This window comes from Hibiscus syriacus, unplaced genomic scaffold (assembly GCF_006381635.1).
Source record: "Hibiscus syriacus cultivar Baekdansim isolate YM2019G1 unplaced genomic scaffold, ASM638163v2 tig00110383_pilon, whole genome shotgun sequence".
NCBI classification, from domain to species: Eukaryota; Viridiplantae; Streptophyta; class Magnoliopsida; order Malvales; family Malvaceae; genus Hibiscus; species Hibiscus syriacus.
Genome location: NW_024062714.1, coordinates 1,766,473 through 1,838,561, shown reverse-complemented (window position 1 = coordinate 1,838,561; position 72,089 = coordinate 1,766,473). Strand labels below are relative to the sequence as shown.

General features: G+C 35.1%; 4 protein-coding genes and 2 pseudogenes across 7 annotated transcripts; 1 reads left to right on the top strand and 5 right to left on the bottom strand.

Annotated features, from left to right (window-relative positions):
* The window catches only part of LOC120121815, a 13,996-nt pseudogene extending 9,911 nt beyond the window's left edge, over window positions 1-4,085 (top strand).
* A 23,230-nt stretch (window positions 4,086-27,315) lies between these two features.
* LOC120121919 lies at window positions 27,316-28,854 on the bottom strand. Its single transcript, XM_039141194.1, has 3 exons — window positions 28,726-28,854; window positions 27,928-28,539; window positions 27,316-27,873 (listed from the first exon to the last, which is right to left on the bottom strand). Exons 1-3 carry the CDS (start codon window positions 28,852-28,854, stop codon window positions 27,316-27,318), a joined length of 1,299 nt encoding a protein of 432 aa, XP_038997125.1.
* A 969-nt stretch (window positions 28,855-29,823) lies between these two features.
* LOC120121918 (coiled-coil domain-containing protein 18-like) lies at window positions 29,824-30,614 on the bottom strand. The gene is made up of 2 exons (XM_039141193.1): window positions 30,261-30,614; window positions 29,824-30,171 (listed from the first exon to the last, which is right to left on the bottom strand). Exons 1-2 carry the CDS (start codon window positions 30,612-30,614, stop codon window positions 29,824-29,826), a joined length of 702 nt encoding a protein of 233 aa, XP_038997124.1.
* A 7,340-nt stretch (window positions 30,615-37,954) lies between these two features.
* Window positions 37,955-40,957, bottom strand: LOC120121831. 3 transcript variants are annotated; one of them, XM_039141128.1, is made up of 3 exons: window positions 39,351-40,957; window positions 38,393-38,571; window positions 37,955-38,298 (listed from the first exon to the last, which is right to left on the bottom strand). In XM_039141128.1, exon 1 carries the CDS (start codon window positions 40,819-40,821, stop codon window positions 39,445-39,447), a length of 1,377 nt encoding a protein of 458 aa, XP_038997059.1. In that variant the 5' UTR covers window positions 40,822-40,957; the 3' UTR covers window positions 37,955-38,298; window positions 38,393-38,571; window positions 39,351-39,444. The 3 variants fall into 3 exon arrangements, with proteins under 3 accessions (XP_038997059.1, XP_038997060.1, XP_038997061.1); XM_039141129.1 differs by having other exon boundaries at window positions 37,955-38,258; XM_039141130.1 differs by lacking the exon at window positions 38,393-38,571 and having other exon boundaries at window positions 38,283-38,298.
* Window positions 40,958-43,548: 2,591 nt separating this feature from the next.
* On the bottom strand, window positions 43,549-46,311 carry LOC120121826 (annotated as a pseudogene).
* A 1,318-nt stretch (window positions 46,312-47,629) lies between these two features.
* Window positions 47,630-52,058, bottom strand: LOC120121867. Of its 2 annotated transcripts, none has more exons than XM_039141159.1 (9): window positions 51,709-52,058; window positions 51,445-51,490; window positions 51,261-51,339; window positions 51,109-51,154; window positions 50,939-51,037; window positions 49,722-49,790; window positions 49,291-49,645; window positions 49,034-49,173; window positions 47,630-48,644 (listed from the first exon to the last, which is right to left on the bottom strand). In XM_039141159.1, the coding sequence occupies exons 1-9, from the start codon at window positions 51,877-51,879 to the stop codon at window positions 47,700-47,702; spliced, it is 1,950 nt and encodes a 649-aa protein (XP_038997090.1). In that variant the 5' UTR covers window positions 51,880-52,058; the 3' UTR covers window positions 47,630-47,699. The 2 variants fall into 2 exon arrangements, with proteins under 2 accessions (XP_038997090.1, XP_038997091.1); XM_039141160.1 differs by having other exon boundaries at window positions 49,297-49,645.
* Between the last annotated feature and the right edge of the window lie 20,031 nt (window positions 52,059-72,089).

Below are 72,089 nucleotides of genomic sequence, written 5' to 3'. Positions count from 1 at the left end.
AAGCTGAACACTCTGGTTCATTTGTCTTTGTGTTTTGACGAAGGAACTGGTAACCAGATCATGACAGGAGGCTTCTTGACTGAGAAACAAGCCTCATATGGGTGAGTATTTATCCTCCAACTTTGCGGCTTAATAATATTTTCATGAATTTTCTTAGTATAACCATTGAACTTCATTACCAAGGCTGAGTTGTTAGGTTCAAATTGTAAATTTGTAGGTGGATGTTCAAACTAAGCGAGTGGGTTAATTTTTCATCATATGATGTTGGTTTGAACTCTGGCTCCAGTGCTTCACATATTTTGGTACAATTACATGGATTCTTGGTGCTATTGATTCACATCAGCACTTCTAGAAGATTTTTGTCTTCATGTTATCTTTCTTTAACAGTTTGTTGCTCTAGGTCTTTGATCGAAAGACAAAGAGGTTGGTAGAAGAACTAATTGATACAAAGATTGTTCTGTCAATGAGAACCATTTACCAGTCAAGAGTAGGACTTGGCCTTATGGATAAAGGTATGCCTATAAATATTACATGTGCATTTATGTTATGCCTATTGGTGTTGAAATTCAAATAAACAGTTAACAACAAATAATTAGTTGGGATGTGTTGAAATTCAAATCAAGTGTAAACATTAATCTTTGTTATTGGAGACCGCTGCAAAATCAAAATGTTGTTACCCTACAAGTTGAGTGACATAATACGATGATTTTTGTTTGCGTGACAACATTACAAGTGTCCTAAAAGTTCCGTGACCATTTAGGTAGTTTACCCTTTTATTATTAAGTTATTGAATAAAATAAACAATTCACAAACTTCAAAAACTTATTTATTTAGACTAATGTGATTATATAAACATACATTTTTTATACATGAGTTCCACGAATTTTTTTCATGTTTTGATCCACTAAATTAATCAAAGAAGACTGCCTATCGAATTCCCTTTTATAGGAGAAGTGGTTTGCATTCTAGGTTTCGTTTCTCGTCCCACACAGATCTTTGTTCTAGATAACATTGTCTGAAACATAAACTGATGGCTCTAATCTATAATCTTTTGGTGGATCATTTGGATGCAGGAGCAAAGGAAATCTTGCAAAGCCTCTCCGAGAGGCAAGGAAGACAGATGAATTCTGTTGAATCTGCAAAAGATATTCCAAAATTCATTGATTTTTTCAAGGTATGATAGAAACCACAGTTTTAAGGTACTGATATGGGAAATTAATAGGCTTATTTGGTTTTTTAGGCTTTCCTTATATTTTTTATAATATCATATAGCTGCGATAGTGATATGGTTTTACTTTTACTCCTTGAAGTGGATTAGCTAAACTTACTATAAATCCATGATTTTTTGTGTTTATTATAAGTTAACCATGGACTATGGTATTGTAGGATCAAATCAATATGGCTGAAATCAAGTATCCTTTGGAGCACTTTAAGGTAAAGGTCCATACTTTTTCTTTCTTTTTGAGGTTAACAGTTAAATCTCTATATTTCTATTTCCTGCCCCTTGCTCAGTGCATAGATAAGTAAGAAAGGCCAAGGGTACCTCTTATGAATTCATAGATGTTCCAAATCCCTTCTGTGAATAATTCTATTTGGAATTCAATTTACAATGTTTATGAAGAAGCTCGAGTAGAAAGAATAAAAGTTTGGCATATCGAATTTCACTTAATTACCAGGATTGCAGTACCAAATTTAAAATATTGAAAATTACTAACCTAATGGATAAATTTTATGTGCTTTTGGCTTGTACACAAATGATTCAATAATATTACTAAACAAAAGACTACCTAGTGCCCTAGTCAAACCAACTACTAGTTGATCGAGTGGGATGAGGCGTTGGGTTCCTTAGGTAAGTTTAGGGGTTTAAACCCTGGCATCGTGAATGGAGGAAAATGAGTTGGGAGGGTCACTCTCATAAGGGGCCTCTGTAGTATCTGATCCGGATTAGTCGGCAAATGAGTTGGATACCCATTGTTAACATGCTAAGAATCTTTTTACTTTGGATTCATCTTTAGCTGGACTGAAACAATTGTCACATAACTTGCGAATCTGCTCTACGTAGTTAATTTAGGTTCTATCATTAGTGGTTGCATGATTTATGATTGCTGGAATGTCTCTGCTTTCTTTCTGGCATTTGCTGGTTATTGGAAACAATAAACTGACATTTATTGTGTCAGACATTTAATGAATTTTTTGTGAGAGAGCTAAAACCTGGAGCAAGACCAATTGCTTCCTTTGAGCGTGAAGATGTTGCAGTGTGTGCCGCTGATTGTAGGTTGATGGCTTTTAAATCAGTAGAAGATAGCCTACGGTTTTGGATCAAGGTATGATTTATACCTCTTCCACATTGAATAACTCCAATATTTCAGTTTTCTTGATTCTATATTTCTTGACAGAAGTCGAGACCCTCGCAACAATTTTACCTCTTCCTTTCTCCCAGTGCAACTAAGCCAACTATCAAATCCTCTTACACTATCTTACCAAGTCATTTTTATATTCATCTTGTTCACCTCTCTCTGTTTCTCCCAGTATCTAATTTTCCTCGTCCCTCTCTTCAGAAAATCTTTCTTAGGAACATGCTTTGATTTTTTATGGGCTATTTTTAGGGTCGAAAGTTTTCAATTCAAGGTCTTATGGGGAAAGAAGTCCGTTCAAATGCTTTTATTGATGGAAGTTTGGTGATATTCAGGTTGGCCCCACAGGTAGGTGATGCAAGCTCTTTCATTATTCCCATTGTAACATGAAGTAACCTAAATTTTTCTATCTGATGTTATTAATATTAAACTCTTGACTCCTTTACCCTTGGAGCAGGACTATCATAGGTTTCATCTTCCAGTTTCTGGCACCATTGGGAAATTTATAAATATTCCTGGATGCTTATACACAGTAAGTGCATAACTGTACTTTAGGACATCTTAGTGTTGTGTGTGTGTGTGTGACAATTCACGGATGTTCCTTTTTTCTTTACAACTGGCATTTGTAGGATTTTAACTTGTTTGCATCTATTGCATTTCTAGGTTAATCCCATTGCAGTCAACAGCAAATATTGTAATGTTTTCACCGAGAATAAGCGAACTGTAACCATTATTTCTACTGCTGAGTTTGGAAAGGTTTGACTCTATGCTCTAATCGAAAGTGAATCTTTTACTGATATTTTCATTAAATACTAGTGTGGTTCTCAGTGTTCTGTATGACATTGAGGCATAGATCCTTGGTATTTGTAAGACCGCGACTGCCTGCCTTTTGTGGATGACCATCTCATCCTTCACTCTCTTACAACGTTTATCAGTAAGGAATTTCTTTCCTCTCTTTCCATGCAGGTGGCATTTGTTGCGATTGGGGCAACTATGGTTGGTAGCATTACTTTTGTGAAGAAGGAAGGTGACATTGGCAAAAAAGGAGATGAGGTTAGCACCCCACGTATACATACACATATTTGTTGTTCTGTATAATGCCATCCCTTTTAATTAGCTATTCATTTGTTCAATCTGCAGCTCGGATATTTTTCATTTGGAGGGAGCACAGTGATTTGTGTCTTTGAGAAGGTTGGTATCATAGATGCTGCTACTTGTTGGTTGCAAAGCCATATTATGCCACTGCAGATTCTTTTTGGATATCAAATCATGTTTCATCCCTTTTTTTACCGAAGAAATTATTTATCATGACTAATTCCTGTTACGAATGAGATAAAAAGAATCGAATCTACGTCTATTCTATATAACTCCCAACACATCATAATGGCATGCAGGATGCAATAGAGATAGATGCAGACCTCTTAGTTAACAGTGAAAGATCACTTGAGACATTAGTCTCTGTTGGAATGACATTGGGAGTTTCCAAAAGGAAAGCAGTGAGCCGAGGGTTGCCAAACTTGGATACATGAGTTTTGAGGGATTGACTGACTCAGTTGCAGACCATCTTCATAACTGATGTTGTAATATTGTTTGTATTGCTTTATTAGTTTTTGAATGAAAAATCATATGATACATTGCCATTGGATTTTCTTAGACCCTACAAGCAGAATTAAAAGGATGCCAAATACTGTGTATAATTAAATAAATGAAGCATGTGGTGGTTTCTTAGCATGTGAAGATAAATTTCATTGATAGTGTATCAATCTTCATAACAAATATTACGTTCAAGAAAAAATATTGATATTTGTAAAAGTATTGATATTTTAAAGTTTAAAGTTATATCTTTTCTAAAACTTTAGGTAATCTACATTTTGGATCATGAACTTAATTTTCACTTCCATTTAGATCATAAGCTTTTAATTAATGAGATTATATTATATAAATTTTATTATTAATAAGATAAGTAACTTATATTAACATGATAGATAATTCTAATTAAAAAAAGTTAAAATTGACACTTTTAATTAATATATTTTTCACATATTATTACTAAAATAAGGTTGGTTCGTGAAGACACTAGTTTTTTTATTTATTTGTTTTTTATTATTATTTTGTTTTAATATTATTATTATATTATATTATTATTATTAAATAAATAATTTATTATTATTACATTTTTACAGGACCGATTACAAATCAACTCAGCCCAGTTTACATGCCCAGGCCCAATCAGATACAAGTCCAACCTGGATCTAACTAAACCCTAAACCAAATTTTAGGTTTATATCATCTCAGTCAGTCGCCAGCTCTTTTCAGCCGTTGGATCTGGCCTTAATCCAACGGCCCAGATGACTCCAGCAAAGAAAACCCTAGGGTATCATAACCCTAGGGCCATGTTCAGCCGCCGCCTTGCCAGAAACCTCCAGCCACCTTGCCGACGCTTCAGTGCCACGATGACGCCAACAGAATACTCCAGAAGCTCTGCTGTAACGATAACAGCCGCCCACGTCAAGCTCTATGTTGAGTCACCACCATAGCTATGGTGACTCACCGAACTCGACCCTTTATTATCCGGTCTGAGGAGTACACTGTGGTGGCTATAAAAGCCACCACCGAACCTGCAAAGAAGGAGGGGGGAGACAGCAACCAACAGAGAGGAAGAACCGGAGATAACAGAAACGAGAGCAAGAACCCGAACAGACCACAACAGCAAGCCAAACAAAACCCACAGCAACAAATCAAAAAGCAAAGAGAGAATAGAGTGAGAAAACTTACCACCGAGGAAGCTACGCCGTCATCAGAACCTCCACACGCCGCAAAAGAAATTGAAATACCGAGAGTATTTCTGTAGATCTAGGTAACTACAAGGCTTTTTAGAGAAAAAGGACACTGGATTCGTCTTTAGGACGTTCTGATCTTTATTTTGGGAATTTTGAAATTTTCCGGCCATTGACAGCGGTGGTCGGCGGTGGTTGCCGACGTCGGAGCACGGCTGCCGGGCGGTGGTCTCTCTCTCAGTTTTAGAGAGAGAAGAGAGAAAGAAGAAATGAGGATGCTGGCCCGAAGGGCCAGCCGTTTAGGGTATTTAAATACCCTCTCCCAAACGACACCGTTTTGGGGAGGGTGTTTCTGTAATTTCATAAAGGGTAAACCCCGTCCGCAGTGCTCCAAGTTTGTATACCTTGCAATTTAGTCACTGAAAGTAATTTTTGCCTATTATAATTTAGTCTTCAAAGTTTATTTTATTTTATTTCAGTCATGTCTAGTAGAATTATATATTTAGGGTGAATACTGAATTTAGTCCCTTATAGTTTAGTAATTATTATTTTAATCACAAACAGCATGTTTTAATTTGTTTTAATTTAATATTTGAATTCAATATATATTTATTTTAGTCACTACATTATTAAATAGGTAATATAGCATGTATAGCCACTGTATTTTTAAATAATTAATTATGAATTAGGTATTTAATTCTATTAGGTTATAATTTAGTCACTAATTTCAATTTTTTTATTTTTTACAAGTTTTATTTATTTTAAATATATAGTTTTAATTTTGTTCATTGTTTAGTTATATGTTAATTTTATATGTTTACTTTTAATTATTATTACTATTATTATTATTATTTAGCCATAAATATATTTATTTATTTTATTTATTAAAATATTATTTAATTACTTTTAACTTATTTTAATCCTGTTTTAATATTTATTTATTTTTCAATATTAAGAAATGGCAGTCTTAAAACAACTAGATGTCCATTTTTTGATATTTTTAAATAAATAAATATCCTATTTTATAAATTATATATTAATTGTTTTAATTAATTGTTTATTTTTTAATATCGAAGAAAAGAACTGTCTTAAGGCGCCTAGAAGTCCTTTTCTGATATTTCTAAATAAATAAAATATTTTATTTATAAATATATATAAATTAATATATTTTTTTATAATTATAATTTTGAAATAATAGGATTATAAATTAAATATATTTTGAATTTTTAAATTTCTAATAATAGAGACAATTTATAATTAAAAAGTATCAATTTTGAGCGTTTTAGGGGTGCTAATCCTTCCCTAAACGTAACCGACCACGAATCTCTTTTTATTATTAAAAAGAACGAATTTTTGGTTAAAACGCAGATCAGTTTATCTTTTAATCGATGTTTTCTTAAAAACTCTTTTAAAGGATAATTTTTAGGTATTCGACCTACCTGACCCAAAAGGCCAATGGCGACTCCCAAATTATTTTAAAAACCAATTATTCACATCACTTTTCCCGCCAAATAAAAAATTTGTGCCCGGGCGAAAATTGGTTACGACAGCTTGGCGACTCCGCTGGGGACATTTTCAAGCTTTTAAAATCAATTATAAATTGTCTCTATTAATTATAAATTAAAAATTTATATATTTAATCTATAATTCTTTCTTTTCAAATTTTTTATATATACTTATTATTTTCATAGTATTTATATATATTATTTTATTAATATTTCATTTTATTTGCAAGCATTTTATTTCATTATTTATTTTTCTGTTAGAGGTTTGAACATTTCTCCTCACACACAACACTTGCATTGCATAACATAAAACTCTATAATTGAGTTTATCCCTTTTAAGTGGGAGTGAAAGCGACGTCTTCGTGAGAATTTATTCTCCGTGTCAGACTTAGCAAGTAACTTTCGGGGTTCATATACTCTATGTCTTCGTGAGAATTTATTCTCCGTGTCAGGCATAGAGAAATGTGTCCCCTCGAATTGAACTCGATCCACTTTAGTCTGTGATGGACTAGGATTGAGGGTTAGCAGCCCAAGGGGGCACTAACAAGGATAATTCGAGTACCTTTACTTTTAGAACTGAAACCCGGCATATAATAAACCTTAGAACTTCTCCTGATCTATGACAATACTAAACCTCTGTCCATAGGTATACACAAAGGAAAAATAAGCTCTAGCTTTTAATTTATTTAATTTATTATTTTTCTCTCTGAATAAATGCCTGCGAACTAGTAATCATGTTGTTAGGTTAATTTTTCCAAACAAAGCATGAAACTAGAAAGCATGAGGTTAGGATATATTATATACCATGATAGGTAGAATATTTTCTTGGTACTTACCAATTTATTTATTTCCTTTCTCACTTTTATTTTTCATACATTTTGTTTTGTTTTAACTTGTTTATATTGATTTCTTTTGTTTTGTGCCTGCTTTACATGATCATGGCATAACCAAAAGGTGTTGACTTGAAAGACTGTTCATCAAATTAGAAAGAAATCGTAAATGGACAAAACGTTTTATGATCAAACAAAATATAATGCGGCCATGGAAAAACATCCTGAGGAAACTCCGAGGATAGAAGCAAGCAATGCACACAGAGATCATGTTATATTAATACCAAAAGTACTCCACAAAGATCCTGCCAGATTGATACCAAAAGCAGTCTATGGTAAGAGCATCAGTCAGGGCATTCAGAGTAGTGGAGGTTTTTATGAAGCTCAAGCATGTTATTTGAAGGACTGGAACGACCAAAACAAGAAATTGAGCACAGAAATGAAAACCATGCATGAAGATTTTCAGAAGATCAATCAAGCCTTTCAAAATGCTGGCCTAGGAAGCACCCCAGAAGAGTAGATCACATGGGTCACCAAGCTGAAAAAGAACTGCAACATATATGAAGACCTTGTTCAAGAACTTCTTGGACAGAAAGGATCTCTTACAAGGGAAAATGAGCAACTCCGAGAAGTGACACAGAAGATGAAAGAGAATCTCATGGAAGAAGTTGCAGTCCAGACAAGCAATATGGTTCTTAAATAATAGATTTAGCTTACTTTACAAGGAGATGAAGCAGACTGAAGACTCAACTTTTGAGCATAAATGGAAACTAACTGGGCTTTGGAGAAGTTAGAAGTGAAAGATATCCTTATATGTAAAGTTTTGTTTGATGTACCGAAACTTTTGTGTTCAATGAAATCTGTTCTAAGATGATCACTCTTGAGTAACACCTTTTCATACATACATTTGCATTTTGCATCCTTGCATTTTTCATTTTTCATTTATACTTTTATATTGCACAATTTACATTTTTATGGTTACATTCACATTTTTATATTTGCATTTTTATGTTTGTATTCATATTCTCATTTTTTTGCGTTTGCATCTTTACATATTTACATTTTGTTTAAAAATATTTTGCATACATTTAAACATGTGGAATAATTAAGGGAAGATTCCATGATAGAATTTTTGAAATCAAAGTGGAGCTAACTTGGTCTTCCTAAAGAGAGATAATAGCAATGAATGAGATTTTAGCAAGGGTTGGTAGAATTAAGAAACTACAAGAGCAACTTATCAAGATTCAACAAGAGATGATTGATCAAGTAAAAAAAATCCCATAATAATTCAAAAGAGCAAATGACAAAACTGATGGACCTGATAAATGTTGTACTCCATGGAGAGAAACCCTTAAAGGATCCCGCTGTGAAGGCTGTGAATAAGGTTCTGAATGATAATGATGAGTTCGATGTGATATTGTCTGATGATCAAGAACCTATTAGAGAGTATGGTAATTCAAGACAGATTCAAGATTTGGTCCCAAGGGGCAATCTAAGGAGTCTGGTGAACACTACCCCAATTATAGCTGAAATGAGTATCCAGAACCCCCTCGATAACATGAGAGCATTCAGTCGTTCATAGCGATCAAAGAAGGTGATAGCCTCGCGAGCGAGAAAAGCTCTGAAGGTGTTTCAAGAATCTATCTCAGACCTGTACCCTCATTTGGTTAAAGGTCAATATATTACACCAAGATTGGTGAAGGTGTCACCAAAGCCTTATGCCCATTGCTATGATCAAAATAGCTTCTGTAATTTTCACTTTGGGGTATCCGGACATTCAACAGGGAATTGTTGGTCACTATTAAAGGAAATAGAGACGCTCTTCGACAAGGGAGTCTTGACACAAGAAATGATCAAGAATTGGGGGGCAAATGAGGATAATGGCTCTGATCCTATTACACACCCAACATTAGAGGAGTAATGATGCATAAACAAGTGGAAGTGTTATCTACCACTGTAGTACTTTCTATTTTCAGCATCTTGTTTGAACTTGTTTTTTGTTTCTTTTCTCTGCTTTTGTGCAATAAATAAATGTGTGTTGCTATTATGGTTATGAGCAAGGAATCAATTTTTAATCTTGAGATTATTGAGTATCAAGTAAATTAAATATTCTTTTAATTTTTCAAGAATTATATATCTTTGGCAAGTGATAAAATTATACCTTCCATCCAATTCCAATTACTTGATCCTTACTTAAACCAAATTTTGACGTTACATTTATCTGAGACTCTGAAGAAATGTCTCTACTTGTTTTTGAGACACCAACTCTAGATGTTTACCTTCTCGGATAGAGTTGGTTGGTTTATGATACTACCCCTTCCACCATATATATGACCTCAAAAGTCACACATTTGACCTTCCAAATACAAAACCATCATAAACCAAAAGACCTCAAAAGAACCAAACTTTCAATTATCTGTGAATCTTACTACAAGAAGAGACGAGATGAGGCATCATGGACCAACTCATTAAAGATAATTTCGAGTAATTAGGGCATACTCAAGAAGAAGGAAAAAGTGATTAATTGAAATAAATATATCATGCATTAATTACATTTTTTCATGTAAGTAAAGTTAATCTTGAATATTCATCCCCCTGGAGATACCTCTTTTTACAAGGATTTCTATGTATGAGATGACTAAACTTCACGCACAGATCAAGCACGCCAATTCAGTGTCATATCACCCAAAGATGAATGGAGCATTTGCAGGAGCAAATAAGAACCTTAAGAGGATCATTACAAAGACCACTGAAGCTTACAAAGATTGGCACGAGAAGCTAACTTTTGCCTTATATGCATATTGAATTACTGTGCGAACATTTACTGGGGCAACACCTTATTGTTTAGTCTATGGGATGGAAGCAGTATTGCCAATTGAAGTTGAGATCCCATCATTTGGTATCCTAAAGGAGGATAAATTGGAGAAGACTGAATGTATCCAAGCTCGATTTGATCAATTAAACCTTATTGATGAGAATCAATTGAAAGTTATTTACCATGAACAAATGCATTAGAAACGGATGATGAAAGATCACATCCTAGAGAGTTCCAAGAGGGTGATCTAGATGTGATCTAGTGTTTAAAAAGATCTTGCCTATACATAAAGATTTCCGTGAGAAATGGATGTCTAATTGGGACGGGTCAAATATTGTAAAAAATAGGCCTTTTCTGGAGAAGCATTGATTTTGGCAGAAATGAATGGGAAAGTTCTGAGAAACCAAATAAACTCAGATTCTATCAAGAAATATTATACTTGAAAAAAAAACAAAAGGAAAAAAAGGAAAAAAGTTATAAAAAAAATTGGCAGTCTAGAGGGATCCAGATGATAGAAAAATCCCCAGCAAAGCAGATCCAAGTCAAGCAAAACAAGATTGAAGGCATCCAATTAAGAGAGAATATCTTCAGAATTCATTCCGCCTCTCAAGATTGATTTTTATTTGCAAAAATTAGTTTTTAAAATCCTTAATGCATGATATGAAAAATGATAAAAAGGGGGTTCAAGATGTAAATTTTTAAATAACATCTTAGAACCAAAGGAGGATTCGAGTTGAAAACCTGAAAAGGCGGCTCGAATATTGAATGGTGCAACAACGACATAAGAGATGATCTTAAGCTCTTAATGAAGCACCACACATCCCAAAGATGTTCTTGAGAATTTGAAAACGAGAAGCATCTCTACAAGATGAGCATAAAAACCATTTCTTCAAGTTAGTGGAAGCCCGGAGCGACATACTGAACCAACTTGAAAGAACCTACTTTACTAAAATCAACCTACACCTCAAATCAGTCAATAATTTTGACACTTGCCATAAGACTATGATTTTTGAATGATTTAAAAGTGTAGTTGATTTATTTGATATTCATTAAATTCATTGTTTATGATTTGATTATATTGTGAAACTGAAAGGGGTAATACTTTACAAAATTCTTTCATTCTTCAATAAAGAAAAGAGAAAAAACATTTTCAAACAGGACAGTCTCAAATAAGGAAGGTCCTTGAAGCAATTGTTGCTTATTCTACCTCTGTTGTAGAAAAAGAATGAACGAGGCCAAAATAATGAAGCACTTCACATTTTTGAAGGCAAGTGGTCCAAGAAGCCATAAAGTCTGGAGAATTGAACTTGTGACACTCTCCTATGACATTATAGCAGCTCATCAAGAAAGATTATCGTTTATCTCATGTTGAGGGCGATAAGCATCACCAGACAGATTATTTTCCCCAACCATCAATTCATGTTCTCTAGAAGATTACATCATAGAGCCATGAACAAGTCACTACCTGCACTCTGGTTATACCGTGATGCTGGCTCAAGTCTTGATACATCATTGCTACTTCTTCTATGCCAATCATTTTCTTTGTCAAGATGATATCCATTATGTCCTTCAGAAGATTGCTGAATTTGAATTTGAGGACTTATGGTACATAATAAGACATTGGAACAGAATCTACCCTTATAGGCTTTTTATATAGGGTAACATTAGTTACAGGATTCCAAAAGTTGAAGATGACCAGTTTTACTGTCAATTAAACCATTCCATGATTCGAAAAGAGTGGGATATATTCGAGCAGCAGAAGAGACAGTTGTCGTAGCAGTCATTGCAAGAAAATGCACCAACAAAAATCTTCTAGTTCATCATGATGATGTTTATTTCTTCCAGTAAGGTTGTTACACTGGATGCTACCGGCAACAAGGTCGAAATTTCCAAATCTACTCATCAATTGCTCCAACCGATTACTATTCAGTTCTTACACATTTGTTTTCAAAAGTATGCCAAGACAGTAGAAGGTAATCTCTGCATCACTGATTCCAGAGAAAAGAGACAGGACATTGATATCACTGGGGAACTTGTCTCTAGCAGCTCCTCATGTATAGTTTTTAGGGAAACCTAGAAGCATTTCCACCTCATCAGGTTCAAGTGGAGTAACTCTATTTCTTCTAACCCATACCAGATTCCATTTTCAGCACTCATCAAGAACATAATTCTGGACACTCGAATGTGGCTCATCGTCATAAGCTTCAAGAGCCTTACAGATCCTTTCTGTCAATTTGGCACTTCTTGTACATGTTTGTAAACAGTTCAACTTTGTTCTTGGATCCCAGGAAGGCCATCATTTCTTAGTCAATGGAAAAATATCATGTATAGTGCGTCGAGAAAACAAGATAAGAGGAAATCTGTTCTCAATTGGCAGATTATGAATATAGCCCCTTTTCAGTGTAGCAGCATGAAAATGCTTTGAATCTACAAATTCTGGCTCTACATCGAATAAGTACTATGATATTCCAGTCCAAACATTAACTGGAGCAAGTGCCACGTTCTCGTAGTAGAAATAAGGAGACCCAATAGAATATTCTGGAAATGTTCTTTGAGTTATCTGAACTGATTTGGTATGAATCCCAAAACCAATCATTGGATTTGAAAGATGAATTTGCTCATAGTAGAAATAAGGAGACCCAATAGCATCTTCTGAAAGTGTTCTTTGAGTTATCTGATCTGGTTTGGTAGGAACCCCAAAACCAATCATTAGAATTAAAAGATGAACTGCATGATCATCTTCATTAAGAAGCTTTTTTTCAAGTTTCTTCTGCTTATTCCTTTCCCAAAAATCATAGCTTGAGTTTTGCCTCTTCTTGTAATTAGGATCATTGCATAATGGATTCCTATCTTCTATCAGAAGAAGTGCGTCAGCAGCCTTTGATATTTGAACAGCACATATAAAATCTGTCAACTCTGCAATTGATGAATTCAGACCACATCTCTTCATGGCTATTGAAGCCTCAGCTTCTGAGTACCCCATTTTCGTCAAGTATAACAGTTTATTCTCCTCATCAGAATCAGAATTCAGGATTTTCTTGATATCAGAAGAACTATCAATATCTGTGAAATCATCCTGAAAGATCGCTTCATAATCAGATGAGTAGTTATCAGAATTAACATGTTGCATGGGTGTGGATGTTTTAAGAGCCTATACCACTGTATATGTAGTCTTGCTATTGCATCAGATTACTGTTCACATAAATTGGTTTCTCTTCTACAGAAAAGTATATTCCAGAAATAGCCTTCACTAAAAGATGATAAGCCACTGTATCGGCCTGGAATGGATTACCAAGCGATTTATACCACTCTGTCTGACTAGACTCCTCCATATCCAAAAGATGATCACCTCATTCACATATCTCAGACGTTTCTCTCAGAATGATTGAGCACTTTTTAAGTTTGTGACAACATGAAGAGAATTCCTCCAGTTACTGCTGTTTAGTGACACCAGAATGAGAGTATTCAAGATAAACAGATTTGGGGTATCTCGAAAGCCATTTCAGACAGAAATGATCCATGTAGGGCATTCTTGGAAGATCATCTCAAATAGAAGTATTGTCGAGCATACTTTTAGCATCTGTATCAGCAAATATTGGGGCATTTTAAAGGTTTTTTCAGACAGATCCATGTGGGGGATTTTGAAGGCTCAAATTAACAAGAAGCGAATGTTGTGGCATGCTGAAAACCCTTTTCAATCAGAATCAGGAATATTGAAGTATTCTGAATATTTATATCAACAAAATGCTGGGGCATGCTGAAAGCCCCTTTTAATCAAAATTAGGACTGTTGATGCATTTTTGAACGTTCGTATCAGCAATGTTGGGGCATGCTGAAGGCCCATATCATCCTGTGTCAAGATAATTGCCTTGAACAAATATTTCCAATAAGACAAAAAGAATGAAGAATGAAAATGGTGAAACAGTGACAGTGGAGCTGACTATACATTATTGTTTCGTTTATCATATAATTACATCAGGATCATATTGTTGAACAAATATTTACTCAGCAAGAATGGTTTCAAATACTCAATCTTCTTAAACCATGTGTCACATAACAATGTGTTCTTTGATAAACTACATCATGATTGCATGAATAAAGATGGTCCCCAGGTAAATTACTAGATCCAGAGTTCAATTTTTCAAGATCTCGGCTTTGAATTTTGTATTCTGTGTGTCAGTGATGATTGGAAATATTTCTTTGAGATTCCTGGCAGTTAGTTTCAATCATACTATTGAGGTCATGAAGTTGTTTTTCATATCAGTTTTTGTTTACTTGATGACATTGAATAAAGAGGCTTGGCTTACGTATATTGCTCTTTCTCGTTGTTACTGGGGTTATCATTGCCAGCTAGGCTAAACTAAGTTTTCATCTATTTTGGTTTTATCATGTGCTTTTCATCCCCAGCAGCAATAATTCTACGGATATCGTTCTGTACATGGATCATATAGCTGAAGTATTTCTACTTTCTATAACGCTCAGTTATAGAAGAAAACGTGATCGGTATTACACTTGCCCTTGCCCGAGATAATATCAAGATCAGTTGGTATCTCTTATTCAATTCAGCACTAGCACATTTTGTCAATTTGACCAAATTTTTAGTCACACCAAAATCTCATTTGTATTCCCATTGAGTTTTGTTCTCAAATGGTCTTGTGACATCATACAAAAGCTTTAAACACTAGGCAATGAGTTTCAATGATTGAGAAATCTTGGAAGAAGCCACAGAAAAGGATGAATGTGTTGTCAAATGTTTTACATCTGAGCAGAAACCACATGAGATGATGCATGTGTTGTCAAATGTTTTACGAACCAGTAATTATGGTACTGAGCCAATGCTACAGATCATATGGCGTTTTCATTTATTGATCCAAGATGAAGTTTGTCTTCTTCAACACCAAGCTTTGAAGTGAGATATGACGAAGATTTCTTTCCACAGAAGGGAAGCGGAAATTTTAACAACAAGAAACTAGTGGAGCCAATTATGGTTGAACGATAGGTTGTTGTTAAGCATCTCAACATGATATGGTCCAAGTTGCCTTGTTCGAGATTCAATTAGATGTGGAGACATGAAAGGAATTAGGATAAATCTTCTTTTTGATCTGTTTCAAGAGTCAAATCAGAACAGACTCTACTTTCCTAATTAATCCCCTTTGAGTCAGACATATCTACATCTACACTCTTCAAAGATGATAGATTCTCTTTTTAAAGATGATAGATTCTCTTTTCAAAGATGAAAGCTTTATTGGATTTCTACACAAGTCCAAGCAAAGAAAGTTGGTTTTATCAAAGACAGAATGGTGCATCAAGATCATAGTTTGGACTACGGCAAGAGTTCCATAAATGAAACATTTCCTCTGAGACTTTCATGAAGAAAAGAAGATGCAAAGATACAAGTTGATCAGATGATTCTGCAGAAATGCAAGCTTGATAGCATAAGTTGCTACACTGATATCCAGAGTTAACCTTGGCAATAAATAATGAAGTGAAGGAAGACCAAGTTAACCACTTTGAAGTCAAATGAAGATTGCATCAACATTCAAGCATTCATAAGAACATCATTTGCACAATAGATAATGCATTACATTGATACATCTGAGTGCATTCAAACATAAAGTTTTACAGATCTTCGTAAGAACAAGAAGATTCATGATGAAAATACCTTACAAGAAGAAGGTAGAATTCAAAACCGCAAATACATGAATCACGCAAACATCTGAAGAATATATGGACGTAATCCACAATAATGAGCATTATCTTGAGATTGGGTCATGTTACCCAATCAACATGATATTTTGAAAAATAATGAGAAAATGATTTCCATAGTTTCTCATTTTATCTTTTCGAAAATGAAATTGTTGAAAAGTAAGAAAACAATTTTCTTAGTTTTTTTTACTTAGTAAACTATTTCCAACAACATTATCTTGAGATTGGGGCATGTTACCCAATCAACATGTTATTTTGAAAAATAATGAGAAAACGATTTTCATAGTTTCTCATTCAATCTTTTCTGAAAATGAAATTGTTGAATAGTAAGAAAACGATTTCCATAGTTTCTTACTTAGTAAACTATTTCCCACATCTGTAAGTCCTACAGTGCATGATGTTTCGAAAAAGACATCGGGAGCTTTTTGATGTTTTCAAAGCCTTAGGGTCATCTGTAAGTCCTACAGTGCATGATGTTTCCAAAAAGCCTTCGGGAGCTTTTTGATGTTTTCAAAGACTTAGGGTCATCTGTAAGTCCTACAGTGCATGATATTTCCAAAAAGCCTTCGGGAGCTTTTTGATGTTTTCAAAACCTTCGGGTCATCAGCATTTCCAGAGAAAGTTCATAATTAGAAGAACTTATCTGAAGAAGAAGAAGAAGAAGTTCATAATGAGAAGAGCTTGTTCAACCTTTTGCTCAAATCCATCACTTGATGGATCAACATTTCCAGAAGAAGTTCATAATGAGAAGAACTCATCTGAAGAAGGAAGAAGAAATTCATAATGAGAAGAGCTTGTTCAATCTTTTGCTCAAATCCATCACTTGATGGATCATCATTTCTAGAGAAAGTTCATAATGAGAAGAACTCATCTGAAGAAGGAAGAAGAAGTTCATAATAAGAAGAACTTGTTCAACCTTTTACTTTAATTCATCACCCGATGGATCAACATTGCCAGGTCAAGTTCATAATGAGAAGAACTCATCTGAAGAAGGAAGAAGAAGTTCATAATGAGAAGAACTTGTTCAACTTTTTCTTTGAATTCATCATTCGATGGATCATCATTTACAGAGAAAGTTCATAATGATAAGAACACATCTGAAGAAGGAATAAGAAGTTCATAATGAGAAAAGATTGTTCAACCTTTTGCTCAAATCCATCACTCGATGGATCAGCTTTTCCAGAGAAACTTCATAATGAGAAGAACTTATCTGAAGAAGAAGAAGAAGTTCATAATGAGAAGAACTCATATGAAGAAGGAAGATGAAGTTCATAATGAGAAGAACTTGTTCACTTTTTATTTGAATTCATCATTCGATGGATCATCATTACCAGGTAGAGTTCATAATGAGAAGAACTCATCTGAAGAATGAAGAAGAAGTTCATAATGAGATGAACTTGTTCAACTTTTTGCTCGAATTCATCACTTGATGGATCAACTTTTCCAGAGAGAGTTCATAATGAGAAGAACTTATCTGAAGAAGGAAGAACTTGTTCAATCTTTTTCATGATTCTATCACAGAAGGAGATATATCAGCATCAACATTACCAGAAGTGTTCATAATAAGAAGAACTCATTTGAAAAAGAAGAATTTGTTCAACTCTTTGCTAGATTGCATTATAGAAGGAGATAAATTGTCATCCCCAGTGGAAAAGTTTATAATGAGAAGAACTAATCCCAAAGAAGAAGAACTTGTTCAACATTTCCATCATAATCAAGTGAAGTCAAATGAAAAAAAAAACTCATTGTCTTTTCGTCTTTGCCCTATTCTCGTTAACACAAGAATGAACAAAGAGGGGCAGCTGAAGATACTAGTTTTTTTTATTTTTATTTGTTTTATTTATTATTATTATTTTGTTTTAATATTATTATTATTAAATAAATAATTTATTATTATTACATTTTTACAGGCCCAATTACAAATCAACTCAGCCCAGTTTACATGCCCAGGCCCAATTAGATACAAGCCCAACCCGGTTCTAACTAAACCTTAAACCCGGTTCTAACTAAACCTTAAACCTTAAACCTTAAGCCCAGTTTATGTTTTCTTGTGAGCTTTTGAGTGTATAAGGATGAAGTTTATTTGATTGTATGATTATTAATTTTTTCATGCTACTTATGACCTCTCCAAACTACTCTTACAAAGTGCTCAAGGTGTAAAATCATTCGTCATTGCTCTTTAAAGTATCCAAAAAAATGCAATGGAAGGTTGAACACAATCGTAACTGATTTTCGGCGATACGACGAGTCTCAACTTTTTTTTTGTGAAAACCCAATTTTATAAAAGAAATGTTCCGGAGTCGCCATCGACCTTTTGAGTTAGGTAGGTCGAATACCTAAAAATGCCTTTTAAAAGAGTTTTTAAGAAAATGTCATTTTAAAGATTTACCAATCTAGGTATAACCAGAAATTTATTTTTTAGTAATAAAAAGGGTTCAGGGGTCGATTACGTGTGGGGAAGGATAAGCACCCCACAACGCCCAAAATTAATACCTATCGATTATATATTGTCTCTAAATAGTAGAAATCTAAGAATTCGAATACATATTTAAGTTACGATTCCGTGATTCCGAATTCAACCATACAATATTATAAAACAAAAATTCTGAGGAAAAATAGAAAATATTCCTATATTTCCAATTGAAGAGAAAATACTCCCTAAAATACTTTAGGACGAATATTTCTCTTTCCAACTGAAAGAAATGAATATAATAATTTTTCCTAAGAATCCAATATTAAATTAATTTTTATTCTACCAAAGAAATAAATTAAACCCATTAATCTGAATTATTATTATTAGAAGAGATAAGAGATATTCAATTATTTAAAAATACCGAGACTAAATCCCTAATAAAATTAGACGAATTGTCTCGATAAGTTTGAAATTGTGAAAAATTCATTTTCCATTCAAAATTAATTAATTTTAAATGCAATCAATTTTTTTAAGTTTTTCTAGTTGGATATTTATTTATTTTAAAATATCGGAAAAGGGCATCTAGTTTTCTTAAGACTTTTCTTTCTTAATATTTTAAAATACATAAATATTTTCCTTAATCCAATTATGTAATTGATTAAGTTATGCTAATGAGGCTTTTAAACAAAATAAAATATGATACATTGAAGCACTTAGAGAAAAAAATATATAAACATATGGATAAGAAAAATAATTTAAGGTTATTTTTTACTTTATTTTACTTTATAAATATATACATATTTTCTAAATATTATATTAAACATAGAACACAATATTTATTCTAAAATATAATAAAAAATGAAAAAAAAAACAACATTAATAAAACAAATATTATAGCATGAAACAATAATATAACCAAAACAGAAGCACTAGAATAGGAAATAAACCATAAATATAGTACTAAAATGGAAGATCACAAATAACAATAGCTAATTTCGAACAAAAATAATACATCCAATCAGATGACTAAGTTAAAAAATGTAAAATCATGCATCCAATTCGCATATCATAAAACATAAGCATAAACTAGGGACCAAATAACAAAACACGCTAAAACTAGGAGGACCTGAGGCTCGATTAACCCTAAAAAGTTACTAAAACATGAATCACCTTAAACAAAAAAGACCAAAAGGGTAATTTAACCCTTAACTAATGACCAAAAGAAAAACATGTTAAAGGTCTAGGGAACTTAAGGTGGTTTACCAAAAAAACCTTAAATATCAATTTCTTCCCCCTTTCCAGATTTCATTTCGCCTGATGGTTTCTAATCCCTAACTCCCTCTCCTTTTCTTCTTCACTCAACCCCACGACAGCCTTCTCACCCTCAAGCTCCCGTCGAATAACATCGTCGGCCACCAATTTGGTGGCCATTCTCTCAACTACCCACCAACATCTCGAAACCCACTGTCTATAGACCCTAAGAAAACCCAGTCGAGCCCTTCTCATGTCCTGGCCGAAAGGTCCAAAACCTCGAAATAAGCCGCCACACATGGCAGCGCTGCTGCCTAAACTACTAACCCGACTCTTAACCCCTCTCCGACGACCCTATTTTCCCCGAGGAACACAATAAACACAAGGTAATCCTTTCTCTACTTCTAATTTATTTTTGTTTTTTCTTCGAAATAGCATAGAACAATCAATGAAACAAATATTTGAATACATTTAAAAGTTTAATAGATGAAAAGAACTTGTAGTTTTTCTTTCTTGCTTGATTTCTCTGAAAAATGATCTATGTATACATCTTCTTTTTCATCAGTTATATATTCATATTCTTACATAAATTTAGTATAAAATAAAATTCTAATATAATACTAGGTTTCTATTTGTGATGATTGTGGGTTTTAACGCCCCAGATATTATAGGGTTTTATTGATATCTCTATAGTAGGCTTGGGAAATGACGGTGATGGCTGAAGGCATGATATCCCTAGGGTATAGTTAGGTTAGGGTTCTGTACCAAGTTTGGGCCTGTACTCGGGTTAGCGAGTTTGAGTTTTATATGGGCCTGGGTTATTTGGGGTTTAGTTAAAGTATGTTAGGCTTAAATCTTTAAAGTTTGGGGTTATAGGATTTAGGGTATGAAAAATGGTGGTTACAGCTGCCCCTCTTTGCTCATTACTGTGAAATGGGAATGAAACAAAGATATAAAATCACTATTTTTCATATTGGTCTCTTCTTGTCACATTGCCATCTCTTCATTGCAAATGTCAATTCTTCTCTTTCCATGATAATTACACCAATAGTGATGTCGATCCAACTCCTTATGCGATTGATTTAGATGACAATGTTTGATCCACCTCATTCTGTGATGAATGAAATATTGGTGTTGTTCCAACTCCGTATGCGATGGAAACAAGTTAAGGTTGAATAAGTTCTTCTCATTATGAACTTTTTCTCCCTCATCGAACGAGTTCTTCTCATTATGAACTCTCCACTGAAAATGTTGATCCCTCGAGTGAGATGTTGTTGATTCAACTCCATATACGATGAATCGAGCTAAGGTTGAACATGTTCTTCTCATTATGAACTTATTCTCCTTTTGTTGGATGAGTTCTTCTCATTATGAACTCTTCTGGAAATGTTGATTCACTTCCTTCTGGGGTGAATTTGAAAGGAACAAACTCTTCTCATTACGAACCTTCTCCTTTATGACGAGTTCTACTCATTATGAACTCTTCTAGAAATATTGATCATTTTGGGGTGAATTTGAAAGGAACAAGCTCTTCTCATTACGAACCTTCTCCTTTAGGATGAATTCTTCTCATTATGAACTCTTTTGGAAATGTTAGTTCACCTTTTTCTGCGATAGATCATAGTTGTTGTTGAATATCTCTGTATTTCTGTCAAAATATTCAAAGCATTTCAATGAATATGAATGGATGAGCATGCTCCTATTTATAGATACCTATTGATGTATGCATGATATCGTTTTAATATGGTGAGCTATGTTGTCCTGCAAATCTTCAATTCAAATGCGTCATTTGATCTTTCATTTGCGTTCCACACTTTGCTTGATCTACTTTATACAAGTTCTCATTTTTCTTTTTCCCATACAAATCCTTATCTGCTTCCATTTGAACTGCTAATCTCTATCAGGTAGATAATTTCTTGATAAGATTATGTCTTAGCACACACCAAAATATCATTGTTTTCAATGTGCTTTTCGAGATTTCAGCTCACATGCATTTCCTTGGCCATTTTTTACCCTACGCTCTTCGACTATATACACGAGTATTAGGGTCCTGGCTTACTTTAGACTCTCTGTACTGGAAATATTAGTTCAAAGTAATACCAATAAATCTTTTATTTTCTTTTTAATGCCATGTCAATCTACTTACAAGATGTTTATGCGTATGTACATGACAAATAGAATTAGGATTGAAATAACAAACTTCATATTTACTGACAATGAATTGAATTTACAAAGTTATGGCAATCATAGAAATAGTGGAAATTTAGAAATACAAGTCATATGTCCCTATGGATCACTAGCACGACTGTTCCTGAACCAATTCACTTGATATAACTTGGAGCATTGAATTGAGCTTCTATTTGGAGGACTTCAAATGTTGCCAGAATGTCTGTAGACGTGAAGCTTCTCTCAAAATATCAGACTCTCAAGAGGGTGTATCTGCCTGATGCCTAATCTCAGAATGCCTTTGAGTCGCCTTTTCAATCTTTCAACTCAAAGCCTTCATTTGGTTTCAAGATGTCCTTTGTGGATTTTCATCTCGAACCCTCCTTTTTCTTTTCATTTTTATTTCTTTTTTCTTTTCTTTTTCTTTTTTCATTTTTTCATTTTTTCATTTTTTCATTTTTTCATTTTTTCATTTTTTCATTTTTTCATTTTTTTCATGTTTTTTATTTTTCATGTTTTTTATTTTTATTTATTTTTATTTTCATTTTTTCATTCATTCATTCATTCTTCTTCAAGCATAGTACTTCTTGACAGAGTCTGAGTTTACCGGATTTCTCAGTTTTTTCCATCCATCTTTGCCAAAATTAACGCTCCCTCAGAGAAGGCTTATTGACAACATATGGACCTTCCCAATTAGGCATTCATTTCCCTCGGAAATCTTTATGAATTGGCAGGATCTTTTCTAGCACCAGATCACCCTCTCGAAATTCTCTTGGATGAACCTTCTTATCATGACCTCTCATCATCTGTTTCTGATACATCTGACCATGGCAAATAGCTTTTAACATCTTTTCTTCAATAAGATTCAACTAGTCAAACCGAGCCTGAATCCATTCAGCTTCATCCAACTTCACCTCCTTCAAAATTCGAAGTGATGGGATTTCCACTTCCACTGACAAGACTGCCTCCATCACATAGACTAAAGAGAAAGGTGTTGCCCCTATCGAATTTCGCATTGTAGTTCTATATGCATACAAAGCAAAGGGTAATTTGTCGTGCCAATCTCTATAAGTGGTCTTTGTAATGATCCTCTTAATATTTTTATTTGCTGCTTCCACTGCTCCATTCATCTTTGGATAGTAAGTCCCTGAATTAGAATGTTTTATCTTGAACTGAGCACAAAGTTCTACCATCATTTTGTTATTTAGATTGGTGGTGTCATCTGTGATGATTATTTCTAGCAGTCCATGCCGACAAATTATCTCTTTCTTTATGAATTTGCAAACTGTAGATCTCGTGATATTGGCATACGTGGCGGCCTCAACCCACTTAGTGAAGTAATCAAATGCCATAAGTATGAAGCGATGACCATTTAAAGCCTTTAGTGTAATTGCCCCAATGACATCTATGCCCCCACATAGAAAACGACCATGGTATCGTCATCACGTGCAAAGGTGACGGAGGTGTATGAATCTTATCTCCATAGATTTGACATTTGTGACATCTTCTTGCGTACTCAACACAGTCTGAATGCATAGTGGCCCAATAGTATTTGTATCTCATAATCTTCCTGGCCATAGAAAACCCATTTGCATGTGTTTCACATATCCCTTCATGCACCTCTTCAAGTATATTTCTTGCTTCTCGGGCATCCACACATCTCATCAAGACTTGATCACTACCCTTTCTGTACAAAACTTCTCATCCAAGATATATCCAGCAGCTATTCTCCTTATTATCTTTTTATCAATCTCAGATGCCTGTTGTGGGTAAGTTTGATGCTTAATGTATTGCAAGATGTCATAATACCATTGCTTTTCTATTTGCTTGAAACATTGCAGCCAATGTGGCCAAAGCATCTTCCATTTGATTATCTTCTCTAAGGAGATAATTAAAAGTGACAACTTCAAATTCTTTTACCAATTCAAGGATCAATCTTTTGTATTCCACTAATTTTGGATCATTTGTCTCTCATTCTCCTCGCAATTGGTACATCACCAGTGAGAAATCTCCATAGACTTTGAGCACTTTAATTTTTCTTTCCATGACTGCTCTTAACCCCATGGCACAAACCTTATATTCAGCCATATTATTGGTGCAAAAGAACTCCAATCTGCTTGTAAAAGGATAATAGACATTTTCTGGGGAAATTAGTACCGCTCCAATTCCTTGTCCTAAAGCATTGGATGCCCCATCAAAATACAACCTCCAAGACTTATCATCTGAAATTGTTTCATCCTCGATTATGACACACATCAGATCTTTTTCGGGAAAATTAAAGTTTAAGGACTCATAATCATCCGAGGCACGACTTACAAGGAAATCCACTATGGCACTCCCTTTGATTGCTTTTTGGTTTACGTACACAATGTCAAAAACATTTTCCACCTAGCCAATCTACCAGTTAGAGCCGATGATTCCATCAAATATTTCAATGGTTCAAGTTTAGATATCAACCAAGTAGTATAGTACAACGTGTATTGCTTGAGCCTCCGGGTAGCCCATACTAAAGCACAACATAACTTTTGAATTGGCGGGTATCTAATCTTGCAATCAATGAAATTTTTGCTCAGATAATAAATGGCTCTCTCTTTCCTTCCAAATTCGTCATACTGCCCCAGCACACACCCCATCGAATTCTCAAAGACCACTAGGTAAAGGATTAATGGTCTACCAGGGACTGGTGATACCAGAATTGGAGTATTGGACAAATATTTCTTGATTATCTCCAAAGTATTTTGATACTCGTCATTCTAAACTTCGGGGTTGTTCTTTCGAAGCAATTTGAAAATTGGGTCGCATTTCACAGTTAATTGCAAAATGAATCGAGATATATAATTTAACCTTCCCAGAAAACCTCGAACTTGTTTTTGTGTACGAGGTAGTGGAAGATCTTGAATGGCCTTACTTTGTCCGGATTGATCTCAATTTATCTTTAACTAACCACGAAGCCCAAGAGTTTCCCTGACATTACCCCGAAGGTACATTTAGTTGGATTGAGTTTCAATTGATATTTTCTCAATCTTTGGAAAGCTTCCTCAAGTTTTGAATGTGTTCTTCTTCAGTCTTGGATTTGGCAATCATGTCATCCACATACACTTCAATCTCTTTGTGCATCATGTCATGGAAAAGAGTCACCATAGCTCTTTGGTAAGTTACCCCAGCGTTTTTCAAACCAAATGGCATCACTTTATAGCAAAATGTGCCCCACATAGTCACAAATGTGGTTTTTTCCATGTCTTCAGTGTTCATTTTGATTTGGTTATAGCAGAGAAGCCATCCATAAAAGAAAACCACAAATGTCTAGCAGTGTTATCCACTAGATTATCTATATGAGGCAACGGAAAATTGTCTTTTGGGCTTGCTCTGTTGAGATCTCTATAATCCACACACATGCGGACTTTTCTATTTTTCTTTGGCACGGGGACTATGTTAGCGACCCATTCCTGATACTGTGCTGCCTGAAAAACCCTGCATCAATTTGTTTCATCACTTCCTCTTTAATTTTTAACTGCATTTCTGGCCTCATTCTTCTAAGCTTTTGTTGAACTGGCTTACACCCAGGCTTTATCGGAAGCTTGTGCACCACTATGTCTGTACTAAACCCTAGCATATCTTGGTAAGACCGCGCAAAGATGTCTTTGAATTCTCGGAGAAGATCTATTAGGTCCCCTCTTATTTCAACTGAAAGAACACTACCGATCTTTACTTCTCCTTTTTTCATCATCAGTTCCCAAGTTTATAATCTCAGTCTCCTCCTGGTGAGGTAAGATTTGTTTGTCCTCATTTTCCACCAATCTTAGTAGTTCGTTAGGAACATCACATTCTACCTCATCCTGACACTCATTGATTTCTTCCAGACATATGGGCCGCTCAAAGTTTATCTCAGGATTAAATTTAGAAACATTCATGCTATTGATATTGTGGCACCTGCAAATGGGAGATTGAATCAAATATATATTTGGGAGGAGAGACCAAAATTTATGAAATGAATGTAAAGAATGAAGAATAAAGAATAAAGAATGAAAAATATATATAATGATGGCCATTTGAGAAACAAAAATATGTCTTTCATTGAAAGCATGTAGAGTTAACGTAGCTGCCCTTACAAAATAATTCCTTAATACTCGCAGGCACAAGTATAAGGATTAGTTATGGGTATTACTCTGAATTAATCTTAAACACTATAGGGAGATCCTCTACAGTCCAATTTTTCAGTGTTTCTCCTGGGAAACAAGGACGGATTCCAGCCAAATATTTTTCCGCTTTGTTGTCCCCAATTATTATGTTGATGACCAAACCCTCCATGGCTTCGTCAATCGAGTCTCTATCTTTCATCTATTCTCCTTCATCAATTGCTCTGGTTAACTGTTTCTCGATATCATATACTCCTCCAAACTTGAATGAGCTCTTTAAGGGAGGGAAAGAGATACGATCCCACGAAATGTCCTCTCCTTTCAGTCTAGCTCTTCTTACTTCACCTCTCTTCTTTAATTCTTTCTTTCTTTACTGAGAATCAGGCTCAAACCCAAGCCCAAAGTGGTCACGCTTCATCATGACAAATTTGGGATCTAAAGTCCCCTGCAAGCATCTACCGAGACCATTTCCAATTTTAGCTCCTTTTCCTAGAGTCTCTCGCACAGTCATCTTAGTGAAATCAGATAAACGCGGGCGAGGAATCTTGTTTCATTCAGCAATGAAAGTAGCGTTGACAAATTCTAAGGCTCTAAAAGAACACTCTAGGGTATTCTCATTCGTCTCAATGTATGGGGTTTCAGTTGTCACGAAAGCAATGATCTCTTCCTCTGCCCTAATACTGATCAATTGGCCAGCTATCACAAATTTCAATTTTTGATGCAAAGATGAAGGGACTGCCCTTGTAGAATGAATCCATGGTCTCCCAAGCAAGCAATTATATGATGGGTTGATTTCCATTACCACAAAATCAATATTATAGACATTTGGTACAATCAACAGTGGTACCTCCATCTTTCCAAGCACATCCCGATGGGTTCCATCAAAGGCTCTAACAACATTTTGGTAGGCCCTCATATGTGAGCTATCCACTGTAATCTTCGTAATGTGGCCATAGGCATAACATTGTGTGTCGACCCATTATCAATCAAAAAACCTGGTAAGACATGACCATGGCAGTGAATTGTGATATTGAGGGCTTTTATTGATCCCATTCCACCATCATGAATTTTATCATCAGTGAAAGTTATGTAATTGTCCGCAGCTATATGCCCCACAATTCGATCCAACTTGTTCACTGTTATATCCTCAGGCACAAATGTTTGATTGAGCACTCTAAGTAGAGAATTCTGATGTACTTCTGAATTCATTAACAGATCTAGAATCAAAATTCGTGCTTGTTACTTGTGCAGTTTCTCTACTGCATTATACTCACTATGTTTTAAGAATTTCAAGAATTATTGTGCTTGTGCTTCAGTTATCGGCTCATTGATTATTGGTGGGGGCTCATCATTAAACAACTTTTATGGTACCACTGTTGCTTTTCCTTTTGCTTTCACCTTGTCTGTTTCTTTTGATGTTTCGGTAGAGTAGCACCTACCACTTTTTGTAAAGTGCCCTACTTCACTCACTATTTCATTCATCAAGTTGCTTCCTGGTGTTTTATCGTTTTCTTCAGCTACTTTTGTTTCCTCTATCAAACCAGATTCCCTTATCATTGAAACATTTGCAGTGTAGTTCCAAGGCACCTTGCGGGTATCTTTAAACAGAAATGGTGAAGGGGCCGTGATAACAACTTTTGGCTTCACTGACACGTAATTCATTACAGATGGTCTCACAGTGATGACCACAAGCTTGTTTGTTATATGCATTGGCTTGGAATTTTCTGTTGTGTAGATATTTTCTCCTCTTTTTTCCTCGTCTTTATTAAAGAATTCTATTTCCTTGTTGTTCATCAACTTTTGTAGTAACCCCCTAAATTTAGGGTAAAGCTGAATTTTGTGCCCTTCTTCTTGGTGATATTCATAATAATTTCCACATTCATTGGGCTTTGGTTTAGGATCTTGTTGAATCATGCCGACCTGATAAAGTTATTGGAATACCCAACTGAAGGGAGATTTGATTTCATCAACAACCATATTCGCTTTTCTCCTATTCTCCTCATGGACTGCGTTCACACCTTTACCTCCATGATTTGGTAATGGGTGTGTCGATACATTTGGTGATTCAAATTGCAATCCCTCAGTATTAATCAGATTTTGTATAACCTTTTTGAAGGCCAAACAGTTCTCAATAGAGTGACCAGCAATTCCATCGTGGTAATCACATTGTGTATTTACGTCATACCAATAAGGGTACGGCGGTTGCAGAGGAGTCAAACGATAGGGGCGTACCACATCTGCCTTTAATAACGAGGCGTATATCTCAGAGTAGGGTACTGGTAGTGGTGTGAAGGACATTCTCTCATTCTCCTTGTGAGGTCCCCTGGAATCATTTCTGGTGATGTTCGTGTCATTCCTTTCAGCTCTGGGTTGGGTTATTGTGACACTTTTTGAAGTATTCTTGTTGTAGACATTTGCATTATTAACTTCATTTTCTTTTTTCCGATTTACTGGTTTTTTCGAACTAGACCCATCAATTGCCTCGATCTTGCCACTTTTTATAGCGTTCTCGATGAGCTCCCCCGAGATAAATAGATCAGCAAAGTTTTTGGTGGCATTTCCAAGCAGATGCCCTAAGTACGGAGCCTTCAAGATGTTGACAAAAATTACATTAGCTTCTTTTTTGAGTAAAGGGGGTTGGACCTGTGCGGCTACATCACACTACCTCTAGGCATATTGTCAAAAAGTCTCATTATTTCTCTTTTCCATATTCTAAAGAGTCCACCGATCAGAAACCATAATTATGACATGGCAATACTGTTCTAGGAATACCTTTGCCAAGTCTCTCCATGATTTAATGTGAGCCCTAGTTAATTGGTTGTACCACTTGACGGCAGATCCTTTCAGACTGTCTTGAAAACAGTGAATAAGTAACTTTTCATCTTGCACATGGCTGGCCATCCTTCGGCAAAACATGGTGATATAAGATGAACATCATATGGTGCCATCGTATTTTTCAAATTCAGAACCCTGAACTTCATAGTAATGATCAAGTCTAGGACCAAACTCAGCTCTCTGGCATTGGACCCATAGAATGGTTCAATCACTTCTATCGATTTTACCATTTCTTCCAAATTCTTTAATTGTTGAGATATTTCTTCATTGGCTTTCTCCTTTTCAGCTAACTTATTCAGATCTGGGATTAGGTGCTCAGTACTAAATTCTCCTAGCCTTACACCTGGAACAGGCTGATAGCTATTTAGGAATGTGGATCCCATTTGGTGTTGTTGATTCTCATTGCTGACATATGCATGAGATCAGGCTTCTTGAGGTACCGAAGTGCGAGCAGAGATATGTATAGGTGTGAAACCAGGAGGAGGACCAGATTCTGTTGTGATCCCTGGAGGGGGTATGGAATCTTGGTTAGAGGAGGCGGGATTTTCAGCACGACTCTTTTCAGCATGCTTCTTGAATAGGTCCTCTATTTTTTGCAACATATCCAGTTGTGAACTGGCAATGTCGGCCTCAATCTTTTCAAATTTACTTCTCATTTCTGCATATATGCCTTTCTGCTCTTGCTCGAGATGGTTTAATTTGTCGTCCATCTTCTTACTCACTTTTCTGGTATAGTAATGATATTGTGTTTCTTTGTTGCTAACAGGGGCCAAAGTAACTGTGATTGGAAACCTTATCGTATTATTTTGGTGTTTTTAATTAATGAATGCATGTCTTAATGCAAGATATTTAAAATTCATACATAAATTAATACAATGAAGAATGAATGTATGCAAGAGGTATTGATCCCAAAAAGTTAATTGTCATAGAATAACTTCTATTATAACAAAAAGTTTTCATTATATAATAGTTCATTTCTACAGATACTGCTTAGTTCAACTTCCATTGAAACAAAAAGTTTCATTACATAATAGTTCATAGATACGACCTAGCTCTTCTATTAAGCTCCGTAATTTCACTAATCAACCACGACATCTTCTTCCCACACTTAGAAGCTGGATTGATATGGTGCTCGATGACCTTTGCTTCGACAGCTAGTTCTTCAATGTATTTGGCAACTTTACTCATCTGTACTATGGCCTCGACTACCATGTTGCTTCTAGCTGCATTCTGTTCTTCATAGAAATCATTTGATTTTTGGCATTGTTCAATAGTTCCTTGAAGATTTCGCTCTAACTCATTAATTCGTACTTGACAACTCTGTAGTGCACTTTCCAGACGTTGAATTTGCTTTCTCAGTAAGGTATTCTCTTCAAGACTTTCCTGAAGATCACTTGGTCCCCGGAGAACATTTTCTCGGAACAAGGATTCTTCGAGTTGTAGGGTGTAATCACTTAATTCGGTGTTTTAGCCCAACACTGAGCCAAATCCTCTTCAAGTCTTGTCTGTGTTTCCTGCATCCTTTGATTGAGACTCTGCACTTCTGAATTTTTGTCTCCACACCTTTTTATCCAGCTGTTGGTTTTCTCTTGCCTTGCTTCAAGCGTAACATTGAAGTGTTTCTTTTCCAATTCCCATCTCTTCCTTTCAGTATCAAATTCTTCGATTCTTTGTCCTCTAACATCAAGTTCGGCAAGTATGTTATTCATTTTGGCTTCAAATCCTCTGAACATGATGGTCTTCTCAGCCTTGAAACACTTGAGAATGCTATTCTTTTCGTCTTCCAGTTCTTTGACACGATCTTTCTCCCTTTTTAATTCTTCCATAGCTTCGTGGCTCTCAACTTTATATTTTATGATCCGCTTTCTTTTATCAAGCTCAAGTTCTTCTATTTTTTTGCTTGTCTTTCTCTAAGCTCTTCAGTAGACGATTGTTTCTTGCCTTCAAATTTTTGACTCAATGTTTCTCTTTGTTTAACTCTTTGGTTAATTGTGCTGACACTCTGCTTGACCCAACTGTGGACCTAGATTTTTACAGCTCGTAGTAATCCTTCTTCAGATCTTTTAAATCTGATTCTACTTTTTCTTTTCTCACTTTTAGCATTGTAAATTGTGCAGCATGAAAGTCAGCATTGATACTCAACATATATTTGTCTTGTCGCATCTCTTCCAGTTCTTTCGACCAACCTTCTTTCTCGACTTCGAACTCCGCTCTCAAGATCTCTACCTTTGATGGGACTATCCGAATTCTTTCCTCCATAGGGATATCCTCATTTGGGTCAGGTAGAAGAATATTTGCATTCTTTCTAACAGACCTCCACTCCTCATAATATGGCATCAACATCACCTTGGCTGCATCAGCTCTAGTACAGAAAGTCTTCTTCTATGCTCTAACTGCCTCAAGGATGTTTTTTCTTATAATTGTTTCCATGAAACACGAACTCAGATGAGTGCAATCCAGCAGTGACTGGGACAAATTGACGGCCATCATATTGCCTCATAACCAAAAGTGGTGTGTACCCAATTCATCCCCATAAACCGAGCAGCATCACCCAATTATAAGAACCACATTTATAGAGGAGCTCACTTTATATCTTCCAAGGAGCACGCCAAACGATGTCTTTGTCTCGTATATTCCTAAAGGCATCTATCCACATGTCTTTACTGATTCCTTTTGGCTAATCTTGCTCAAGAATTCTCTCAAAGGGGAGTAGTTGGTACTAAACCGATGATATGAAATCTTTTCAATTTTCTAAAAATGGCTACGTATCTAGACATATAGTAGTTGTGCACATCCTGAAAATCGACCACCTCCAAGTCTTTGACAAACATTCAAGGATCGGAAGGTCTCTGCTAAAATCACAGGAGCAGTGTTGATCTTGTTTGGTAACTGTTCAAATAAATCCACAACTGTAGCCTCAATATATCCCAAGGCCTTTGGGAAGATGACTAAGCCATAAGTACCCAGTGCAAAGAGGTCAAATCGTATCTTCTCGTCAGGATGACTTTGAATGATTTCTTTAATAGAAATCCAAGAAATACCTTCGCTTTTGCCTTTTTGTTTGGTATGAGCAACCACCCATTCCTTGTGCACTCCTGCAATTTTTTCTAATTTGATTCTGAAGGGTTGAGTTTTGATAGACTTGGAATAAATCTTATTCTCTTGATCCTCTTCTATGTGCAACAAAGCAATATATTATTCGATGGTAAGAACCATATCTTCTTGATTGAAAGTAAAACTGTTGTATCCTGGATTCCAAAATTGAATCAAGGCTCAGAGGAGCTCATCCTCTATGTCAACATACAACAGATAGGAAATGTCCCCATAACACTGGTAAAACTGCAGTTTCTTGCTCGATTCCCATTTTTCCCAAATGTCTCGTAAGTCTTGGATGTCATTTCTTTTAAGAGAAACAGGAGCATAAACCAATAAATCTGACACATGATCGGCTCGCAAACTGTCCCCTTCCTGTCTTTACAGTGCTTCAGACCACTGTTGTACCTCAGAGTTTTGAATAATTTGACTCAAATACTTTTCGTCCATTACTGAAAGCTTTCCAATTTGATGATTAACTAAAGATCAACACCCTCAATCTTGAATGATGCAAAGCAAATAGCAAAAATAAAAGAAAAATAATAAAAAAGGAAACGAGTTAGTACAGGTAATGATTTAATAAAATTTTGGAAAACATCTACCCTATCATGATAGCTACCCAAACATGTTTTTTATTAAATAGCAACCTACCCAAACATGCTTTCTAACCCATATACTTTAAATAATACGATAAACCATAAACCGCATAATTTTCTAATTCACATGCATTTATAAAAATAAAAAAATAATATATTAAAAGACAAAGGTTAGAGTTCATTTCTCCTTTGTGTACACTTATTTGGGAACCTATGGACAGAGTTTCAACCTGGTCTTAGATCGGGTGGGTTTCTACGGTTTATTATATGCAGAGTTTCAGTTCTAAGAGTAAAGGTACTCGAATTATCCTTGTCGGTGCCCCCTTGGGCAGGTCAGACCCTCAATCCTCACCCATTATAGGCTTAAGAAGATCGAGTTCAATTCGAGGGGGCACATTTCCCTATGCCTGACACGGAGAATAAATCCTCACGAAGACATAGGACATATGAACCCCGGAAGCTAATTGCTAGGTCTAACACGAAGAATAAATTCTCACGAAAATATCGCTTTCACTCCCACTTAAAAGGAAGAGCTCGGGTATAGAGCCTATGTTATGCAATGCAAGTGTCGTGTGTGAGGAGAAATTATCAAACCTTTGACAAACAACCACACAAAAATGAACTAAAGCGAATCTAAGACTTTAATATCTGAAAATCAATCAAATGCACACATTAGTATACAAAATATAAAATTAAATAACGATTGAAAGGAATCAAAGGAATCGTAAATTAAATACAACTGACTTCTCAATTTCTAACTATAGAAACAATATATAATCGATTTATGGCTTGACCCTCTAATTCCCCAGCGGAGTCGCCAAGCTGTCGTAACTGATTTTTGGTGATACGACGAGTCTCGACTTTTTTTGTGAAAACCCAATTTTATAAAAGAAATGTTTCGGAGTCGCCATCGAACTTTTGAGTTAGGTAGGTCGAATACCTAAAAATGCCTTTTAAAATAGTTTTTAAGAAAATGTCATTTAAAAGATTTACCGATTCACGTGTAACCAGAAATTCATTTTTTAGTAATAAAAAGGGTTCGAGGTCGATTACGTGTGGGGAATGATAAACACCCCACAACGCGCAAAATTGGTACCTATCGATTATATATTGTCTCTAAATAGTAGAAATCTAAGAATTCGATTACATATTTAAATTACGATTTCGTTATTCCGAATTCAACCATACAATATTATAAAACAAAAATTCTAAGGAAAAATATATAATATTCTTATATTTCCAATTGAAGAGAAAATACTCCCTAAAATACTTTAGGACGAATATTTTTCTTTCCAACTGAAAGAAAGAAATATAATATTTTTTCCTAAGAATCAAATATTAAAATAATTTTTATTCTACCAAAGAAAGAAATTATACCCATTAATCCCAATTATTATTATTAGAAGAGATAAGGGATATTCAATTATTTAAAAATACCGAGACTAAATCCCTAATAAAATTAGACGAATTGTCTCAATAAGTTTAAAATAGTGAATAATTCCCTTTCTTGTCAAAATTAATTAATTTTAAATGCAATAAATTTTTTTAGGTTTTTCTAGTGGGATATTTATTTATTTTAAAATATCGAAAAAATGACATCTAGTTGTCTTAAGACTGTCCCTTCTTAATATTTTAAAATACATAAATATTACCCTTAATCTAATTATGTAATCGATTAAGTTATGCTAATGAGGCTTTTAAACAAAATAAAATATGATACATTGAAGCACTTAGAGAAAAAAATATATATAAACATATGGATAAGAAAAAAAATTAAGGTTATTTTTTACTTTATTTTACTTTATAAATATATACATATTTTCTAAATATTATATTAAACATATAACACAATATTTATTCTAAAATATAATAAAAATGAAAAAAAAAACAATATTTACACCATGCTCTACCTACAGTATTATGTAAATAAAATAATGTATAATAATACAAGTAAAATAAATACCTAGAACATAAAACATACTTTAATGGTACAAATAAACAATATTAATAAAACAAATATTATAGCATGAAACAAGAATAAAACTAAAACAGAAGCACTAGAATAGTAAATAAACCATAAATATAGGACTAAAATGGAAGATCACAAATAACAGTAGCTAATTTCAAACAAAAATAATACATCCAATCAGAGGACTAAGTTAAAACAATGTAAAATCATGAATCCAATTCGCAAATCATAAAACATAAGCAGAAACTAGGGACCAAATCATAAAACACGCTAAAACTAGGAGGACCTGAAGCTCGATTAACCCTAAAAAGTTACTAAAACGTGAATCACCTTAAAAGAAAGGACCAAAATGGTGATTTAACCCTAAACTAGTGACCAGAAAGCAAAACACACTAAAGGTCTAGGGATCTTAACGTGGTTTACCCAAAAAACCTTAAATATCAATTCCTTCCCCCTTTCTAGATTTCATTTCGCCCGATGGTTTCTAATCCCTAACTCCTTCTCCTTTTCTTCTTCACTCAACCCCACAACAACCTTCTCACCCTCAAGCTCCCGTCGAACAACATCGTCGGCCACCGATTTGGTGGCCATTCTCTCAACTACCCACCAACGTCTCGAAACCCATCGTCTACAGACCCTAAGAAAACCCAGTCGAACCCTTCTCATGCCCTGGCCGAAAGGTCTAAAACCCCGAAATAAGCTGCCACACATGGCTGTACTGCTTCCTAAACTACTAACCCGACTCTTAACCCCTCTCTGACAACCCTATTTTCCTCAAGAAACACAATAAACGCAAGGTAATCCTTTCTCTACTTCTAATTTATTTTTGTTTTTTTTTCGAAATAGCATAGAACAATCAATGAAACAAGTATTTGAATACCTTTAAAAGTTTGATAGATGGAAAGAACTTGTAGTTTTTCTTTCTTGTTTGATTTCTCCGATAAATGCTCTCTGTGTACATCTTCTTTTTCATCAGTTATATATTCATATTATTTAGTGCAAAATAAAAACCTAATCTAATACTAGGTTGTTGTTTGTAATGATTGTGAGTTTTAATGCCCCGGATATTATGGGGTTTTGTTGATATCTCTGCAGCGCGCTTGGGAAATGGTGGTGATGGCTGAAGGCATGATATCCCTAGGGTATAGTTAGGTTAGGATTCTGTACCGAGTTTGGGCCTGTACTCTGGTCGGCGGGTTTGAGTTTTATCTGGGCTCGGGTTGTTTGGGGTTTAGTTAAAGTTTGTTGGGCTTGAATCTTTGAGGTTTGGGGGTTATGGGATTTGGGGTATGAAAAATGGTGGTTACACAAAGCATAGTGTAAATTATAGAGTTGTCTACAAGAGGAGAAAAATCTTTTGAAAGATCTCAAAAAAAATTATCAACAAATGCTCATATTGGATGAACAAGGTCACCAAAGATCCCACTGTTGAACATGGTCCTTTTGATCTTTCTCAATTCTCAGTTTTACCCGAAGAAGGAAATAAGTGTGATTTTATGCTTCAATTTAATTTTTCTCCCGATGATGAACAACATGTTAGAAAAGAATCACCTTATGAACAAGGAGATATTTGTGATAATGAGAAATTGTGATATCTGATAAAAAGAAAATTCGAGAGATGTGATTAATAGAGAAAGTAATCGAAAGAGGAAGCAAAAGAGATCCTTTTCAAACTAACCATAACGCAAATTTCTTTGGTGGTGGGTAGAATATGGAAATTAGATTTTGGTTAAAGAGATACTTTTCAAATTCATTTGTTCTAAACTAATTCTTATAAGAAACAAACGCGTCCATGGTTATATAATCAAACATGTTAACCAGCTTCACTTATAATAAACAAACAAATCTAAGCAAATTAACTCAATAACAATAAAAGAAATTAGAATGAGAGGTGAACTATTTATCAAATTAAGCTTTAAATGGTTTTGAAAAATATCATAAATGACATAATTCGTGAACATAAATGGACCGTGTTCGAGTTTATTTCAATTAATAAATGGCAATCATGTACATAGAAAATAAATAAATGCACTCGTATAACTCCTTACAGTATATGTCCCCTTCTTTGTCAAAATGCCAAACTGTGAATGACACCAAATAAAACTTCACATTCACAATTCATTTGTTCTTTTCTTATTTTCCATCCTAAGAAGATTAATAATACCTATAGCAATGTCGTAAATACGTTGAAACTTGAAAGACTCGTTATCATCTTTCAATGTGAAATTATGGCAGAGTTTTCTTAATAATTCAAACAAGTTCAAACTAACAGAGAAAAAGAATATCTGACTATGTCAATAGAAAAATGTACAAAAAGCAAAACTACCAGTTTAACATGCATCTTGGAATGTGAGACATGCATCACTGCCAATGCTAAGTGAAAATATTAAGTGTTGACATAACCAGAGGCTTTCCATTTATTCTAAAACAAAGCATTATCTGCTATTCAAGTGAAAAGGAAAATCTATTGCTTTTGACATGCTAAAATCAATTCATTGGTATTCAAAGAAAATATTCCAAACGCAGTTTTCAAAAAAGCGCCTAAGGCGTCGGGCGCAGGTGGACGCCGAAAAAATCGCCTCTGATGGCACAGGCGCAGTGCAGAACAGCAGGTGCCTGCTTTTTTACGTGAGCGTAGGTGCTGCGCTTCTTGTGTCTGTGTTTTGGGGACGTCTCTCTTTTCCATCTCTTCTCTGCTTCTTCATTTCTGTTCAAAATCTATCGGGTCTTCTCTAATTTTTGAGCAAGGAAGCAGAAAGGTTAGCTATTCTCTGGCCTTGGTTTTGCTTATTTCTTTGTTTTTATCCTAATATTGTTAATCTCTTTGGCTGTTTTGGGATTATTTCTTTCTTTTTGCTTTGGTTCCCTACACTACTCTTTATTGAAGCTTTGATTTCTTTTTGCTTTGGTTCCCTACACTCTTTATTGAAGCTTTGATTGCTGCCCGTTAGTGCGTTGCACATGAACAACATGTAATTGTTTTCATTTTTAAAGTTCAATAAATACTAGAATGGCTTTTCCCTTTTCAATTTTTTTTTATACATTATCCCAAATTATGCAATACATTTGCAGTAGATAGTATTCATGCCATCATATTTTCTCAATTCCATTCTTTTACAATGATTTATTTTTATTTATTAAAATTTTATCTACATTTATTAAATTTTGTTTACATTATTTTAACTTTTAGTTTGTTGAAAAATGGATTCAGGGTTAGTTTCCAACGGATCATCAAACTCTTTAGATCCGCCAAGAAAGGATAGAAAATCAGAACTTACAAATAAGAACAAAATATGTTTTACAATTGATTTATAGGATTTTGGTATTAAAAAAAATGTGCCCCGCCTACGAAAGGCGTGCGACCTTGCACCTAGGCTCCAAGGATTTTTGCTCCTTGGTGCGCTTTGTGCCTTTTAAAACTAAGATTCCAAATGCAAGCTTTTTATCTGATCTCAGGCAAGCTCTTTATCATGGAGTTGTGAAACAGAAATTTGGAAAAAGAAATCACTTGAAATTAGTTCCATGACAAAACAAACCCTGATTACTCTAAGCACATCCAATGGGACAAAGGCTTCTATAGTGGGTTTCCAAGAAGCTTCATCTAATATAAATGTGAATAATTGTATAACATCAAAATCTGACCTCAAAAAATTTTAGTCAAGATGAACTGAAAATTGGCCATTACCAATTCATGATCTTGCCTAACCAGAAACCACCAAGGCTCTTCAAGATATAGTCCAAATTTTTTGCTTGATATCAGCACTTTCAACACCTTGCTTTCCTGATTGTCGGCCAAGATCATGCTCCTTTTCCTTGCAAAAAATTGGACTCTTATCAAGCACCGGTTAACAACTACAAAATTACAAATTTTCGATAGCCATTAGAATTAAAAAGTGGCACGCCTCACATTTAAGCTCTTTAATTAGTGTTCAAAAAGAAAACATACCTTTGAGCATTTTGCAAGGATTACATAGTCTTCACTCTTCAGGGGACAATAGTCCATGTCAGAATCACATCGAGTGCTTTTAGCAACAAGCAAATCACCTTCAAATGGCTATAACTATGCAAGGATTTGATCCAGTTTAGCTTTTGTCAATTAACCAAGGATCATCATTGGTAGTATTACTGCACAAAGAAACCAATAAACTAATTCCATAGAATACAACACAAAGTATAAGAGAATCTTTTCACCATAAAATTATAAAAATGAGAACTTTGCTCAATGTATTAAGAAAATTAAAATATTCTAAGATTAAAACCCGACTTTACTCAAAATTACACAGTAATCATTTAATTATGTAAACTCCAAAACTTAGCACAAACACTTATTTTAGACGTAGAGGACTTAGATGTTAAATCTCATGATGCACGTCATTTCATTCTACAAACCCATGGTTAGAATGAGGATCTCCACTTTCATTTTCCATCAATTTTGAAGATTTATTTCCTTCCCCCTTTTCTAGAAACTGCCAGATGAACAAAACTAACAAGATTTATCAGAAAATACAACTCCAAAACACAGGAAGGAGATGCAAAGATTAGTCCCCATCCAACATGTGAAGGCGTTTTAAATAGCAACCACAAGACTCCAAAAGCTAACTGACCCACGTAAACAGCACCTTTTCCTCCACTAGTGCAAATAATGATAATCAACTATTATCAAGGGCAACAAGCAGTGTTAGGAATACTAAAGCATCCCCAAGACCCAGACAAATAATCCACAATCCATCAACAGGCAAATAAAGCTGTGATGAGTAATGAAAAAGTAAAATCAGAAGACAGGGAAGACAGCTATGCAAATTTCCATTGCAACTGAGATGTGAGAATATTTGACAATCAACAACAACAACAAAAAAGAAAGAAATTAATTAATAAAAGAACAGCTAGGCTAAACATTTTATTACCTTGTCAGTCTAGGGGTATCTTGACATGAATAACTTGCAGCTCTGGCTCGATGAGGAAAAGCAGAACATTGGAGTGTATTACGAGATCTAAAGACTATGGCAGTTGAGAAGATGAAGCCTGACTTTCACGGTTATATCCATCATAAAAGAACTCAGTTTTGTCAACTGGAGTTCCCTTCCACTTTGATTTCTTCCTGCTGTATGTTAACAAATATTGAACAAGCTTCCCATCAGACTGCATATTATCAAAGACAATAGCGTCATCTTCGTAATTATAAGCTTTAGACTCAGAGTTCATTTTCGTATCAACCCCACTTTTTGACAAAAAATTAGAGCATCCATCTTCTCTCTCCTTCGGTCCTATTTCAACATCAGATTTTTCCTTGCTGTCACTTTGCTTACTACGCCGTTTATAAACTAACTTATATTGTTTCTTTCCAGGTTGCACATAAACCATCTCATTATGTTTTATTATACACTGTTCATCAGCTATCTCACATGCTTTCTTTCTACGCCGAGCATAAACAATCTGCACTGGGTTCTTTCTACGCCGGGCATAAACTATCTGCACTGGTTTCTTTCTATAGCTAGCATAAACTGTATCCCTTGGTTCCATCTTATTTGGTTTCTTTCTACGTCGGGCATAAACTATCTCCGTAGGTTTCAAACAACTGAAAGCCCTACTACTACCGGCAACCAAAGCATCTAACCTAATATCATCAGACAGATTTCTATTTTTCGAAATCCTAGGTGAACTATTCATGGCTTTATGCATCCGAAATGCCAATTCAGCATCATCACACTTTTCCAATTCAATGTTTGCAAATTCAACCACCTGTTGAGCCACATCAGCTTTGTTAATGTTAAGAGCCATTCCCCTTGCCTCAACCGCAGCCTCAACTGTCTCTCCCATTGCACAATTAGCATCTTTCACCACATCTAACAACTTTACCACCCCACCATTCTTAACTTCCGAAACACAAGAAATCTTAGCATTTTTTTCACGCCTAAAGATGCCCCTTTTGCTGGCAATCTTTTCAGGGACCCAACAATCAATGCAAACAGTAAATTCCGAACCACAAACAGCGTATGACCAGGGCGGAACAGATTTGTAATCTAAAAAGCATGTTTTGTGAAGCGATCGCTTACATAGGGTACAAGAAAAGCAATCTTCCGAGGCTTCTTTGAAACAATAAGCGCAGATTTGAGATGAGTCAACACGATTATAACATTTTGGACAGAGAAGAACAATGCGCCACTCGCTGTAAAGCGTTTGTATCTGTTTTTTGCTGCTGGCGTTGTCACTTCGAAATCCACAGGCTTGGCATTCGGTTAAGTTGGGGAGTCCCCGTGTCTTTTTAAGGGGAGGTTGATGCAACGATAACGGCGTTTCGGGCTTGGCGCAGTCCGAGAGGAGGCGCTTGCGGGAAGTGGGACGACCATCCAATATCTTTATCGGAGGGGATTCCATTAGAGTTCCGTTCAGGTTTCAGGGAGGAGGGGTATTTTTAGGGTTCCACCGATACCATTCCCATTCGTGTGAACGTGTAGGGATGAGATTGTGTGAAGCTTTAGGGTTTTGAATTTGGGGCACTTTCGAGATTTGGTTTTAGTTGTAGTTATTCCGACCAGAACAATATTTGGAAAGCTTATATATTATTTAGGTTTAATATAAAAATAAATTTTCAGACTATACTTAAAAAAACATTTATTATCTAAAAAATTCTTTCTAAAAATAAATATTTAACATTTTCTTAGTTATATTTTTAGTCACATTATTTTTAAATTTTTAATTTTTTTTATAATTAAAAATATTATTTAAAAAAATTTAAAAACTTAATTTATTTATAAAAATCCCCAAATTCTTCAAAAGTTACAAAATAATCGTGGTTGGGTTTTCACCGAAACTTTGAAACTTCCTCCATGGAAAACGACGATGCTACTTGATGAGGGGACGGTTGATTTTTTCTCGGCGTGAGACGACGCTCTCACTGATAGAAGCGATGACGGTCATGACTGGTTGAATAAGGATTCGACGGTGAGGGACAACAAATAATTTTTTTACTGTTTTATGACGACCGACTGTCGACTTGGGTAATTGTTGGTCAGGGTTGGGGTAATGAGATGCTAGCGAATATGTTGGAGTTGGCGGTGTACGCCACTAGCTATCAGTAATGATGGTGCTGGGAAGAAAGAAGGGGGAAGGAAAAAGGAGAAAGGGGAGACGGGTAGGGCTGTTCATTCGGTTAAAATCGAATTGAATCGAATTAACCGATTTTTTTTTCTTTAACCATTAATGGAACCGATTTTTTTTTTCAAAAATATTAATCGAACCGAATAAATTTTGGTTAATTTTCGAATTAACCAAAATTTTTAAATTTTTTTCTAATTTATATAAAAATTAAATGTTTTTTAATTCAAAAAAAAGTTTATAATTAATTTAAATAATATATAATTATAAAATAAAAATTTCAGATAAATTTTTTAATTAATAATATTGATTTAGGTTTAAAAGTTATTGGATCTTAAATTATTAATTGGGTTTTAAATGGTTTGGGTTTAGCCCATATGTTATATATAATATATTTAATATTTTTTAATTAAAAAATAGTTTACAATTAATTTAAATAATATATAATTATAAAATAAAAATTTTATATAATATTTTTAATTAATTAATATTAATTTAGGTTTAAAAGTTATTAGATCTTAAATTATTAATTGGGTTTTAAATGGTTTGGGTTAAGCTCATATGTTATATATAATATATTTAATATTTAAAATTTAATTTCGGTTAATTAACCGAATTAACCTTTAACCGAATTCTAAAAATTTTCTTAACCGTTAACCGACCGAACTAATTCGGTAACCGAACCGAATTAATCGAACTAATTCGGTTCGGTCGGTTAACCGAATTAGTTCCGTTATTTGAACACCCCTAGAGACGGGTGGTTGGGGTTTTTTTTGGGAAAAATATTTTTTAAAATAATATATATTTTTTTAATAAAAATTATTTTTTATTTTTTAAATAAATTCTTAAAATTACCAAAACGTGACACGTGTCACTTAACGGTGATTTTTAACGGTGAGCACCTAAAAGTGTAATATTTTAGGCACATACTTTTAGCGAAAAATTGTTCTGGCACTAAAACGTTTTTAGAGGCATAATTTGAGTACTTATTTTTATATTAAGCCTACTATTTAGGAAAAACAATATTTTTTTGGTATGACTATTCTAATACTTAAAGCGATATCATTTTAAATACAAAAATTTAAGGGTCTATCGATATTACCACTAAATTTTAAACTTTTTTTAAGTATTGTACCTTTCGACTGACGTTGGTAGCCAAGCATCGCCCATCATCGATCATATTTCACTGCAAGATCAGTACCAAAACATTCGTATCTCACTCTTATTTCTTCTCCTAGGATTGACTTTCCACGAAATACACTCAAAAGCGATGAAAATTCATTTAAAACTTCAATGTGTTAATACTCCAATCAATTTCAAAGATCGTTCAATAAGACTAATTTTGAGGTATATTATTTTATCTTCTTGAAATAATGTTTTCCATTGTTCTTACGAACAAACACTTAAAACTCATAAATCTAAGAAAGTCTACAAACATCTAAAAGTAATATTTTTTTTTTGTTTTTTTCCGTTGATTTTGAGTGTGTTTTGTGAAAAACTAATCATATAAGAAGAATGGGTACTGAAATGCATTTTGGTATTGATTTTGTTGCAAAAGGCGATCAATCACGAGAAGTGATTGGATGTCGAATACGATCGAAAAGTGTAATGTCAAAAAAGTAAATTGTTTAAAAATTCAGTAGCAAAATTGATACGTCCCTAAAATTCAATTTCTAAAATGGTATCATTTTAGGCATCAAAATAACCACACCAAAATAATGTCCTTTTGGTGTGGCATACCACATCATCTACCGTTAGTAATGTCGTTTTGTAAGTGACTTAATAACAGAATGAAATAATTAAATGTAAAACTAAAGTTCAATACTATAATTGGCAAAATTGAAAGTTTGATGGTATAAACGAGTCAGCAAGCAAAGTTTAACGGTGTTGAAGTAGTTTTTTCCTTTTATTTATTATCATATTATAGTAAATTTGGTGGAATAATGTTTCGAGAGAAAAAAATCTCATATAAGGTGTTAGATAGAATATTTTATTATCTACGGTGAATACTACAATGCTCCTCGGAAGATGTCCATAAGACCTATCGACTTTTGAAAAACGCCTGAAAGACCCGACGAACTCTGAAAGACTTTCGTATGGTACAATGTCATGCCTAAAATCTAGCAGTTACATCTTGCTCCTTCAAGATCGTCCACCTTAACTGGATCCGTTTGGCATGTGTTTGGACATTCAGGTTCATCCATCTTGTGTACGGTACTCTTGATCTTGAGTTTGGACCTTTAGGCTCATCTATCCAGCGGAAGTCACTCTGTTCGATGTTGAATTAGCACTACAATACATTTGGACTTACGAGTTCATTCACCATAATAGAGCGATTATACGATAGTGTTGAGTTTCAAAATATAATTCAGCATTCGAATTGAATCCTTTCGTCAATGGTCATTGAACTATGCAACCACTCAACCGTGATGTTGATCACTCGAGCCCGAGAGTTGCAGCAGTCCCCTGCAACAAATCTACAAGCTCTGTTTCCCACATGAATCAAACTGTATCTAGAAAAGAACCTCACCCATCTCTCTTTCGCCAGCCGCCTCATTGTCTTCACATCGTCCCATGAACCTTCTGCTGCATACATTTTTTATCCCAGCAAATACCCGATGAGTTCATCGGCTCCAGCTTGAGAATATGGGAGAGTGCTCCTACACCAAGCTCACTGTTTCCACGGCTGCAGCAGGTACTTAAAAGTGCTCCCCAAGCACTTGCACCAACCTTGATACCACCAGGGATCTGTTTGATCAATTCCATTGCAATGTCCACCTTTCCTGCCCGACATAAAATGTATATCACACAGGAATAGTGTTCCGACTCTGGTACAATCCCATATTCATGGACCATTGATTTAAGAAAAGCAAAACCTTCCTTGATTAACCCTCCATGGCTACATGCAGATAGTGCTGAGAGAGCAGTCATGGGATTAGGTTTCAGACCCTGCGATTTCATTTCCGGGAGCAACTCCAATGCCTCTCTGGGAAGACCATTCATACCGTATGCTGCTACCATGGCACTCCATGACACCACATTTTTCTGTTTCATTTGATTGTAGACCCTTCTCGATGTATCAATGATACCACATTTTGCGTACATATCAACAATGGCAGTTGCAACAGCAACATCGGCAGCCATGTCTCTTCTGATTGCAACACCATGGGCCCATTTTGACCTTCCCAGTTCGGCTTAAATCGAACATCCTTCAAGAAGGTTCAGAATTGTTGTGACAGTGAGTTTCTCCTGCGTTTGGCTCATCTCACAGAAGACCCTAACAGCCTCGTCAGGGTTGCCACAGTGTGTGAACCCGGCTATCATCGTGCTCCATGCCACCACATCCCTGCCCTTCAAATCATCAAAAAGTTTCCACGCAAGATCAACAAGATTACACTTAGCATAAGCATCAATTAAAGAATTTATAACCAAATCATTCAGTTTGTACCCCTGTCGGATTATTAGACAGTGAACCGACTTGCACAGAGATTCAAACACAAAACGTTTGCATATATGAAGAAAATTCACTATAGTCACTTCATCTACCTCGATGCCTTTCTCCCCCATCAAATTAAACAACGACAAAGCTTCTGAGTATTTCTCATTGAGCACAAATCCAGATAACATAGAATTCCAAGAAACATTGTTCTTTCGAGACATCTCCTTATAAACTTGAAATGCAGAAGCAACAGCATTACACTTTGAATACATGTCAACCAAGGAGTTCCCTATAAACGAGTCACCATAATCTCCTCTTTCGATCACTACTACACGGACCAACTTTCCCATATCAATGTCTTTCAATCTGCGGCAGGCCTTTAGGACACTTGGCGCGGTTATACCATCGGGTTGGATCCCATCCTCTGACACCATTTTCCGAAACAACTTCAAGGCAAAATCCGCTTCCTCGGTTTGCAAATAACCCTCGATCATTACACTCCAAGAGATCACATCTTTGTCAGACATTTCATCGAACAGTATCCGTGCACTCCCCTTGTTAACATACCCATACATGCTTAGCAGCGAGTTTTGGATGGAACCAATGGCGGATAATCCACTCCTAATTACAAACCCATGAATTTCTAGTCCTTCGTGGTAAGCTCCAACATTGCGGCATGCCTGAATTAAAAGAACCAATATCGAAGCATTCGGTGCAAAGCTAGCTACCCTAGCTTTATTAAACCACCGTAGAGCTTCTTCTGTATCACCAGATTCAGGGGGCTGTAAATAATGATATTCCATGAAACGGAATCTCTGTTTTGCATGCGATCAATCGAAGCCAATGCCGATTTCAAGTCTCCAGATTTCATGTAAAAGTCCACAACGGAATTCCCAATGGAAGCAAATGATTCATAACCTTGTTTGATCAAACAAGAATGCATGGATTCCCCGTAATATGGGGAACGAGGGCTTAGGCATGCTTTGAGAATTGGGGGGAAGAGGGAAGGATCCGATGGTCGAACTCCATATCTCTGCATCTCCCGATAGATAAGACTTGTACCCATTTTCCAAGACGCGATGACTCTTCGATCCTCAAACTCCAGAGGTTTGTTGGAAAGCGCATTGCGAATCAAAGCACAAGTGAACGAGTTGCATCATCAAGGTTTGTTTATTTTAGGACGAGAGCTGGAAAACTGACCCTTCATACATGGATTCATTGTTCCCAACAAAAACAAATCCACAATTGCTTCAGAACTAACCCACAAAAGAATTCTCAGTTTCTTGCACAACATGCAATTCCTAGTGTCTTGGCCGCAAGGCAACCGGTACGTTACATTTCCCAGCAATAAAAACGAAAAAGAAAAAGAAAAGATTTCCAAATTTCCAGCCTCACAATCTACCAATATAAAATCGCCGTCTAATTGATCTACTCAAGTGATGAAATACATTCAACATTATGTAATTTAAGATCTTCCTACAACATTTGGTTTTTATCTCTACTGTTTGTGATGGATAAATGAAGGATTTGGGGCACAAGAGTGTAGGTAAAACTATTCTAACAACAAAGATATCAACCACACTTGCTTTGCTTATGAAAGAAGTACAATTTAGCTACTAACATTGCAATAGGTGGAATCAAAATCATAGATTCTAGAATAGAATACCAAAATAAAGATATGTGGGACGTTTGCGAAACAATTATTTTTTTATTAATCTAGAATAAGTACAATGCAATATCTGATCTAAGATAAATTATCAACTTTTCGACATTGATCGCTCATACTCAGATATCTGTGGTGCTTGAACCCGAGTCCTTATGAATAACAAATATTCCTTTAACACGAAGGTGATTTGGTTTGTGCTTGTGAAACATTTAGTATGTTAAGATTGACACCTGCTTGCTACTAATTGGACCTAGTCATTGTTTGGTTTTAACTAAATTAATTGATCGAATCGAAATTTAATTTAGTTGATCATTTAATTAATTCGATATGAGATTGTTAAATGGTTAACTTTTTTTTAAGTTTGGTTATCAATTAAATCAGTTTGAAATAAATTAATTAAGCAAATTAAATAAAAATATTAAATATATTATATATAATATATAATATATATTTATTTTTTTAACTACATTAGACCCATTAACTTTCAAGATCCAAATAAATTTTAACCCAAATAAAAAAAATCTCTATTAAATTTAAATTAATCTAAATAAAAAAATTATAAAAAAATTGGTTATTCACCGATCGAATTAATCAAACTTTGTTAGATTCAACTAATATTAATTTAAAAAAATTGATTTGAATACCTCTAATTGGATGTCACAAGTTGTCTTACCTATGGATGGTTTTTATTATTATTGTTTTTAATATTTTATCAAGTTTACGATAATTTAATATATTTAAAAAATATTTTATTTTTAATAAATTCAATTTTTTAAAATATATTACATAAAACTTTATGGAAACCATTTAATCAGAATTAGACGTGTTTCTGAAAAGAAAATAGCATTTATTAGAAGAAAATTTAAGTGTTACTTTGAGAAATATTTACCTTTTTTTTAATAATAGAGGAATTAAAATAGAGTACTTGGGGTAGTAAAGTGAACTTAGACAATATAAACATATTAAACATTATCATAACACCATAAAATACATGAATTGTCGAGACTGTTCTGCCCATAGCATTCGTGTTCATCGCCAAACGTGTTCATGTGCCTAGGAATTAGGATACAAATGAAATCCGATATTCAGGTCTGGCAGAACTGAATCTGGTCTCTGTTGTGGTGAAAACCTTGACTCTGGTTTTTTATGCGTTGATAATTCATCCCACGAGGCTTGTCTGTGATTCCTTGATCTTGGTGTTGCCACCGTCTCGTGTCCGGAATTTGGTGATGGGAAGCTCAGATTCTTTGTGCCTGAATTTTCTGTCAATTTAGGGCCATTTGAGTTCGAGTTTGCAGTTGCTGGAAGCGCCAAGTTGGTTGAGGTTCTTGAGACATTATCAAGCCTCTGAGATGACTGGAAAATGAATCCAGGAGCCCTGGCAGTCCCCATGAGTTTTTCCATATGAGCTGGGAGGTTATACCAGTAAGCACTATTATTGTATCCATTCATGCCAGCATGATTTGGGAAGGGAGGCCTTGACTGGACTGCTGCACTGTTGTTTGTCATGTTAAAACCAGTACTGTAAGATCCATCACTGCCTTCTCGCTTCGGATTCCATGATTCGGGATATCTTATAGCAGCCGAAAGGGACGCAGAAGTAATGCCTGATGCAAGTATAGGCTTACTTAAATGGCCATCTGAGACGGATTGAGCAGATGGAACATGCTTCTTGGACAAATTATCAGCTTTCGGATTGGCAGGTTTTTTATCTTCTCGGGTTTCTGGAATATAAGATTCAGTGGCAGAACACGAGTTTCGACGAACAGAGCAGAGCAGTGATGATGTCTGCTGGCCTGGTGGAAATGAGAGCAAAGGATGTTGTAAAGGTCTCTGTGCTGGAATATCATTTTCCACAACCCATCCAGGACCAAAATTTACTCCAGCAGGTAAACACTCTTGTATCTTTTTAGAGGCAATTTTCCAGGCAACCGTGCCAAGGCTTGCAGCAAATCGAGCTAGACTTCGCGTGTAACCATGCTCCACGTATACCCCCACCTGCTTCAAATGAAAAACAAGATATCAAACCAACACAGGCCAACCTAAGATTCCCCACACAAGCTAGTCAGAATATTGATGTAATTGTAAAGTGACAATTATACAGTTCACTGTTTTTCATCTTTCATTTTACCAATTATGACATCTTCAGACCCCAAAAAACACACAAATCCACCATCTAGGGAAGAAAATAAGTACATATCCATATGACCATTGACCATGTAATTCTGAAATTATATTGTCCTAGACATATTCCAAACATTAGTTCATCATTAGTGTTTCAACTTCAAAACCACCACAAATGTTTGTGGACATAATTTATAACATTGAGAGGTTCGATATTCTACTCAATAAAATTAAAATCCACCATTTATCTACATGATACGTACAGTCAGTAGCTGCTTCCTCTCTCCATCGAATGTATTCAACACAGATGCCTCTCTGGCAGAAGATGAATGGTGCATATTATAAGTGTTACGTCTATTCTCATCCAGCACAAAATGCTTTTCACTGTGCTTCATCACAGAACCTGCAAGAAAGACAAATGCTATAAAGCCTTCTCATAAAACAACACATAAGGGTGAGGTTAATGAGACTCATAATAAAAGAAAACCAAAAAATGGATGAAGTTATAAGAGTTTTTGACCTGTACCTTCGTCATTTCTGTCGGATTTGTTTTCAGTAAATGAGCCTGAATAAACATCATTGCGAGAACCACAAATTTTTCCAGACAAATCTGCAATATTAGACTTGTCTGAAGCAAGAGATACTTTTCCTGTGTCATGATTGGAACATAGGGTGTTCTCTTGACTGGTAGCAAGGGTGGCATCTGAGGAAAATTCTGTAGCAGCCCGCTCTAAGGAAGGCCGACCTGGTGTCTTCTTGAAATTTTTGGTTGGTGGCCTACCTCTCCTTATCACTTTTGGTTCTGCTTCATTATCATCACTATCTTGCCGTAAATTGTTAAAGTTCTTTTTTGCTAGCTCTTGTATAGATCGTGCCTGGAAACCAATAAAGTTTTCAGAAAAACATAAAGTTAACCTTAAATGTAAATTACAAGTTGGAGCTTAGCCATACCTGTCGAAAATATATAGTATCAGGAGCATTATACTGCATCGCGTTTGAACATATAAGGAAAACATCTTTCTGCAAGATAACAAAAGGAAACATATATTCACATATCCCTAAGTTTCAGCTTCTTACAGAGACAATTAATATATCAATCAAGGATGACTAATAGAACAGATTACACCTCTAAAATATTTTCATAATTAGAGATGAGGAAGATAATAACTGAAACACATCATCTTTTAAATTTCAAATGTAAGGAATTTAAGTCTTGAATTCGCTTCAGCAACAACTATTTGCTGTGACAAAACAAGTTGAACATGTAGGACATTTTTCCTTTCTTGTTATCAGCTGGACAAGCTTTGTACATAATCTTCAAACATCATCAGAAACATCGCCATCCACAGATGGCCATCAAAAGGAAAACTAGGAACAAAAAACATGTTCAGCACTTCATCCTTTTCCTTTTCCGCACATCGCATCTATTCAGAGAACAAAGAAATGATACCAAAAGTGGAACAGAGAAGTGTAAGAAAATGACTACTAGCGATAACGAAGCACAAATGAGTTTCTTGCATTTGTATAAATAATAGAATGCCTTTTTATCACCAAAAGAATGCGAACATGCATATTCAATAAATGCAACCCGATAGTACCAAGCAGTTTAAAAACATGGCAATAACAGAACTTTGTCTGTCCACCCTACATTCAGGTTAAAAATGAAAATCTTACAGCAAGCTATACCACATCTTTCACTTAAAGGAGTTCACTATCGTCAATGAAGGTATCAGACCAATAATAAACACAATGCACAAGAAAAAAGGAGCACATTCCACATAACGTATCTAGCATAGTTCCTATGCTAACATGATGCTAAAAGAAGTTCTATTGTAAATTCTTTATAAAATTTCGGTTCAATAACTTTAACAAGACTCAAAACCAGGATCCAAGACCAACAGAGCACTTTGACTAGTGAACAGAATCATTTATCCCATCAATCAAAGGAAATCCAAAAGCACATCCATGAATACAATACATGCAAAATTATTTATCAGTTGAAATTAACATCTGTCACCTGGAAATTAACAAGATCTCAAAATTTTCAGATTAACCACAGTTATGGAATCATGAAACATAAAGAAAGCACAAGAAGACACCAATGTCAGCAGTGCTGGAATTATTGACCATCAAATATAGAAGATAAAATGACAAACATGTTAACGAACCTCAAATTGTTCTAAGGTGGCATAAACGCCGTTAGAAAGTTTTTTCCTGATAGTTCCAAAATCCATCGGATGCTCGATAACATCATGATAATCTGGCAGCTGCGTAAAGGGAAAATGAATAAAATAAGAAAAATCTGGTTTAATAACAACAATGATTTTGCAGAGCATACCTCTTCAGGGTCTACAGGCTCCGAAAACACACCATAAGTGTCCTTCCTGAAATTGGTTAATTTCAAAAGCAAAACTGAGTCAACTGACCATAAAACATGCTACATCTAATGTAAGAAATCAAACCAAACATCATAGGAGGTTACTGAAATACTTTTGAAGCCTATCTAGGATGTAAAGTAACAGCTTTTTGTCTGGTAAAGCCGTCGGGGGTCCAGAATCCAACTGACCACCTGCACATATTGGTAACGGTTCATAATAAATAACCTAAAAAGTTAAAATTCCTTTTAAAAAAAAAACTACTTTCTTTAACAAATGGTATTGAATCATAAGTAAACCTTGGCAGTTACGTGTGGGGTTTGCACCAGAAAAAGACTTCTCTTCCTGAAAATTATTCATAAATATGGAAATTAATACTGCAATTAATAAATGAACAAATAACGGATTTTATTTCCTTTAGTGTCCGAGGTTCCCCATAATTGGCGCTTTTGTTTTTAAATCCCGTTAAAAATACCCAAAACTAAAATGCAAAAAGAATAGCTGAAATTATAGAAAAAGTGTTGGTTTTAATTTTTCATATAAAATCTCAAGATTTGTCAAACCTTTCTGGAATCAGCAATTCCGGCTCCATCCCCGATCGATTTGATTTTCCTCTTCCTTCGAGTCGAGACCGAGTTAGTATCCTCGAGATTCGAATCGGAGCTGCGGGATTCTGAACTAACCGGCGATTTTTGCTGCGAGGAAGGCAGCTTGACCACTAGTTTCATCTTCATCTCCGGTCTTTTTTTACGGAAAACTCTCCCTCCCTCCCCCTCTAGTTCTTTGAAGAGATTCGATCTAGGTTCGGATGAACAAGACCCAGACAATCACGAGAACCGACGAGAAGAATAGAAGAAAACGGCTAGGGTTTAGAGAAATGAAGAAAGTGATGAGTTTCATTTCACTCGGAGGAAAAATGGATTACAATCCGGATCCGAAGCCCAATACAAGACCAAAATATTTAAAGGTATGCCTTTCTTCCTCTTCTTCCTTTATTTTTTTATATTATTTATTTTATTTTGAAGATACTTTTGAAAAAATATAATATATAATTTTTTAAAAACGATTTTCAAAAATATATATATATTATATAGTTTTTGAAAAAAAAATTAAAATATATATATAATATATAGTTTTTAAAACATTTTTGAAAACTTATATAATATATAGGTTTTAAAATATTTTTTAAAAATATGTGTATTATATAATTTTTAAAAAACATTTTTTAAAACTTACATATAATATATAGTGGAGAGAGTTAAGTGGTTGACCAACATCTTTAATATTATTTTAGAGACTGCCAAGATGCCAGAGGAGTGGAGAGAGTCTACGGTGATACCAATCTATAAAAATAAAGGAGATCCCCAACGTTGTGGTAACTACAGAGGTATTAAACTCCTCAGCCATACCATGAAGCTATGGGAAAGGGTGATAGAGGCTAGGTTGAGACAAGTTACTAGGGTTTCGGAAAACCAATTTGGCTTTATGCCAGGCAGGTCTACCACGGAGGCGATTCATCTACTTCGACGGCTTATGGAGAAATATAGGGAAAAGTCTAGAGATCTTCACATGGCGTTCATTGACCTTGAGAAGGCTTATGATAGTGTTCCCCGCGATACGATCTGGAAGACTTTGGAAACTAGACGGATCCCAACTGCTTATATCCGGGCGATTCGTGATATGTACTGTAGATCTACTACTTACGTCAGGACTACAGTTGGCGACACCGAGGCATTCCCGGTGGAAATCGGACTCCACCAGGGGTCGGCTCTTAGCCCTTACATCTTCGCCTTGATTATGGACGACATCTATTGTGCGACACCAGACGGTGTACCATGGTGTATGCTTTTCGCTGACGACATTGTCTTAGTTGCTGAAACAAAATCTGAGTTGAATAGTAGACTGGCTACCTGGAAGACTGCTTTGGAAGAAAAAGGTTTAAGGATCAATATTGAAAAGACAGAGTATGTATGAAAAGACAGAGTATGTATGAAGATGTGATGAAGTATGCATAGAAGGACACGTTCTCCCCTCAAAGGATTGTTTCAAGTACCTAGGGTCTATGATACATAAAGATGGGGGTGTAGATGATGACGTTTCACACCGTATAAAGGCGGGATGGCTAAAGTGGAGGGCCGCTACTGGAGTTCTGTGTGACAAGAAGGTCCCTCTAAAACTTAAGGGAAAATTGTATAGAATGGCAATAAGACCAGCGCTGTTGTATGGATCAGAATGTTGGGCAACCAAGAAGGATCACGTGAGGAGGATTGAGGCCGCAGAAATGAGAATGCTTCGATGGACATGTGGTAGGACACTGAGGGATATGACGACAAACTCTGCTATTAGGATGTCCTTGGGGGTGGTGTCTGTTTCCGAAAAATTGAGGGAGGGAAGACTACGGTGGTTTGGGCATGTCCTTAGGCGACTACCGTTGGATGCGGTAAGGAGGGTAGAGTCGATTACAGTCGACGGTGCCAGAAGGAAAGGACGACCAAGGCGAAAGTGGGAAGACTGCTTGAGATCTGATTTGAGGGATTTAGCCCTTACCGAAGACATGACCTCTGATAGGAAAATATGGAGGCTAAAGACTAGGGTAGTCGAGTAGTGTGGGTCACATCTATAGGGTGTATCATCTCTGTCTTCTTTTAATGTCTTTGTAGTATTTTCCATGACTTATACTTTTAATACGTTTCTGTTATTGGTATTTATGAAGGATTAGAACTGGGCTTGCTAATGTTGACTTCTGTGTATCATTCTCTTCATGTTTCCTCTTTTAAATTAGCCGGATCTTATGTTTCTGTCTATAGCAGAGATTCTTTCGCAGGGATTATTATGCAGGAATAAATTCCAGTTACAGACGCACATATGATTTTAATGACTGCATATGAATACTGATTAGTTATGTATTTATGTATTTATTTATACATGCATTGCATTTTATCTAAATTTTTAATTTTCTGACTGCCGGAGGTCTTCCACGGAAGCTACTCTCAACCTGGCGTTGGGGGTAGCCTACTACCCTACCTCCCCCTTACCCCATACATATGGGAATTGGGTTTTGTTGTTGTTGTGTTGTTTTTAAAATATATATATTATATAGTTTTAAAAATATTTTTTTGAAATATATATATTACATAATCCATATTATAATATTATCAGTATTTATTATTATTATTATTATTATTTTTGGATTTGTTTATTGATTTTTTATTAACATTATTTCTTTCTTTTTTCTGGTCCAGGGTCCAAGTCCAGCGGGCCAAGCAGACTCGGTTAGGCCCAAAGATAGATTAGGGTTCCATCCAAGAGTCATACGCGTAGCTGATCGAGGGCCGTTAGATATGGCCCTTCGATATAACGGTTCATATCTCACCAGGGGTGCCCAACGGGCGGTTCAACGGCGTCGAGATTTCCGGCCGAGGAAATCGGAACTGACCCATCCCGAAATCCTCTGCCAACGACGAGCACGCTACCATGATAATCGGAGATAACTAACGTCGGTGGTGGGTTTAAATACCCCCACCAAGCCACAACAGAGGGGACGACACATATCGAAATCATCAAGCCACAGTAAACCAAACAGTGTATATCGAACACTGCCAACAGTGAAACCATGAAAACAAAACCACAGTGAAGCATCACCGAGATCCATCAACAACACCGAAACACAAAACCAAAACTCATCATAGTTCCAAATACATAACACAACCAACATCGGGAAACAACAATCAAACACAAACCAAAAATAACAAACCTCAAAATACCCAACACAAGGAACATATCACATACAAAAGAAGGGAGAGGCATCGATCTGGGATCGGAAAACGAATGGTCACCGGCGAGGAAGGTAAAAAGGTTGAACCTTTCAGGCTAGATCTACTTCGTTTGGGGCAGTTTTAGGCGATTTGGGCTTTGATTTTGTATTCAGGGTGATGAGAGGAGTATTTGGTGAGGTTTTGGGGTTGTCCGGCAACCGGTGGTGGTGGTCGAAGCGATTTCCAGCAGACGACCGGTGGTGGGATTCCATCGGGTGGATGGCCGGGGATAGTTTTGGTTGAGAGAATTATTGAAGGGGGAGAGGGTTTTTATTTTAGGAAATAGGAGAAATGAAATTAAATGAGTGAATTTTTGGATTATATACGACCCACTGGGTTGACTCGAGTCTGACCTGACCCGATAAAGGGGGTCCGCGTGTTTTTGTAACAAATAGGGGGAATTGCAGTTTTGATCCGCCTATGTTTTAATAATTTCATTTCGGTCCGTTTAATTCAATTTAACCCTGAATTCTCCTTAAATTGATCCTCCAAGTTGATTTTATTTCAATTCAATCCCTCATTAATTTAATTCATGGTTCAATTTTTTTTATTTTCTTTATGTTACGTTTTTATCTTTATTTTTTTCTTTTATGATCGTTTTATTTTTTTATTTAGTTTTTAAAAGGTTTTTATTTATTTCATTTTTTATCTAGTTCTTTTTTCCTTTTTTCCGTTGATTTCTTTTTCCTCTCCTTAACTCGTTTTTAATATATTATTTTATTTTATTTTATTTTATTTTATTCTATTCTATTTCTTTATTTTTATTTTTTTCCTTCCTTTGATTTCTTATTTTATTATCATTATTTTTAACCCTTTCTTATGTTTTTATATATTTAATATTCATTTGTTTATTTTCATATAACCTTTTCGATTTCTTTAGGAGAATTTCAACCAATCAAAGGTAAGTAATTTGAATCGAGTTTTTAAATTTTAATTTTAATTTTAATTTTCACAATTAAAGACAACCGACAAATTAATTGGTACCGAAAGGGCGGTTCAAGGGTGCTAATCATTCTTTGATCGTAACCAACTCCCGAACCCGACACATTTTTGGTAAAACGCAGATTAGGTAAGATGGTGTTCGATCAGCCCAAATATTCTTTAAAATGATCGGTGGTGACTCTGACCCAATTATTCAAGTCGAAGCCCAATTCTGGGCCCAAACGAAAGACGACCGCGACAGTTTGGCGACTCCGCTGGGGACAGGTAAGTGAGTCAGGTCGAAATTAATTTTCGGTTGTCTTTTTAAGCGAAAATGGTAAATTTAAATTTAAATTTATTTATTCGATTCCAATTATTTATCTTTGATTATTTTTTTTCAAGTAAATAGTTGTACTGATGTTTTTTTAATGATTTCAGATTTTTGAAAAAGTTTCCATCTAATGCTCTATTCCTGAGCTCTGAACCCTATTTAAGTGGGGGTGAAAGTGACGCCTTCATGAGAATTTATTCTCCTTGCGGGCCTAGCAAGTAGCTTTCGGGATTTATATACCTTATGTCGTCGTGTGAGTTTATTCACCGTGCGGGCATAAGGGAATGCGTCCTCTCGATTTTAACTTAGTTCACATAAGCTTGTAATGGGCTTAGGACTAAGGGTATGGCAAGCCCAAGGGGCACCAGCAAGAAGAACTCGGGTACCTTCTTTAGAACCTAAACCGGGAGACTTGTTCAAAATCAACTTGCGGGATAGAGATCATGTCCGGGTAGGAATAATAAGCATGTGGGGTAAGATTTTTTATTTCTATTATTGTTTTGATTTACCTCACTAACTTTTTTTTCATTTTTGTTCTCTTTCATTTTTTGACATTTGCATCATTCAAAAGAGGTGTTGATCCACCAAAAACGTGTTCGTTAAACATAAATAATTTGTATTAATGGACAAAGGGGGTTATAATACAAGAGATGAAAAGCTTAGAAGTCCAGCTATGGTTAGAAAAGACTCGGAATGGGCTGGGTTTACACCAAGCACATCAAAAGTCAACTTTTCGAAAATGGGTTAGCAAAATTTGCAGGGGCATACAAGAAGAAGGTTACTGACCTGGAAAATCCCTTCAAAGACAACAAGAATAAGATGGCGAAACCCTAGCTAAGTTGGAGACCACTGTTGACGAATTAAAGAAACAAACAAATAAACTTTGGATAATTCCTATCGATGAAGGGTTCCAATGGCGCTTTCATTAGGAACAGACTCAGCAGAGAATGAAAGTTGGAGATGCATTCATTCGAGACTTTTTGGAGCAAGCAGCTCGTCACTTGCACAGTTTAGCCAAATGAGCCGGAATAGTTTGACAGGTTATTCAACCGGTGACAGAAAAAAGACGTAAGACGAATCAACCTGTCAGAGGTTGTTCGGGATCTATACCATCGAAATGTTTTTGTCTCTTAAGACATAACACTTTTGTCTCCAATAAGGATTATTTATATTAACAGATACGTTTTTGGATCAATGCCTAGAACATTGCATGCATTATGCATTTAAACATATTTTTCATTTTGTTATTTTCATTTATTTACACTCGCATTAACTAACAGAAGTATGTCTCCTCGAAAGGAACAAACATTGGATACACCACCTCAAGCATTGGACACACCTCATCCATATAACACTCGTTCAAATAGAAAAAAGCGGGAATTTTACAATGAAGGCAACGACACTCCTGAAGCAGAGATTTGTTCATCTAAGAGTACATCAAAAGGAGCCTCGACAAGTGAAACAGTTGAAAAATAGGGAGCAAGTGCAGATGAAGGCCCTAATCCTCGACATTTTGAAAATAGTAGGGCATCCTAATGAGGCTTTATTCAATTTTGGGGCTTCTTGTTTGAATTTGTTCTTTGAACTTTCTCATATTTTGGAACTTGTTTTTGAAATTTCTTTGGATATTTCAATGATTTTATGCGGAAAATTGAATCAAATTTACAACTTAAAATTCTTTGAATATCAACTGAATTAAAAAACTCTGTAAATGATTCAGAGTTATAGATCTTTGACAAAGTAACACGATTAAAAGCTGATAAAACAAAGGACTTTGACCTTACCCAGAAGATATGCTCGAACACCATACCATTTTCTTGCAAAAACCAATAAACAAGAGGCTTGGTATTTAGTATGCATAGGAGCGGACAACATGGGGGCATCTCTTGCATATTACATTATTATACTTTTGTTGAAGAAGTTCAATGATGATCATTATCTTTACATATGAAATAGTCGAGTAGGTGAATCTAGTTTAGGTTAGCTGCTTGGAAATTGAACTCTAAAGATGAGATTTCTTGACTTTCAAAAAACACCTAGACTATAACAGGTTCTTCTTGACAAACTTAAGAAATTGGATCCGTATACCCAGATTATAATATTATATATATACAATAAAGCTTGAGTTGTCTCTCTAGGGCAATTGGTTAAACGCCCCGACTTTATGGATAAGATTCAGCAAGCCTGATAAAGGCGATTATAATATACAATAAAGCTTGAGTTGTCCCTCTAGAACAATTGGTTAAACCCCCCGGCTTTATGGATAAGATTCAGCAAGCCTGATAAAGGCGATTATAATATACAATAAAGCTTGAGTTGTCCCTCTAGAGCAATTGGTTAAACCCCTCGGCTTTATGGATAATATTCATCTAGCCTGATAAAGGTGATTATAATATATATACAACGATATTGAGTTGTCCATCTAGAGCAATTGGTTAAACGCCCAAACTTTATGGATCCAGCTAGCCAGACAATGACAAATTAAATTTATCTAAATAAGGAGTTTCAGTAAAAATGGACTAAGGGAGTTAAGGAACACTTGTTATAATCAATTCCACACGAGCACTCAAGAATTTCATTTTTAGACCGATATTTTTCCATTGCCTTTGTTAGAGGAGCTTACAAAGCTTGAACAAATGGAAGATTTTAGAGGACCAAAATAGAAGGTCTATCAATTGATTATTCTAGTTAAGTCATTTTGTCCGCATCCAATTAAAATGCCAAGCCAAGAAAAAGACATGTTGCAATGACCGAAAAAATGACATTTTTATGGCTGGAACCTTAGAAAATAGGAGGCCAACCTAAAGCCAACTCATCCATTTGAACATTTGTCAAAGGGCTATAACTCTGAAAGATTAAAAGAGCTATTGATTCCTTTGATATACTTTGAACTCATGTCTATTATTTGATTCGATTGCAAGTATGAGTTTGGGAACAATGTTTTTACAGAATTTATATATTCTCATATCTTTTTCCCTCCTAAAATAAGAGAAAGGGAAAAAAACACTTTCAAACAGGGCAGTCTCAAATGTGAAAGGCTGTAACCCGAGAGAAAAATGGGACATGATCGATTCCAAGGATCAAATCGGCAGACAAAGCACGAGACTCCGTCCAAGACTAATTCATATTGCATGCATCTTAGACATACTTAAGAGCATTACATTTATCATTTTTCACATGCATAATTTTTTACAGCTTTCAGAGTCAAGTTTCGACTTCACGACGAAAGATACTCGGTTCAAAAGCACCTACAAAGATCGATGGTGGTTGCTTAACTAAGTAATGAGAAGCTACAACTCAACCGACTTGACATATATGCAGATCTCAGAATCAATTTCAGATGGGTTTGAGAGCCAATTCAAAACGAATCTAGTTCAACTTAACTCAATAATGAGTAGCAGGTTTCCAATTAACATTTTCAAGCCAAATTTCAATTCAACGAAGGAAGATATCCGGCTGACGAAATTTATCAGTGGGCTTTCCCGTGAAGGAGAGTCATCCAAAAATCATATCACTTGGTTCAGACCTGCTCAGAGGAACTACCTGAAGAATTATGGTCGGATTAGACCCGTGAAGGGAAGCCATTTTTTAAAGAAACTATTGGCAGCATAACTCAAGGCTAGAAGGGTTATCTGTCAACAAAAGACCTTCGAGTTCGATTACACTCAGCTCCAAGGCACATCATTTGCAGCATAGCTCAAGGCAAGAAGGGCTATCTGCCAACACAAGACCTTCAAGTTTGATTACACTCAGCTTCTAGGCATATCATTTACAGCACAACACAAGGCGAGAAAGGTTATCTGTCAACCAAGACCTTCGAGTTCTATTACACTCAGCTCAAAGGTACATCATTTGCAGCGTAGCTCAAGGCAAGAAGGGCTATCTGCCGAAGGGCTATCTGCCAAAGACCTTCGAGTTAAAAGGGTTATCTATCATCAAAAGGGTTATATGCACATCATTTGTAGCATAACTCAATGTTAAAAGGGCGATTACACTCAGCTTATAGGCACATCATTTGTAGCATAACTCAATGTTAAAAGGGTTATCTATCATCAAAAGACCTTCGAGTTCGATTACATTAAGCTCAAAGGCACATCATTTGCAGCATAGCTCAAGGCAAGAAGAGCTATCCGTCAAAGACCTTCGAGTTCGATTACACTCAACTCAAAGGCACATCATTTGTAACATAACTCAATGCAAGAAGGGCTATCTGCCAAAGACCTTTGAGTTTGATTACACTCAGCTCAAAGGCACATCATTTGTAGTATAACTCAAGGCTAGAAGGGTTATCTGTCATCAAAAGACCTTCGAGTTTGATTACACTTAGCTCAAAGGCATATCATTTGTAGCATAACTCAAGGCAAGAAGGGCTATCTACCAAAGACCTTCGAGTTTGATTACACTCAGCTCAAAGGCACATCATTTGCAGCATAACTCAAGGTAAGAAGGGCTATCTGCCAAAGACTTTCAAGTTTGATTACACTCAACTCAAAGGCACATCATTTGCAGTATAGCTCAAGGAAAAAAGGGCTATCTGCCAAAGACCTTCGAGTTCGATTACACTCAGCTCAAAGGCACATCATTTGCAACATAACTCAAGGCGAGAAGTGTTATCTGCCAACAAAAGACCTTCTAGTTCGATTACATTCAACTCAGAGGCAAATCAAATTTACAGCATAGCTCAAAGCAAGAAGGGTTATCTGTTAACAAAATTGTCGAGTTCGATTCCATTCAGCTCGATGACACATCAATCACACTACTCTCTGGTGGAAGCCGAGGTTTTCAAGTCGAGAAGAAGACCTGGGTTAGCCGTGCCTTCGTGACTAGAAACTGTTTTCCGGTAGCACAACTTAAGTCTAGAAAAGTTATCTGTCAATGAAGACCTTTCGAGTTCGATTTCATTCAGCTCGAGAGTCTATCAACCACATGATGGAGTTGAGGAACTATTTTCCAGTCGAATTTCTAAACCCATGTCTTTAAATCAAGAAGAAGACCGAGGTAGACTGCAATTTGAAGCCATATCCTGATTCCGAACTACGGCTTCAATTCCATGTCATTTCAAGATGGACTCGACTTCGCGACGGAAGAGCCATTCGCAACTCAATTCGATAGGGAGTTATTCTTAATTGATCTATCAGAATCAATTTTCAACTCCACCGAATGAAAATTTGTGTCTTTTTGTCTTTGTCCTATTTTTTGTTCCACGAAAAATGACAAAGAGGGGCAGATGTAGACACTCATTTTCGTCTGAATTTGTTTTTTTATATTATTTATTTTATTTTTAAGATGCTTTTGAAAAATATAATATATAATTTTCAGAAAATGGTTTTCAAATATATATATATATATATATATAGTTTTTGAAAACATTTTTAATATATATATATATATATATAATATAGTTTTTAAAACATTTTTAAACATATATATATTATATAGTTTTTTAAAACATTTTTGAAACTTATATAATATATAGTTTTTAAAACATTTTTTGAAAATATATATATTATATAATTTTTAAAAACATTTTTGAAAACTTATATATAATATATAGTTTTTAAAAATCCTTTTTAAAATATATATATTATATAGTTTTAAAAATATTTTTTGAAATATATATATTATATAGTCCATATTATATTATTATCAGTATTCATTATTACTATTATTATTATTTTCGGATTTGTTTATTCATTTTTTATTAACTTTATTTATTTCTTTTTTTCTAGTCAAGGGTCCAAGTCCAGTGGGCCCAACCGGGTAGCTTGACCCAGCAGACTCGGTTAAGCGCAAAGGTATATTAGGGTTCTATCCAAGTGTCATACGCGCAGTTGATCGAGGGCCGTTATATCTGGCCCTTCGATCTAACAGTCCAAATCTCACCAGGGGTACCCAATGGGTGCTTCAAAAACGTCGAGATTTCTGGCTGAGGAAATCTGGACTGACCCATCCCGAAATCCTCTGCCAAAGACGAGCACGTTACCATGATAATCGGAGATAAAGAACATCGGTGGTGGGTATAAATACCCCCACCAAGCCACATCAGAGGGGACGAACACAGATCGAAATCATCGAGCCACAGTAAACCAAACAGTGAATATCGAACACTGCCAATAGTAAAACAACGAAAACAAAAGCACGATGAAGCATCATCGAGATCCATCAACAACACCAAAACACAAAACCAAAACCCACCATAGTACCAAATACATACACAACCAACGTCAGGAAACAACAATCAAACAAAAAAAAAAAATAACAAGCCTCAAAATACCCAACACAAGGGACATATCGCGTACAAAAGACGGGAGAGGCACCGATCTGGGCTCGAAAAGTGAAGGGTCACCGACGAGGAAGGTGAAAAGGCCGAATCTTTATGGGCAGTTTTAGGCGATTTGGGCTTTGATTTTGTATTCAGGGTGATGAAATGAGTATTTGGTGAGGTTTTAGGGTTGTCCCGCCGCCGATGATGGCGACCGGAGCGATTTCCGACAGGCGACCGGTGGTGAGATTCCATCAGGGTGGATGACCGGGGATAGTTTTGGTTGAGAGAAATTTTGAAGGGGAGAGGGTTTTTATTTTAAGAAATGGGAGAAATGAAATGAAATGAGTGAATTTTTGGCATATATACGATCCGCTGGGTCAACCCGCGTCCGACCTGACCCGATAAAGGGGGTCCACGAGTTTTTGTAACAAATGGGGGAATTGCAGTTTTGATCCCCTATGTTTTAATAATTTCATTTCGGTCCATTTAATTTAATTTAACCCTGAATTCTCCTTGAATTGATCCTCCAAGTTGATTTTATTTCAATTCAGTCCCTTATTAATTTAATTCATTGTTCAATTTTTTTATTTCCTTTATGTTACATTTTTATCTTTATTTTTCTTTTATGATCATATTATTATTTTTATTTAGTTTTTAAAAGGTTTTTATTTATTTCGTTTTTTATCTAGTTCTTTTTTCTTTTTTCGTTGATTTCTTTTTCCTCTCCTCAACTTAACTTTTTTTAATATATTTATTTTTTATTTTTTATTTTTTTATTCTATTTCTTTGTTTTTATATATTTTTTCCTTCCTTTGATTTCTTATTTTATTATCATTATTTTAACCCATTCTTATGTTTTTATTTAATTTAATATTCATTTATTTATTTTCATCTAACCTTTTCGATTTCTTTAGGAGAATTTCAACCAATCAAAGGTAAGTAATTTGAATCGAGTTTTTAAATTTTAATTTTAAATTTTAATTTTCGCAATTAAAGACAACCAACAATTAATTGGTACCGAAAGGGAGGTTCAAGGGTGCTAATCATTCCTTGACCGTAACCGACTCCCGAACCCAACACATTTCTGGTAAAACGTAAATCAGGTAAGGTGGTGTCCGATCAGCCCAAATATTCTTTAAAATGATCGATGGCGACTCTGACCCAATTATTCAAGTCGAAACCCAATTCTGAACCCACCTGAAAGACAGTTGCGACACATCTCCCACTACCTTACCGAACCAACCTTGTGTTTTGTTTTGGGCCTTCCTCTCTACGTTCCCTGTACACAAATTAACAAAAGGGAAAAAAGGTGCATAATGCATTGGCACGTGATGAGCACGCGAGAGGGATCGAGGTTAAAACGTGTTGAGAAAGGATAGGTTCAACTGCAAAGCTACTTTTTTCATTTTTGTTTTCTTTTTAAGGAAAATCTTTCCGTTTCAACTTGCAATTTATCTGCAAAAAGAAAGGAAATTTGGATTTTGCAATCAAAGGAAGATTCAGTGATGTATAGTTATACCATGTCCATGGCTAACGCATCGGGGACCAAAGGAAAATAAAACCATATTGTTCTTTTCCCATCTGGTCCTCCATATATGTTGGATGCAATAAGTTGTATTGTACTTTTTGAACGAAAAAAATTTAAAGATGTTATAAGAAAATACCATTTTTTAACTCAAATCATGAATTATCTTTTCCTTTTTCTTAGGGTTGAACTATCATATTGGTCACATTTATTTCAATTTTATTCAATGCTGATCAATAAATTTTAAGCATTGTGTTTTAGTCACTTATACTATTGATTCATTCTAATTTGATCATTGAGTTGTTAACTCTCGCCACTTTAATGACGTGATATGTTAAAATAATAGTTTTTGGTGGTCGTTATGTTAAGCTCACCCCTCTAACCTCTTAAAAAATTGATGTACATTTTATCGAAAAATGTGTTGTACTCCACAAATCTAGAATCAAACCCTTTGACTTCTTCTTTCTGATCTATCCAAATATGTCGTTGGATTACATTGATTGCAAACTATATTGCTTTACTTCCCAAGTCATTTATGTTGGATTAAAATTCATATTTGTGGGCACATATGTATAATGTACAATGTTATCATAAAGTATGTCACAAAATTAGTGATCAATTATGTTAGATAAGTCATAGGTATTAAAGTGTATATATCATAAGTTGAATTTATAATTTGATAAGGAGCAAAAATATAAATATTTAATAGATTGACCCAATAGAGAATTTTTATGACAAGAGCAAACATATTTTCTTGGAAGATCACAAACAAAGAAATATTCAAAATTTTTACCTATCAATTTAAATACGTTTCTGCATCTAGCATTTTGTTTTTGATGATTTGATCTAATTAGATCATGATTAAATTTTATATTTATAATGTTTTTATTCTAACAAGTTATATCAGTGTCACATCATGTTGAATCATTGAAAATAAAATGATTTTAAAATTTTAGGTTTAAAATTTGGTTGGCTTTTGGTGTTTTTGTTTCTTCCCTTATCAATTTTAGTGGCAACATGGTTTTTTATCCAAAAATCAACAAAACATTTAATAATTAACTGTCAGACACCTATTGACTAATTTTTATTAATCCAACACCCGTTTGCTGACATGAGTGATCCGCGCCTTTCCTGGGTTTTCGTCCAAGCTAGCGCCACGCGGGCAAAGCGCGGATCACCATCTGCGCCTTCGCGGGGAAAACTGACACACGGTAGAAGACGCATATCACCATATGCGTCTTCCATAAATACCCCCAATCGTCCGTCGCTCCCCCTTAATTATCACCTACTCCTCCCCCTATAAATACCACCTCATACAACTCTCAAACCACAAAAAAAAACTCTCCGCCTTACTTTTATCATTCCTTCTAACAAGTTTCAAGTGGGTTCTGTTATTGTTTTTAGAAGGTAAAATTATTTTTATTATATTATAATCATTAAATAATGTATTATTTTATTATATTTGACTATGCTAATTTTTTTATGTTTTGCAATTATAAAATGGAAGGCGTTTAGATAGGAATCACATCTTGATCCATTTTATGGATACGGTAACAATTTGAAATTGTGTTGTGTTAATTATTTTGAATGTTTTATTTATTTATTTTTTAGTATTAGTGTATACTTTAGTTTGTATACTATTTATTTAATTAGGGGAATAATCGTATATTAGATCAATTTATTTGAAATGCAAAGTTAGAGATGTCAAATCATGTCTGGCTGTATTTAGCCGAGGTTGGATTCGGTTACATAGCTAGATATGAAGGGCATTGTAACCTTGAATCAAACCTTAATTCTACACTGGTCGAGAGGTGGAGACCAGAGATACACACATTCCATATACTGTGTGGGGAGTGCACTATTATGATGGAGGATATTTCCTTACATTTGGGGCTTTCGATAGATGTGGATGTCATTTTTGGTGTGGAGGATGGTGATTGACATTCCTTGTGCGAGGAGTTTCTTGGAAGTATCTCGCCTAATTTCAACGTCGGTCAAATACCGTTATCATGGTTGGCTATAAATTTTTGAAAGTTGAGCGACGACTGTTTCGATGAAGAGGCTAAAATATTTGCCCAAACTTGCATATTACGACTCATAGGAGGGATATTGATGCCCGATAAATCTCGCAACCAAGTTCATTGTATGTAGTTACATCACCTCGCCAATTTTTGAGTTGTCATGTCATTTAGTTTTGGCTCTACAGTTTTGGCATCTATGTATAGAGAAATGTGCTTGAGCAACTAATTATAAAAAAATGTTATCGACGGATGTCTCCTGCTTTTGCAGTCATGGGCGTGGTATCGTATGCCCATTTAATGTCCGGTGGTGAAAAACCCGTTAGTCTTCCCGTTATTGCTGAGGTAATTTCAATACTGAGTTCATATATAAATTTGTTTTGAGTTTATAATGAATATTTTTTTTACACTGAATAGGTGGTCATGTGTAAGGAAAGATCATCGTGAAATACCAGACGAATTAGAAGAAATTCGACTACTTATTGATAAAAAAGCTGATACACGAGTATATATTTAAATTTTGTTATTTACCTTTAATTATCGTTATACATTTAAAATATTATTTTGAAAAGAATTATATATATATTTGTTGTAGTTTCAATGGAGTCCTTATGCTACTGAAATAATGAGGCATTGTATCCCACCTAATATGAGTAGCCCACTAGATGTATGGATGACAGTGGTCCCTCTGATATGTTATGCTATTGTCGAGTGGCATCTGAATGATCACATGCTCTTGCAATTTGGTTTCGTACAATCTATTCCAGTAGCACCTATGAATCTCGACAATTTGCATAACATCGATAGACGGGGAAAAAAGTCAATTGGCTGATGAAACACAATGACTGAGTGATGATGTGGGAGGATTGGCATGGACACATTCCTTATAGGGAGGCAATTTATGTGGATCAATATTCGGTTCTAGATGACTACTATCAATGGTTCAACATGAATGGTAAACTGTTCAATCTTTCTGAGGAAGCACGAGCCTGGAGTATTCATTGGCTTTGAGAAAGGTATCCACCGTCACACCCGCATCATCCCTCGACTAATGGACGGAGAGAATGAACTTTTAGTTCGTCTTCAACTGCAGCACATGAACCATCACAGTATCAACCATCTATAACGGGTTACATTCTGTAATCATTCCAAATGGGGTTGCAACCATTTCAGATGGCTCCACAGATGTTTCAGACGTCACCGCCTCCATTTTAGTTGCCACCACAATAGGTTTTGATGCCATCACCATAGGGTTTTATGGCCCCTCTAGGAGGATATTACAGTTTCATGCTTGTAGATCCAATATGGGCTTCATATGTATCATATTTGGCAGATGACACGCCACCACAGACTCAGACACCTCCCACCCATTTTTTGTATTCATTGATGTCTATATTTTCACAGTTTTCTATGAGTGGTGGGATGATTAGTCATATATCTCCAGGGTCCTTATTCTATGGAGGTGGTACATCATCATCTGTCCCTGATCAACAAAATGTATCTGTTACTGCTGCTGCTAATGATGATGATGATGAAAATGAGGAGGAAGAACAACTTATACTAAGAAACTATCATCGAAATAGACAGCCACCTCCCTGTAGAACACATTCGGGACGCAAACATCGATATACTTGTTTAGTTTGTAATGTTTTTGTTGAATTAATATTTTGATATAACATTAAATTGAAAAATTGTTTTTGGACTTAATTGAATTTGTCAAAAATTTATATAAAAAAATTCAAAGTCCAAATTAACTTGAAAAATATGTTTTAAATGTTTTTTTTGACTTAGTTGAACCTTTTAAAAAATAAACTCGATCGTTTTCGCGATTTAAAGTTAAGTTTCCTAGGAATTTTGGCATAAAGGATCGATCCCCTAGAAAAAAGATCAATCATTTTGACCAAAGGATCGATCCCTTAGACAACAATGAGTTTGAGATCGATGCCTTCACCAAAAGGATCGATTCCTTTTAATAAAGGATTGATCACTTGCGCATTAAATATTGTTTTTTCTTGTAGGTAACGGCTATAATAATCCCCAACGCTCCAAACGACTAGAATTAATGGAGAAGGTATAAATTGAAGGTCAAAGCTTCCCAAGGTCATCAAGAATCATATTGAACCAATCTACCAACATCAAAGCTTAGTTTTGTGTTTAATTTATAAATTCTTTGTTGTAAACACACTTGTGAGCTACATTGTTTATTTTTCTCAAGTGTAATTTGGGTGAGAGCTAATAAGTGCCGATCATGCAATCACAATCCTTGAGTAACTCTATCCAACGTCGTTGTCTCAAATTCAGCTCCTTTTGAGAGAGTAAGTATTTCAAACTCTTGTAGTCAGTGAATATGCATCTTATCATTGAAAAAATAGTGCCTCCAAATCTTCAAGGCGAAAACTACATCTGCTAATTCCAAGTCTTAAGTAGGGTAGTTACGCTCATGTAGTTTAAGTTATCAGGACGTGAAGACACTAATTTTTTCCTTTTTCCTTTATTATTATTATTATTATTATTATATATTATTATTATTTAATAAATATTACAAGGCCCAACTCTGGCCCATTTTACAAAACCTGACCTAATTTTGGCCCAAGTAGAACCTTAAACCCAACTAGGGTTTCATCTCATGCCCCAGCCGCCTCAGCATCACAACCGTTGGATCTGAGAGATCCAACGGTCCACATGATGTCCAATATGATGTAGCTAGGGTTTTTAAACCCTAGCTTCTACGTCGTCGCCGCCTCAGCTATCTCCAAGGGCTCCCAGCAACCGCCTCTGTCGATGCCTTCCAAGCCAGATGGTCCAACCAATTGCTATCGATGCTACAGTGCCATACCACCTTGCCGTTGAAGACTCCAGAAGTGCCAGTTGCCCCCCACGTCGCAGCTACAAGGTGAGTCACCACTATAATATGGTGACTCACCGAGAAATCCCTCTTGGGACCGGTCTGACGAGAGCCTTGGTGGTGGCTATAAAAGCCACCGAATCCTACAAAAGAAAGGGACACACGGTGAGAGCAACCGAGAGATACCGAGCAAAATAGAAAAAAAAGAGCCAAACACAGAGAACAACAACAGAGAGAGAAACCCAAGAGCAAGCAAACAACCAACAGAGCAGAACGAAACAACAACCAAAAACAAAAATAAAAGAGAAGAGAGGAACTTACTCTCTCGTCGGAGAGCCCAAACGTCGCCGGAGAACCGAAACGCCGAAGGTGAAAATCGTAGATTTACGATATATTATGGGGTTGTAGATTAAAATAGCCTTAGATCGGGCCTTAGGACGTTTAGATCTACGCTTTGGGAGTATTTTGTTATTTTCGACCACCGTGAACGGTGGCCGGCGTGGTGACCGGACCGGAGTTGGCTGTCGGCCGGAGAGACTTTAGGGAGAAGGCAGAGCTTCTCTCTCTAAAAGAGATAAGCTCAAACCAGAAAATAAAGGAAAATGTCCTAAGGGCCGGTGTAAACGGGTATTTATACCCCTCCCCGAACGACGTCATTTTGGGGAGGGGTGTGTTCGTAATTTTATGAGTAGAATAACCATGCAAGTAGCCATTACAGTTTTGTAACTCTGCATTTTAGTCACTGAAAGAGAATTCTAAATTTTTTAATTTGGTCTCGTAAGTTTATTTTATTATAAATTAGTCCTTTACGTAATTATATATATATTAGGTAAAATAACCGATCTAGTCATTATAATTTTATTAATTAATATATTAACCTCGAAATGCATGTTTTAGTTATTGTAATTTGAGATTTAAATTTAATATAAGTTTATTTTAGTCACTAAACTAATAAATGGGTAAAATAGCATGTATAGCCACTATAATTTTAAATAACTAATTACAAATTAGATGTTTAATTTTAATATTTATAATTTAGTCATTATATTTTCAATTACAAGCTTATTTTTACTATATGTTATAATTTTATTTATTTTGGTCATTATTTAGTTGTATTTCAATTTTAATATAATATGTATTTTAATCATACATATATAATAATTTTAATAATAATATTTATTAATTTTATTTCTATTAAAATCCTATTTAATATAGTACTTTTAAAATCATTTTTAAATCATATTTAAATATATATTTATCAATATTAAGAAAGGACAGTCTTAAAGCAACTGTATGTCCATTTTCTGATATTTTTAAATAAAAATAAATATTTTACTTTTATAAATAAATCTATTTCTTTTATATATATTATTTTAGATAAATGTTTTATTAATATTTATTAATTTTTTAATATTAATAAAGGAGCTGTCTTAAAGCACCTAGAAGCTCTTTTCTGGTATTTCTAAATAAATAATTAAATATCTTATTATATAAAAATTAATAGATTTTCTTAAAATTATAATAATAAATCTGAAATAACAGGATTATGAATTAAATATATTTTTGAACTTTTAAATTTTCAATAATAGAGACAATTTATAATTAATAAAGTACTGATTTTTGGTGTTATAGGGGTGCTAATCATTCCCTAAACGTAATCGACCACGAATCCCTTTTTATTATTAAAAAGAAAGAATTTTTGGTTATACGTAGATCAATTTTATCTTTTAAATTATGTTTTATTCAAAACTATTTTAAAAGATTATTTTTAGGTATTTGACATACCTAACCCAAAAAGGTCAATGTCGACTCCCAAAATATTTTAAAAACCATTTTATTCACTTTACTTTCCCGCCAAGTAAAAATTTCGTACCCGGGCGAAATCCGGTTACGACAGCTTGGCGACTCTGCTGGAGAATTTGTCAAGCTTTGAAATTAATTATAAATTGTCTCTATTAATTAGAAATTAAAAATTCATATATTTAATTTATAATTCTTTCTCTTCAAAATATATATATATATTATAAATATATATATATATATATATATATATATTATATTATATGTTTATTAGTTTTTAAATGTTTCAAGTATTATTTCATTATTTATTTGTTTGTCAAAGGTTTGAATATTTCTCCTCACACACAACACGTGCATTGCATAACATAAGCTTTATAATCAAGCTTGTCCCTTTTAAGTGGTAGTGAAAGCGACGTCTTCGTGAGAATTTATTCTCCGTGTCAGGCATAGAGAAATGTGTCCCGTCGAATTGAACTCGATCCACTTAAGTCTGTAATGGACTAGGATTAAGGGTTTGATAGCCCAAGGGGGTATCAACAAGGATAATTCGAGTACCTTTACTCTTAGAACCAAAACCCTGCATATAATAAACCCTAGAAATTCTTCTGATCTAAGACAGTACTGAACCTCTGTCCGTAGGTGTACACAAAGGAGAAATAAGTTCTAACTTTTTATCTTTTTTAATTTATTTGATTTTTTATTTTTTTCAAACAAAGCATGGAACTAGAAAGCATCAGGTTAGGATTTATACCTTGATAAATAGATTTTTTTTCTTTCCATTAGTTGGTACTAACCATTTTATTTTTTTCTTATCTTTTTTACTGCATGTTATTTTGCTCTAACTTGTTCATATTAATTTCTTTTGTCTGCATTGCATGATCATGGCATAACCAAATGATGTTGACTTGAAAGGCTGTTCATCAAATTGGAAAGAAATCATAAATAGACAAAAAGTTTTATGATCGAACAAATATGACGCGGCCAAGGACATCTTGAGGAACTCCGAGGATAGGAGAGCTGTGCACCCAAAGATCGTATGCCCATTAAGAGCAAAAGGATACGAAAAATAAGATAGCATATGTCCAAGATGATGGAAAGAATATCTGTTTTGGCCAAAGGAAAAGAGATTCCTGCACAAAAAGAGAGAGAGAGATCAATGAACATAATCTTGCAATTTCAGATATGCAAGGGACTTCTGATCCTAATCAATTGGAGAAGTTATAGACAATCATCATTCGTATTCACAAGTCATCTGGAGATACCAAAGAAATGATGACAATTGTAAAAGCTCCCAGAGAAGAGAAGAAATCATGTAACCTGAAATCATCGAAGTTTAGTCTGCTCTCGACATATAAAACTCATGTTCAATCCAAGACAAAAGGCGGTTCTCATGTTGATGCTATACCAATATCATAGAAAGAGTT

Coding starts and splice junctions, on each gene's coding strand:
- LOC120121919 (XM_039141194.1), bottom strand. CDS start 28,854: ATGGCCAGCCATGTGCAAGATGAAAAGTTACTTATTCACTGTTTTCAA. Junction 28,540..28,725: donor CATGGAGAGACTTGGCAAAG/GTATTCCTAGAA, acceptor AACATCTTGAAG/GCTCCGTACTTAGGGCATCT. Junction 27,874..27,927: donor ATAGGAGAAAAGCGAATATG/GTTGTTGATGAA, acceptor TAACTTTATCAG/GTCGGCATGATTCAACAAGA.
- LOC120121918 (XM_039141193.1), bottom strand. CDS start 30,614: ATGGAAGAATTAAAAAGGGAGAAAGATCGTGTCAAAGAACTGGAAGAC. Junction 30,172..30,260: donor AGGATTTGGCTCAGTGTTGG/GCTAAAACACCG, acceptor AGTGATCTTCAG/GAAAGTCTTGAAGAGAATAC.
- LOC120121831 (XM_039141128.1), bottom strand. CDS start 40,821: ATGGAATCCCCTCCGATAAAGATATTGGATGGTCGTCCCACTTCCCGC.
- LOC120121867 (XM_039141159.1), bottom strand. CDS start 51,879: ATGAAGATGAAACTAGTGGTCAAGCTGCCTTCCTCGCAGCAAAAATCG. Junction 51,491..51,708: donor GAATTGCTGATTCCAGAAAG/GTTTGACAAATC, acceptor AATAATTTTCAG/GAAGAGAAGTCTTTTTCTGG. Junction 51,155..51,260: donor ATCCTAGATAGGCTTCAAAA/GTATTTCAGTAA, acceptor AACCAATTTCAG/GAAGGACACTTATGGTGTGT.